Here is a 72089-nt window from a genome sequence, read left to right on the forward strand (position 1 = left end):
TTGGTTGACTTAATATAATTCTAAGGTCAAATGGAACTCTATAGTTCTTTAAATTTAAACTGTATACACCTGACATTGGCTTTAGAAACAATACAGTTATTTTTGTTTACTTTTACTCCATGGGCATTGATAATAAATGGTACTCCACACTATTGTAAGGGTATATTTTTTAAAATATGCATTTCTGTTTTTCAGCCTTTTTTTGTGAAAGTCTTGGTTTGTCTCTACACATTTCCAAATGTGCTTGCTAATAGTCCAGTGGGGCTGAGAAAGTTTGCAACTCCACTAAAAATGCTGAAACAAACTTCAGTATGAGTGTAAATATATTAGTCATCTAAGCCAGGATTTGAGGAATTACAGTGAATTTTATTTATGCTGTATATGTTTCTCTTATATTTCAGACACTATTAACTGAAAAGAAAAATGTTTTCTTGCTGTTTAATTTATTTTTATTGCTTAAACAGGAAGTAAACATAGTTATTTCCAACAAAGTTTGAAATTTTGTAGGATTTTAAAAGTGGTCATTTTTGTCATGAGTCTGTTATGGTCAATACTAATAACACCGAAACAGGCAATCTAACTACCAATATTGGAATTTTGGTACTTGTTTTCACATCCTTTTTCTTTATTTAGCAACTCTCTGATTCATTTAAATATGTTTTCTATAGAATTCTATGTGTGTTTTTACCCTTTTCTTTTTTAACGTTTTTAAACTAGTTTATCATATATATATATATATATTTATATACATATATATATATATTTCTGTTTTATATTTTTTCTTTATTCATTTTTTAATTGTTTTTTTTTCCCTGAACCTCTTTTTATCCCCTATCTCCCCACCACAATTTGGGATCTCTTCTGATTTGGTTAAAGCATATTTTCCTGGGGTCTTTGCCACCCTTTTAGTATTTTACTTGCTCCTTCATATACTCTTATCTGGACAAAATGACAAGGTGGAAAAATTCACCACAAAAAAAAAAAGAACAAGGGGCAGTACCGAAGGCTAGGGACCTAATCAGTACAGACATTGTTATTATGTCAGATCTAGAGTTCAGAATGACGATTCTCAAGGTTCTAGCCAGGCTCGAAAAAAGCATGGGAGATATTAGAGAAGCCCTCTCTGGAGATATAAAAGCCCTTTCTGGAGAAATAAAAGAACTAAAATCTAACCAAGTTGAAATAATTTAAAAAAAAACTATTAATGAGGTGCGATAAAAAATGGAGGCTCTCACTGCTAGGATAAATGAGGCAGAGGAAAGAATTAGCAATATAGAAAACCAAATGACAGAGAATAAAGAAGCTGAGCAAAAGAGGGACAAACAGCTACTGGACCATGAGGGGAGAATTCAAGAGATAAGTGACACCATAAGATGAAACATTAGAATAATTGGGTTTCTAGAAGAAGTAGAAAGAGAGAGGGGAGCAGAAGGTATATTGGAAAGAATTATTGGAGAGAATTTCCTTAATATGGCAAAGGGAACAAGCATCAAAATCCAGGAAGTGCAGAGAACCACCCTCAATATCACCAAGAATAGCTCCATACACCATCACCTAATAGTAAAATTTACAAGTCTTAGTGACAAAGAAAAAATCCTGAAAGCAGCCTGGGAAAAGAAGGCTCTAACATATAATGGTAAAAATATTAGATTGGCAGCAGACTTATCCACAGAGACCTGGCAGGCCAGAAAGAGCTGCATAATATGTTCAGAGCACTAAATGAGAAAAACATGCAGCCAAGAATACTATATCCAGCTAAGCTATCATTGAAAATAGAAGGAGAGATTAAAAGCTTCCAGGACAAACAAAAACTGAAAGAATTTGCAAACACCAAACCAGATCTACAGGAAATATTGAAAGGGGTCCTCTAAGCAAAGAGAGAGCCTAAAAGTAGTAGATCAGAAAGGAACAGAGGCAATATACAGTAACAGTCATTTTACAGGAATACAATGGCACTAAATTCATATCTCTCAGTAGTTACCCTGAATGTTAATGGGCTAAATGCCCCAATCAAAAGACACAGGGTATAAGAATGGATAATAAAAAACAAAACCCATCTATATATTGCCTATAAGAAACTCATTTTAGGCCCAAAGACACCTCCAGATTTAAAGTGAGGGGGTGGAAAAGAATTTACCCTGCTAATGGACATCAGAAGAAAGCTGGGGTGGCAATCCTTACATCAGATCACTTAGATTTTAAGCCAAAGACTATAATAAGAGATGAGGAAGGACACTATATCATAATCAAAGGGTCTGTCCAACAAGAAGATCTAACAATTTTAAATGTCTATGCCCCCAATGTGGGAGCAGCCAACTATATAAACCAATTAATAACAAAATCAAAGAAACACATCAACAATAATACAATAATAGTAGGGGACTTTAACACTCCCCTCACTGAAATGGACAGACCATCCAAGCAAAAGATCAACAAGGAAATAAAGGCCTTAAATGACGCACGGGACAAGATGGACATCACAGATATATTCAGAACATTTCATCCCAAAGCAACAGAATACACATTCTTCTCTGGTGTACATGAAACATTCTCCAGAATAGACCACATCCTCCATCCTAAATCAGGTCTCAGCCAGTATCAAAAGACTGGGATCATTCCCTGCATATTTTCAGACCACAATGCTCTGAAGCTAGAACTCAACCACAAGAGGAAATGTGGAAAGAACCCAAATACATGGAGAGTAGACTAAACAGCATCCTTCTGAAGAATGAATGGGTCAACAAGGAAATGAAAGAAGAATTGAAAAAAATCATGGAAACAAATGATGATGAAAACACAACGGTTGAAAGTCTGTGGGACAAAGTAAAGACAGTCCTGAGAGGAAAATATATAGTGGTACAAGCCTTTCTCAAGAAACAAGAAAGGTCTCAGGTACACAACCTAACCCTACACCTAAAGGAGCTGGAGAAAGAACAAGAAAGAAACCCTACACCCAACAGGAGAAGAGAAATCATAAAGATCAGAGCAGAAATCAATGAAATAGAAACCAAAAAAAAACAATAGAACAAATCAACGAAACTGGGAGCTGGTTCTTTGAAAGAATTAATAAGATTGATAAACCCCTGGCCAGACTTATCAAAAAGAAAAGAGAAAGGACTCAAATAAATAAAATCATGAATGAAAGAGGAGAGATCACAACTAACACCAAAGAAACACAAACAATTATAAAAACATACTATGAGCAACACTCTGCCAACAAATTTGACAATCTGGAAGAAATGGATGCATTCCTAGAGACGTATAAACTACCACAGCTGAACCAGGAAGAAATAGAAATAGAAATAGAACTGAACAGACGCATAACCAGTAAGGAGACTGAAACAGTCATCAAAAATCTCCAAACAAACAAAAGCCCAGGGCAAGACGGCTTCCTGGGGGAATTCTACCAAACTTTTAAAGAAGAACTAATTCCTATTCTCCTGAAACTGTTCCAAAAAATAGAAATGGTAGGAAAACTTCCAACTCATTTTATGAGGCCAGCATCACCTTGATCCCAAAACCAGACAAGGATCCCATCAAAAAAGAGAACTACAGACCAATATCCTTGATGAACACAGATGTGAAAATTCTCACCAAAATACTAGCCAATAGGATTCAACAGTACATTAAAAGGATTATTCACCATGACCAAGTGGGATTTATTCCAGGGCTGCAAGGTTGGTTCAACATCCACAAATCAATTATGTGATACAAAACATGAATAAAAGAAAGAACAAGAACCATATGATACTCTCCATAGATGCTGAAAAAGCATTTGACAAAGTACAGCATCCCTTCCTGATCAAAACCCTTCAAAGTGTAGGGATAGAGGGCACATACCTCAATATTATCAAAGCCATCTATGAAAAACCCACTGCAAATATCATTCTCAATGGAGAAAAACTGAAAGCTTTCTGCTAAGGTCAGGAACACGGCAGGGATGTCCATTATCACCACTGCTATTCAACATAGTACTAGAAGTCCTAGCCTCAGCAATCAGACAACAAAGGGAAATTAAAGGCATCCAAATCGGCAAAGAAGAAGTCAAACTACCACTCTTCACAGATGATATGATACTATATGTGGAAAAGCCAAAAGACTCCACTCCAAAACTGCTAGAACTTGTACAGGAATTCAGTAAAGTGTCAGGATAGAAAATCAATGCACAGAAATCAGTTGCATTTCTCTACACCCACAACAAGACAGAAGAAAGAGAAATTAAGGAGTCAATCCCATTTACAATTGCACCCAAAACTATAAGATACCTAGGAATAAACCTAACCAAAGAGGCAAAGAATCTATACTCAGAGAACTATAAAGTACTCATGAAAGAAATTGAGGAAGACACAAAGAAATGGAAAAATCTTTCATGCTCCTGGATTGAAAGAATAAATATTGTGAAAATGTCTATGCTACCTAAAGCAATCTACACAATTAATGCAATTCCTATCAAAGTACCATCCATCTTTTTCAAAGAAATGGAACAAATAATTCTAAAATTTATATGGAACCAGAGAAGACCTCGAATAGCCAAAGGGATATTGAAAAAGAAAGCCAAAGTTGTTGGCATCACAATTCCGGACTTCAAGCTCTATTACAAAGCTGTCATCAGCAAGACAGCATGGTACTGGCACAAAAACAGATACATAGATCAATGGAACAGAATAGAGAACCCAGAAATAGACCCTCAACTCTATGGTCAATTAATCTTCGACAAAGTAGGAAAGAATGTCCAATGGAAAAAAGACAGTCTCTTCAATAAATGGTGTTGGGAATATTGGACAGCCACATGCAGAAAAATGAAATTGGACCATATCCTTACACCACACACAAAAATAGACTCAAAATGGATGAAGGACCTCCATGTGAGAAAGGAATCCATCAAAATCCTTGAGGAGAACACAGGCAGCAACCTCTTCAACCTCAGCTGCAGCAACATCTTCTAGGAACATCACCAAAGGCAAGGGAAGCAAGGGCAAAAATGAACGCTCCTGCGCATTTACCCCAAAGATACAGATGTCGTGAAAAGAAGGGCCATCTGTACCCCAATATTTATAGCAGCAACATCCACGGTTGCCAAACTATGGAAAGAACCAAGATGCCCTTCAACGGACGAATGGATAAGGAAAATGTGGTTCATATACACTCTGGAGTATTATGCCTCCATCAGAAAGGATGAATACCCAACTTTTGTAGCAACATGGATGGGACTGGAAGAGATGATGCTGAGTGAAATAAGTCAAGCAGAGAGAGTCAATTATCATATGGTTTCACTTATTTGTGGAGCATAACAAATAGCATGGAGGACTAGGGGTGTTAAAGAGGAGTAAGGAATTTGGGTAAATTGGAAGGGGAGGTGAATCATGAGAGACTATGGTCTCTGAAAAACAATCTGAGGGGTTTGAAGTGGCGGGGGTGTGGGAGGTTGGGGTACCAGTTGGTGGGTATTATAGAGGGCACGGATTGCATGGAGCACTGGGTGTGGTGAAATAATAATGAATACTGTTATGCTGAAAATAAATAAATTAATTTAAAAAAAAAAGAACTATTGGGATTTCATCAAGATCAATAGCTTTTGCACAGCAAAGGAAATAGTTAACAAAACCAAAAAACAACTGACAGAATGGGAGAAGATATTTACAAACTACATATCAGAAAAAGGGCTAGTGTCCAAAATCTATAAAGAACTTAGCAAACTCAACACCCAAAGAACAAATAATCCAATCAAGAAATGGGCAGAAGACATGAACAGACATTTCTGCAAAGAAGACATCCAGATGGCCAACAGACACATGAAAAAGTGCTCCACATTACTCAGCATCAGGGAAATACATATAAAAACTACAATGAGATATCACCTCACACCAGTCAGAATAGTTAAAATTAACAAGTCAGGAAATGACCGATGCTGGCGAGGGTGCGGAGAAAGGTGAACCCTCCTACACTGTTGGTGGGAATGCAAGCTAGTGCAACCACTCTGGAAAACACCGTGGAGGTTCCTCAAAATGTTGAAAATAGAACTACCCTATGACCCAGCAATTGCATTACTGGATATTTACCCTAAAGATACAAATGTAGTGATCCAAAGGGGCACGTGTACCTGAAGGTTTATAGTGGCAATGTCAACAATAGCCAAACTATGGAACGAACCTAGATGTCCATCAACAGATGAATGGATAAAGAAGAAGTGGTATATATACACAATGGAATACTATGCAGCCATATAAAGAAATGAAATCTTGCCATTTGGGATGACATGAATGGAACTAGAGGGTATCATGCTTAGCGAAATAAGTCAAGCGGAGAAAGACAACTATCATATGATCTCCCTGATAGGTGGAAGTGGAGATGCAACATGGGGGGTTAAGGGGATTGGAGAAGAATAAATGAAACATGATGGGAGTGGGAGGGAAACAAACCATAATTGACTCTTAATTTCACAAACTAAGTGTTGCTGGGGGGAGGGGTTTGGGAGAGCGGGTGGGGTTATGGACATTGGAGAGGGTATGTGCTATGGTGAGTGCTGTGAAGTGTGTAAACCTGGCGATTCACAGACCTGTATAAAAATATATTATATTTTTATTAATATATAAAAATATATTTTTATGTATGGGGATAAAAATATATGTTTAAAAAATAAATAAATACATAAAAATCAATGATGTAAAAAAATGTAGTTTTTCTATTTGGCTTTTTTCACTTAGTGACATGAACATAAGTTTCTTCTGTCTTTTCATCACTTGATGTCATTTCTTTTTAGCACTGAAAATATTCTATTTTTAGAGGTATCATAGTTTATCCATTGACCGTCTAAAGGGTATCTTAGCTGCTTCTACGTTTGGGCAATTATGAATAAAACTGCTATAATGATATGTGTGCAGGTTTTGTGTGGACATGTTTCCATTTCCTTTGGGCAAATACCAAGATGGGTGATTGCTGGATTGTATGGTAAGGGTGTATTTAATTTTGTAAGAAATCATCAAGCTGTCTTCCAAAGTTGTAGTACTATTTTGTATTCTACCAGCAACAAATGAGTTTCTTTTGCTCCACGTTCATGAACATTGGGTGTTGTCATGTTCCAGAATGGACCATTTTAATATGTATGCAGTGATTTCTCCTTTTTCTTTTAATTAACATTTCAGTGATTATAAATGATGTGGATCATCTTTTCATGTGCTTAATTGCCATCTTTATATCATCATGGGTAATGGGGGTGTCTGGATCTTTGGCCCATTTTTTAATCTTGTTGCTCATTTCCACATTGTTAAATTCTAAGAGTTGTTGTGTATTTGAGTTGACAACATTTTTAAATGTGTTTTCTCATTGTCTCCCAGTGTGGCTTGTCCTCTCATTGTCTTTTGCAGAGCAGAAGTTCTTAATTTTAATGAACTCCAGCTTATCCATTATTTCTTTCATAGATTATGCCTTTGGTGTTGTATCTAAAAAAAAAAAAAAAGATCATTGCTAAACCCAGAGACATCTGTGTTTTCTCTATGCTATCTTGAGAAGTTTTAAAGTTTTGTCTTGTACATATAGGTCCACCCTCCATTTTGAGTTCATTTTTGTGGTGAATATAAAATCTGTGTCTAACATGGGCAGAATCACATGAGGAAGAACTGAAACCTGGGTTAGCTCTTGGTGTCTCTGAACTCAAGGTTTACTGGTATCCTATAAAAGCCTGGGAACTTTGCCATGGAGCTAAGCATAGATAATGGATCTGGAGTTGGAGAAAATGAAAAAAGATGCAAGTGTAAAGGGAAGAATTACCAACAAAATAAACCCAGCTGTCTCCTACCAACAAAATAAACCAGCATATGAACAATCTGTGAGCTACAAAATGGTTTCTGCTTTACTCCATTCTTCAAATATCCCAAATAATCTCTCTGGTGGCCCACTGTAACAGGAAACAAACAGGGAAGGGAAATCCTAGAAAAATAACTCAGCCGGGCCAAGTTGAAACATTAAAGCCTGGCCAAGTTGAAATATTAAAAACCTCCAGAGATATATTGCCAGAATGCCTAAAGAAACTTTTTGAAGTTCATTATTTTGATTTTGGTAATGGTTTCAGAGGTGTGTACATGTATCAAATCTCAAATTATAAACTTTATTGGATATACTTTGTTTTGCATAAATTGTAAGTTGCATAAAATTGTAAAAATAAATAAATAAACAAGACAAAGAAAAACAAAACCAAACCTGTAACCCAGCCTGAACTCAAAGTCAGATTCTAATTAATTTAAGAGATACAATTATTACTCCCTCTTATTCCTCTGGATATTATGATTCCTCTACCTGATTAACTTTTTTTTTTATTTTTTACTATCTTCTGCAGATTCTCAACTACTTCAGCATAATATTCCTAGATTTTTGCTTGGTTGGTGTGTTGATTTTCTTTTGTATTTTAATTAAATCAGGGATTAATGGAATTTTATCTGTTTTAAAAATAATTACTTCTGGCAAATAGTGTTCAGCTACATATTATTATTTGATCGTCTTTTGAAATTGAACAACCACCATAATCTGACTTAATGTTTTGGGGGACTATGACTGATGTACTACTGATGATGTAGAAAACAAATAATCAAGGGAACAAAAGAATCAGTTACCCATCAATCTAAAAAACTAAAGAAGTATCAAACTCACTCACTTGTTAACATCAGCTATGTGTCTGGCCTATAGGTATTTTTTCTGATGAAATTATGACAAGGTGTATATGACTTAACAAGTTCTACATTTTCAATCATCTTTCTCCTCCATGGTTTCCCAGGGTTCTATTTTAGTATCTCTGCAACTTAGTAGATTTTGCATTATTAGATGGATGAGTAAAGACTTCAAGAGTGCAAACTTAACTATATGAAAGTTTGTTAATACCTCTAGGACTCAATTTTCTTCATCTATACATTGAAGAGATTAAAGTAGAAACATCTGTAGCTTCTTTATTTTCTTTTTGGCTTCTTTACATTTTAAATTACCCATACTATGGGTCTGGCTCATGCTTCCTGAAAAATTAATATGGACAAAAAGTGTTCAGGAAATATCAGGTTGTGATGCACATGCTGCCTGAGGATATTAGATTGTCAAAATTTAAAGTTTAGTATGAAATTTAGGAAAAATGTGATTTAAGCTTATAAAACTATTAACACTGTAGATACTATTAATATAGCTTTATTCCATATGCTTCTAAAAGAGAACCAGAACAATGACTAGGCACAACACTAAATTTGTATGAATTTACTATAATGATATAGTGCTAATTAACCTAAATTAGAATCATTCCTTTACCTCTTTCCTGGATTCACTTGAGTTTAAAGTGTGTATAAATCATTATTAATAATTTTCCTATCAGTTAGAAAACAAACATATATTGATTTTCCTTTCTTCAGAATTTTCTTTATCTCAAACATTGAATAGCCTAAGTTCTCAGTAACTGATTATTGTGGAAATACTAAATTTAAATCTGAATAATATAACTTGAAAATTAACTTTAACTCACTAATATATTATTTAAGTTGTTATTAGCAAACTAAAGTAGATTTCCCCTGGGTGTTTATTTGATTATTCAATTACCAAATACAGAGATTGAATACTATATGGCAGTGGATAAGATAAGAAAAGCTCTGTTGTAAAAAACACACTATTAGAAGTCATATTCAGAATTCTCCCAAATCTTTTCTTTAAAAGTAAGGCAAAAATAAAGAAAAATAGCACAAAAGTGTTAGAGGACACACACACACACACACACACACATATACATATTTAGAGGCCTGTCAAATTTTAAGAAATAAAGTGATGGCACAACAGTTTTCATTAAATAAATAGTTTTACTGTTTTGGTGTTCAGTAAACAGTATTGATAATATATAATAACAAGCACTTTAATGTTATAATAATGTACATCGACAGTACTTCAAACCTTTATTTATTATTTATTATTGTTATAAACCAAAGTTAGTTTCACCTTGAAAACACTGTTATCTTGCTGACCATATCTTTGAAGGCTATTTTCACTTGCTTGTTCCTTAGGGTATAGATGAAAGGGTTCAACAGAGGAGCGACTGAGGTATTTAAGACAGCCACTCCCTTATTAAAAGTTTCTGCATCCTCAACAGAAGGATTTATGTACATAAAGATACAACTTCCATAAGAAAGTGAGACCACAATCATGTGAGAGAAACATGTAGAAAAAGCTTTTTTTCTTTGTTGAACCGAAGGGATTCTCAGAATTGTCCTGATTATGTACATGTAGGAAAGAATCACTAATACCAAGGTGAAGAGAAGAGTAATTCCAACAGAGATAAACTCTATCATTTCTATGAAATGTGTGTCTGAACAGGACAGATGCAACAGCACAGTATAGTCACAGCAATAATGATTGATGACGTTGGATGCACAGAAAGGCAGCTGGAGAGTCATTACATGTGGCACAATGACAACCAAAAAACCAGAGAACCAGGAACACAGGACAAGTTGAATGCAGAGTCTCCTGCTCATTATGGTTGTATAATGTAGGGGTTTACAAATGGCAACATAGCGATCATAGGACATGGCAGCTAAAAGATAAAATTCAGTTGCTCCCAGAAGAATGGCAAAAAAGTACTGAGTGAAACAACCAGCGAAGGAGATAGTCTTATCTCCAGTTCCAATATTGACTAGCATTTTGGGGACAAAGACAGAGGTAAAAGATATTTCCAAAACAGAAAAATTCCGGAGGAAGAAATACATAGGAGTCTGGAGTCGATAGTCCAGCAGGGTCAAAATGATGATGGTCAAGTTTCCCATGATGCTTAAGACGTAAGTTAGCAGCAGAAAAAGGAAAAGCACAGCTTGAAGTTCAGCATCATTTGTCAGTCCAAGGAGAATGAATTCTACCACTGATGTCTGGTTTCTCATCACTAACTTCAGACAAATTAAGACAGAAAATAATAATGACATGAAGTGATTAACACATTTCCTTATTTTACTTTATAACTAACAAAGGCCTTGCTTCTTAGGAACATTTTCAATTGCTCTCACCATTTTTTTCATTAATTTATCTTTTCCTTCCTAATCTTTCTATTTTGTTTTTCCTCTAAGTTATTATGTGTATACTCTGTATATGTGTATATATATTATGTGTCATATGCATATAGACAAATCTAAAACAAATTTAGAGGGTAGATTTTATTTGATTAAATAGATTTCTTAAGTCAGCCTTTTAACTCTCAATTTATTAGCAAATAAAGTAAATATAAATTAAGGTATGAACTACAGAATTAAAATTGAACTTGGTTGTTTTCTTCTTTTTGTTGTTTTATTTTATTTTTCTTCTTTCAATTTTTTCATTTAGAATAATAATTCTGTGCACCTACAGAAGGTCTAAGCTTAGAATGATTTCTCTCTTTTTTTATGATCCTTAAATCTATCTTAGCAATTTTGTGCAGTTGCTATCTTATTGCACTACAGTATATGTTATTTAAAAGGACACTGACAAGGGGCACCATCTCGTGTTAACTTTAACCGCAGCTTCCTTCTCCCCGCAAAGACCTTTGGCCAAGACTTCTCCATCATGAAGACTGAAAGGGTCAGGTGATACTCTGGCAGCAGCCCCATTATTCCATGGAGGTAGCGGAAGGAGCTTAGGCTGCCTTCGATTCTCCCACGCTATGCAAACTGCAAATGGTTCTGAAATTAGAACATGTACTGCTATACTAAAAAACTTAGGGACATGGAGAGTCAGCTAGAATAGAGGAAAGGAAAGTCCTAGGTGGGTAGGGAAGTAGGGCGGCCCATTGAAGAGCCAAGCTGCTTTGTCCGATACCTGTGTGCTTTAATTAAACAAACTCAGGCTGCCAACAGAGTAGACCTGCTCTATTCACCTTCCAAATCAGAACAGGACTAACAAGCTCAGGCTTGCGTTTTCTACTACACACAGTAGATGAGCTTCTGCTGGTGAGGAGAAGCTCACAAGCAGGATCTCTACTCCTGCACAATATGATGCAGGTACACAACATGCCCAGCAGCTGAATAGCTGCAAATGCCAGGGCTTCCCAGATAATAGGCATCATGACTTCTAGTAACCTCTTCACAACTAGAGCCCCACATCCCTTAGCATAGAGGTCAGAGGTCAGAGGGGTGGGCCAGACTGTCATTATAGCTGCTGGGCCTCTTTGCTGCAGCTAAGAGGGTCACTCTGGTTTTTGGTCTCTTTGAACCAGTCTGTGTTTTCCCAGCCTGACTAGATGTGAATTCCACAACAGTGAAGCTGTCTCTGTACAAAATCAAGAGTCCAGCTAGAAGCATCAGGTTTGGTTCCATTGTAGGTCTTACATACTTTCTGAATGCTGCAATCAACCTCACTTTCCACCTTTGCTCTGTAAGCACATCCCAAAACCACCACAACTTCCGTGACAAAAAGCAAGCATAGGATGATGACAAACATGGCAAGTCCACAGTGGCTTTCTCAGATTGTGGCACAGCAGCCAATTAGGTCAATAATGAAAAGCAGGGCTCCTATAGCTATGATCACTACCACAGGCAAGAGAGTATACACATTTTCAAAGAAATGGTCACAGTCATCATAAGTGATAAAGACATAGGCTCCCACATAGCATAAAATGCCACCTGCCCCCCAGAAGATAAGGTTGAGAAACACCAGCAGAGTCTTGGAGGAGTGATGCTGCACTGGCCCATGATGCTGTGGCTGCTGGGGCCCTCCCTGCTCTGCCAGAGGGCTGTGCTCACCTAGTGAGGTGGCAATGGCTGGCCCAGGCACCTCCCTGCACCCAGTACCCTCCTTGCAGTAGCAGAGCCCTGGCTCCAGGCCTGATGATTTTTCTCTTAATTCTTCTTCTTCATCTTTTTTTTTTTTTTTTAAGATTTTATTTATTTATTTGAGGTGACCGAGTGAGCAAGTGAGAGAAAGAATGTAGGAGCGAGAGGAGAGGGAGAAGCAGACTCTCTGCTAAGCAGGGAGCCTGAGGCAGGACTCCACCCCCAGACCCTGGGATCACCATCTAAGCCGAAGGGAAACGCTTAACCAACTCAGCCACCCAGGCACCCCTTTTCCGTAATTCTTAATGAAGTGTTAGGAATTCACTGGCACGGCTATGTGCTGTGGTGAGTGCGGTGAATTGTGTAAGACCAATGAAACACAGACCTGTACCCCTGAAACATTATATGTTAATTAAAAAAATCTAAGAGACAAAAAAGGTGTTAGGAATTCATATTACCTATAGTTCTTTGATCATGGAAAGGGCTCAATAAATGCTATCACCATTTAATGTAGATGTGTGGATTAGTCAGTACTTGGCAAAACATTAACTCAAAATAATCTCACTGATTGTGCTTTTTTGCTGTATGCAAAAACTGCCCATCCGCAAATTACAGTTCCTTAAATGTCAGCTCAAGCTCAGCTCTTCATACAATTGTATCTAACGATTGCAATCGACCATAGTTGGTTCTCCTCTTCTTTATTATAATTTACCACAACATAACACTTGGTCATAAAATCAAATTATTTTCCAGTTATATCGAGTACATACACTTTATCTGTCCAGCTTTAACATAGATAGATTACCCATAAAAATAAAGTCTTATTTATGTACATCTTTTATACAGAGTCCAGAAAATTGTACATATTTGGTAAAATTTTTAATGTAAAATATTTTTTTTATTTTTTTAGAGGCATAGCCCCATATTATTAAAGGCTATGTTTTTTATGCAAACAAAAGTTCCAATTAAGCTTATCCATAGAGTTCTTCAGGATATTCTCTTAATATTTTTCATCAGACACAAAGAAATACTATTAAGAATGCTTTTGTCTACTCAAAAAATAAAATTCTTTTCAACTACTGTTTTACTACATATGTTGACATATTTTCATATCATACTATGTAATAAGTTAGTAATAGTCACACATAATATAATCTTATCGAGGTGAAAACTCCCGAAGTATTTAATACAACAAAAGAATAGTTTTGCCAACTTCGGAAGACTGATCGTCTAGAATTATATCCAGAAAATTTCAGGGTTCCTAATATAACTTCAATCAATTTGTGCTTTTGTACAAATTTTTTCTTTTCTTAAATACCTCTATATAAACAAATTTTAAAGGCAAAATGTGCTATACTCTTATCAGTGTTATTAAAAACTCTGTTTTGCTAAGGACAATTAGATTAATTTATTAAGAACGTAAATTTAAGTATTAGTTGAAATAATGGCTAGCTATGACTGAAAGTATTATCTTGACTGCTTCATAATGAGTACAGATAAATAAATTTAGGAAATAAAAATTACACACAAATAATGAGCTTTACAACAATATTTTATGTGCAGAAAAATATCAGGGCACACCTTTCCACTATGACAAAACAGCTCATTAAATTGAAATACTGCCAAAAGTTGAAATAAATTTGGGTATTTGAATAATTGGTAATGATATTCTATTTCTACATGAGAATAGCTAGTGTCAGATAATTTGGAGATACTGTTGTTAATCTTCCAGTTTGAGATCCTAGCTATTAAGACTGAAAATTGTAACTTAGAAAGTATTCAAGCAATTGCATTCACTAAACACCATTAAAACCCTGAGATTTCCATTGTTTATAATCATTTTTTGATGAAATTAAGACTTTGTAAGAGATTCCCACATAATAGTAATACTTTATTGATTAAATAAACAAGTCCAAAAATGAGAAAAAAACATTAATGTACTAGTGACATCATCATCTACTAAATAAAAAATGAACAAAATGAGAACTTGTATATAAGAAGAAAAATTTATATCAAACAAATTTCTTTCAGCAATAAAAAATGAAAACCTTTTATAATAAAGATAAATGCTATTCCCAGAAAAACAATGTATATACCATATGTGATCAAATAATAAATGACCAAATAATAAATACTTGACCCAAACAGGATATATTTACTCAAAAGATTTACTGCTAGGAAACTTTTCTTTTCTTAAAAAAAAAAAAAAAAAAGGTTTATTTATACCTAAAACGGTGTGGAAAACCTTTCCCAACTTTCCTGGATATCAATACCTTCTCCTAAAGTAAAATCATCTCTACAATGAATTGTATATAACTTTCATATTTAGCCTCTGCCTCCTTCTGTGGTGGACCTCTTTGCTCGTTTAAGAAGCATTTAGGAGGAAAGTTGAATTTGTTGTCATTGAATCCATGACAAGTGGAAATGGGCATCATGGAAAAACAGAAAAAAGTGTGATTTGATTTATTTTAAGTTCTATTCTTTAAGGGTGGTGTAACATTTTCTGCCTGAAAATAGGTACATATGCTAAACTGTCATATTGTGAAATATTTACCTGTATTTGCTTACATCAATCAACATTTTATTTAAAAATAATGTGTACACAGTTGTGTCAACAAGCAAATATGAAAGGTAACAGACAAAACAATAAAGAGATTATATACATCTGTAGTTCAATGCAGCCATTACCAACCCTCTCCTACCTCAAACAGGTGAATTGGTTCTGCCTTACTTTCAAATGAGCTCCTTCCATGGCTAAATCAGAGAATATAAAGGTTTAAGACCCACTGGGAAATGGTCCCTGGGTCATCAAAATTTGTCTGCTTCAAAATACTCAGGAATGCCTGGCTTTCTGTCCCAACAAACATAGGTCAAACTAGCAGGTAAAAAGAAGAAACAAAGGGGCACCTGGGTGGCTCAGTGGGGTTAAAGCCTCTGCCGTTGGCTCAGGTCATGATCCCAGGACCCTGGGATTGAGCCCCACATTGGGCTCTCTGCTCAGCAGGGAGCCTGCTTCCCCCTCTCTCTGCCTGCATCCCTGCCTACTTGTGATCTCTCTCTCTGTCAAATAAATAAATAAAATCTTTTAAAAAAAGAAGAAAAATAAACCAAGAGCATATAAGCAGATTGAAATCCCCCGCCAAGCCTTTCTTGTCATTCCATTGCTCTTAGAATTTATCTACCACTATTTTTATTACTTATTTTGGTTTATGTGAATGATCTTTTGCTATTTCTTTGTCTCCTATGCCCACTTAAAGTCAACTCAAAGCCCACTCAAAGTCAACTCAAAGACTTTGCAATGGCTGTTCTTTCTCTAAACATCACATGTCTAACTCCCTCACGTCACTGAGATCTCAGAATTGGGCATGTCTCAAGGGAAGTTTCCCTGATCATAGCATCAAGATAACAACTACTCAATCACTGTCTAACACTTAGCTGGCTTGATCTTTTATGCATAATAGATTTTTTTGTTATTGTTCACACCACTCTTAGATTTTGTTATTTCTTTATTTGCTATGTGCTTATCATCTAGCATCCTCACTAAACTGTAAGCTCCACTAAATGAAAGACTTTATGTACTAGCTTCTCTGTATGCCTGTGCAAGTTTTTGGCAACTACCAGTTTCTTTATGATATATCAGGGAGTGTATATATATATATATATATGTAATCCCTACAAGAAGGACACACAGCATGATATCTTTGCTGAGTAAATATTTGTTGAGGATTTATTTAAGCCAAATTAGATGTTTAAATTAGATACTCTGTTTTATTGAAGTATAGTTGATTTATAATAAATTTTACATGGTTAAAATATGTAGTTCCATAAGTTTTGAGATATGTCAATACCTATGAAAACTTTACTACTATCAAGAAAATAAATATACTCACCAATCTTAAAATTTTCTCATACCCCTTTTAATTCTTGCCTTGCTACCGACCCCATACTCTCACATAGTAGATAAGTTCACTGGGAAAGGATTATTAAGCTTTGCAACCGTGTGGGTGTTTTCCAAAAGGAGAAGGAATAAAGGGCCAATTTTTTGACCAACTGCCACTCTGATTTCTCCAATTAAGCATTATAAACAAAAAGCTATTCAGATATTCTGTTCCCTTTGTATATTTTCCACAAATAACTCAACATCATAGCATTACCATTTTTTCTGTAGTTTTAAAATATAGCATACAGCAAATGTTATTTATAACTATTCTTTTTAAAATAGCTATTCTTAATCACTTTTTTTTTTTAGGTCATAAACCTCAGTGAGTAAATGCAGGTTTTATTTTCTAAAAGGTGATGTATTGGGACTATACTGAAAGTAGTGGTATCTGGGGACTAATGGGGTGGTTAAGAATATTTTCTAACTGCAGCTAGAGTTCCTGCTGAGATCAGTGTAGTGATAAGATCCAGAAAGTAAGTGGAAATCTGAGCCATGTAAAAAAGTCCAAGAAAAAATGGAAAACAATATTGGAAGCTTGAGTTAATGAAGTTATTATTCAGAGAGATAAATGAAAGCAGAGAGATTTCAATACATCACGTGGGCAACAAAAAAAGGTAAGTAGGCTCTGTTACAATACGTGGTTAACATTCTCTGCACCGTGCTTTACAGTAGGAACAATTTAGTTAGAGTCAAGACGAATGTGATCCTTAACCAGGAATTATCTGGAATTAGTCATGCATCTTTTATCACTTTGCCAGTTCTATATAACAAAGCTCCCCAAAATTTAGTGTCTTACAACAGCAAGCATATATTATTATTTATGAGTCTATGGTTCAGCTAGGCAGTTCAGCTGATATGGACATGGTTCTCCCACATCCTGGGGAATCAACTAGCTGTAAGCTCGTCTAGAATGGCTTCAGGAGGGATGAATCAGCTCAGCTTCAATAGCTGTCTCTTCCAGCTGACTCACCTTTGCTTCTTCTCATGCGAATTGTGGGGTTCAAGAAGCAGAGAGAGAATGCATTCTTGGTTTCTTGATTCTTACACTCTGAACTGTCACAATATTCCTCTGTCGCATCTCTTTGCAAAAGCAAGTCACAGGACTAAGCTAAATTCAAAGAATGATAAACAGACATTTTCCTGCTGAATGGACCTGTAGTGTAACATTGCAAAGGACATGGCCATTTTCCTACCCATCCACCATACAGCTCATGAAGAATCACCTAATCACTAAAAAGCTGTGGCAACCATATTGCTATCCTAGGGCTGCCATAACAAATTACCCCAAACCAGTGACTTAAAACCACAGAAATTCATTCTTTCACAGTTCAGGAGGCCAAAAGTCTGGTGGGTCTGAGGAAAAAATCTGTTGCATGCTTTTCTTCTAGATTCTGGTGCTGGCCAACAAGCTTTAGTACTCCTGGCTTACAGTTGCATCTCTCCATCTTCAGCCTCCATTTTGACATGGCTGTCAGTCCTGTGGATCTGTATATCTTTGTGTCTCTGAATCTCACCTTAAATAATGACCCTAGTCATTGGATTTATGTCCCACCCCAATCTAGCATAACCTTATCATCACTGATTACACGTGTAAATGCCCTGTTTTCAAATAAAGTCATATTCACACGTATCCATTATTAGGAGCTCGACTTATCTCTAGGAGGACCCACACAACAATAATCATATATATTGTATGGAATATGCTGAAGAGAAATCAATACCTTGAAAATCATTAAAAACATAAGCCTGTAAATTAAAAAATAAATAAATAAATAAAAGCCCAATCTATCAACAAGTGTATAAGAAAAAGAGAAAATGCCAGTTAATATGCAAACAGCTTCTTTTACTTTCTTTTGGCCCTTTGCTGTCTGTGTTCTCCTGCTAAACACAAAGCATGCTTCTTTTTCAACTAAAAGTTAAGCTCCTTTTGCAAACTTGTCCATGAAAATTACTACACCATCTTCTAACCACTTTGCCATTTATAATGCATACATTACTCTTTATTATTGTCAAATTTTTGTTTCATATAGTTTTAGAATGTGTTCCTTTTGTGGATGACCAAACTGAGTCTCAGGTCTTACAGTTAAGTTTTAATCTGATTAAATTTTGTGAGTGGTATAAGATAAAGGTCTAGTTTTATTCTTTTACATGTGAATATCTAATTTTCCTAGCACAATATTGAAATGACTGTCTTTTCTCCATTGAGTACTCTTAGCTCCCCCATCAAATATTACTTGATGTCAATGCATTTAGTTTTTTAAAAGTAAGATTGCTTTTTTTTTTCTACCACTTGTTTGAATTTGCTTTATTCACATTTGATTTTTGTGCACATTAAAATTTTAAAAATTGAGGGTCCCTGGGTGGCTCAGATGGTTGGACATCTGCCTTTGGCTCAGATCATGATCTCCAGGTCCTGGGGTCAAGTCCTGTGTCAGGCTCTGGCTCAGTGAGGAGTCTGCTTCTCCCTATCCCTCTACCTCTCCCCTTGCTTGTGCTCTCTTTGTCTCTGTCTCTGTAGCTCTCTCAAATTAGTAAAACCCATCACAATACAAAATTACAGCATTTATTTTTGTGTAGGATGACAACTTTTTTTATAGCTTAAATTTTTTAAATTTATTTTTTATTTTCAGCATAATAGTATTCATTATTTTTGCACCACACACAGTGCTCCATGCCATCTGTGCTCTCTATAATACCCACCACCTGGTACCCCAACCTCCTCACCCGCCCACCCCTTCAAAATCCTCAGATTGTTTTTCAGAGTCCATAGTCTCTCATGGTTCACCTCCACTTCCAATTTCCCCCAACTCCCTTCTCCTCTCTAACTCCCCATGTCCTCCATGCTATTTGTTATTATCCACAAATAAGTGAAATCAAATGATGATTGACTCTCTTTGCTTGACTTATTTCACTCAGCATAATCTCTTCCAGTCCCGTCCATGTTGCTACAAAAGTTGGGTATTTGTCCTTTCTGATGGAGGTATAATACTCCATAGTGTATATAGACCACATCTTCCTTATCCATTCATCCGTTGAAGGACATCTTGGTTCTTTCCACAGTTTGGCCATTGCTGCTATAAAGATTGGGGTACAGATGGCCCTTCTTTTCACTACATCTGTATCTTTGGGGTAAATAACCAGGGGTGCAATTTCAGGGTCATAGGGAAGTTCTATTTTTAATTTCTTGAGGAATCTCCACACTGTTCAAAGAGGGTGCACCAACTTGCATTCCCACCAACAGTGTAGAGGGTTCCCCTTTCTCCACATCCCTTCCAACATATGTTGTTTCCTGTCTTGTTAATTTTGGCCATTCTAACTGGTGTAAGTTGATATCTCAATGTGGTTTTTTTTCTTTTTTATAATTTTTTCAATTTATTTATTTACAGAAAAACAGTATTCATTATTTTTTCATTACACCCAGTGCTCCATGCAATCCGTGCCCTCTATAATACCCACCACCTGGTACCCTGACCTCCCACCCCCCCCTCCACGTCAAACCCCTGATTGTTTTTCAGAGTCCATAGTCTCTCATGATTCACCTCCCCTTCCAATTTACCCCAACTCCCTTCTCCTCTCTAACACCCCTTGTCCTCCATGATATTTGTTATGCTCCACAAATAAGTGAAACCATATGATAATTGATTCTCTCTGCTTGAGTTAATGTGGTTTTAATTTGAATCCCCCTGATGGCTAGTGATGATGAACATTTTTTCATGTGTCTGATAGCCATTTGTATGTCTTCATTGAAGAAGTGTCTATTCATATCTTCTGCCCATTTTTTTATATGATTGTCTGTTTTGTGTGTGTTGAGTTTGAGGAGTTCAAACTGGATATCAACCTTTTGTCTGTACTGTCGGTTGCAAATATCTTCTCCAATTCCATGGGTTGCCTCTTTGTTTTCTTGACTGTTTCATTTGCTGTGCAGAAGCTTTTGATTTTGATGAACTAGTTAAGCTTAGTGTATAAGCCCACAAACTAGCTCTAAGGGAGTCTGGTAAAATACTGTTTGGCCTTCACTTTATCCATGGAAAATGGTTTTGCCTTCCCTAAGACTCAAAATGAGGAGTCTAGAGGCTTAAGTGGTCAGTAAATCATCACTGCTCCCTCCTTTTTGAATATAGTGAATTGTAGTAGCACAATGGAAACTCACAGGACTTTGCAACAAGCCTGTAGCACAGTTATTGAGTATTGGGTCCTGAATTCAAAACATTGATTATCTGACTATCAAATAGGTTTCATACCATAATGAATCAGCATTTGAAGTATATTTTATTCACTCTACTACCTGAAAGTCCACAGCACTCACTATCAATATTATTTTGAAGTCCGAGATTATAAACATGTATTATGTGCATTTTGTAGCATTGATTTTGGCAATTGAGAATTTTGCTTTATCTCCTCATTATATAATTACATTTTTATTAATTGTTCTTGGGTTTTGTCTCCTAACCACAATTAAAGCTCTCTTTGGGCAGTGTTATTTCCTGCATGTTAAATATAAATATAAAGCAATATTATACATTGGACTGGATTCACTAATTTGACCTGCCCACCATTGAGATAAACTGGATAGACTTCTTAAGCTACATTGAAATATCAACATGTTAATTATTCTTCTTGCCTCAGCTCTCATATATGTGACAGGATTGGATGACATGTAAAGTAAGATCTAACCAATTCTTATTTTAGGGGTACCAGAGGTACCAGTTTTGGCCTTTTAAGACATCCTTCGACACTCAAAATTATAGACATTTGTAAGAAATATTTCCAGAAAGTCTTCTAAATAACAATATAGGGGCATATATATAGAAGAAATCTATGGAATTTTAAACTTAAGAAAAATTCCTTTTTGTCATACAACTAAAAAAGACAATTGTATCACCACCATAAAAAAAAAAGTGATGAAAATATTTGTCCAAAGAAAACTCTGGAATTGTTAGTGATACAATTTTAGCATTTTGGGGGTGAACAAGTCATCAAATAAGTCCTTTTATTCATCTCTTCACATATAATAATGACTATTAATTAGCTTTTGGAACTCTAAAGAAGAAATCAATTTGTAAATTGAGGATGACAAGCTTGGAAAAAAAGCCTCTTCAAGGAGTTTGTGGCTCTGTGACTTACATTAAATTTAGGAATTTATTTATACTTACCCTAAATTTATACATTTATTTATACTTACATTAAATTTATAAAACTATATGAAATATATATGTATAACTATACTAAAAAACTGTATGAAAATTATATGAAACATAATAATTATATTATAAATTCCCCAAAGAAGCCATGGATTTTAAGTCAGATAAGATATGAAATAAGTGAATATCTTATGAAAAATTTTCTTGCATCTTACAGGATGAAATTAATTTTACATTTCACTCTAAACATAAAAATGCATAACTAAAGCATACCCTTTCATATATGGGGTCTAATCTATATTTTATGTTATTCTAAAAATAATACTATCATACACCCAAATAGGGTTTATTATGTATCAGGTGTTTCCATAAACTCTTTTCATAAATTACTGTTATTCTATTCTTGATTTTATTATGCTAGCTTATTAAACACATACACATTCACTATTAAACTGATTTTATGACCTCACAATCTACTCTTGAGTCACATTCAAATAGTAGAAAACCAGGAACACCTGACTGAATCAGTCAGTCAAACATCTGACTCTTGATTTCTGCTCAGGTCATGATTTTAGGGTCAGGGGATTGAGCCCCATGTCAGGCTCCACCCTCAGTGGGAAATCTACTTGAGATTTTCTCACTCTCCTTCTATCCCCCCTACTGTTCTTTCTCTTTCAAATAAATAAATAGATCTATTTTAAAAAGAAAAGAAAAGGAAAGAAAAGAAAACCATTGCAATAGTCTTACCAGATGGTCACTGAATTTAGCAACATTAATTTGGAATTGTGAGTTAAGCTTAAACAATTAAAAGACCACTGAAGGAGAAAGATTTAAAGGCACTGATATTGCCTACCCCAAACTGCCATTATGATCAATGGATATAAACTTCAGAAAATCAGAATTAAAATAAACATCACAATTACAAATTTGTGATAATTTTAAATTTCTCTGGGATATTGACCAAGAATGATAGAGGCTAGTTGCTCCTTAAAGAAAAACCTATACAGTTAAGAAAAATGTTGACTAATGAAGATTTAGAGCAATAAATACTATTGGTATAAATTGGATATTCAATATATATCTTTATGAGAGTGGGAATGTGAAATTTTCCAAAATTACATTTGACTCAATTTCATTTTGTCTTCTTAGTTGATTTAAGGCATTTATGGCCTTACAGACAATATTCCCATGTATAAGTGGTGCTTTATCAGGATGAAAATGTCCTAGAGATTTTTTTTTCCAATTTATTTATTTTCAGAAAAACAGTATTCATTATTTTTCCACCACACCCAGTGCTCCATGCAAGCCGTGCCCTCTATAATACCCACCACCTGGTATCCCAACCTCCCACCCCCCCGCCACTTCAAACCCCTCAGACTGTTTTTCAGATTTTTTAAAAAATTAACATATTGAATTTCAAATGTAGAAGGGTCTGAATTTGAATTACTGTGACTACCTCTCAATAACTCTATCTTGTCAAGATTCTTAAATTTTCTGATCCTAATTCATCTTTTATGAAAAATAAATATATAATAGGATCTACCCATTGGTTTGTTGTGAGAACTTTTTTTTAGGATTTTATTTAAGGATATTTAGGATTTTATTTAATTATTTGAGAGAGAGAGAAAGAGCATGAGCATGGGGAGGGCAGAAGGGTAGTGAGAAGCAGTCTCCCCGCTGAGCAGGGAGCCCAATGCGGGACTCGATCCAAAGACCCTGGGATCATGAACTGAACCGAAGGCAGATGTTCAACTGACTGAGCCACCTGGACACCCCATGCATTTGGACACCCCAAAGCATTTATTAATGCTTTGATAAATCATGTTGGCTATTATTATCACTATTCTTGCTTTTACTATAGTGGAAAGCAAGTATTTCTTGTTTAAATTCTAAGCAACAGCTAATTAATAAAAATTAATAAGCAACCCTGGATGGCTCAGTCAGTTGAGTGTGGAGTCTTGGTTTTTGGTTCAGGTCATGATTTCAGGATCATGATACTGAGCCCCCTGTCAGGCTTTGCACTCAGCATGGAGTCTGCTTGAGTTTCTCTTTCCTTACTCCTTCCCCTCTTTCTCACTCTCAAATAAATAATCTTTAAAAAATAAAATAAAAATTAATAGATGATTAAGCCAATGATCAAAGAGCTCCAGAACCATATTTTAAAATATTCATACGAAGGTAATCTTATTATGTAACCTCATTTAAAGCAGCAACCTATGTAAAGAATTTGTACCATGAATTCTTGGCAACTACAAGTTCCCACTTTTCAATACATCTTTTTAAAAGTTATCTAAAGCACATTACAAGATTATACGTGCATTATATTATGTGCAGAATATATGGGGTCTCTGGTAAATATTTTCATTTATGCTTCATAACTTTTTTTTTATTATTTATTTTTTTTCCAATTTATTTATTTTCAGAAAAACAGTATTCATTATTTTTTCACCACACCCAGTGCTCCATGCAAGCCGTGCCCTCTATAATACCCACCACCTGGTACCCCTACCTCCCACCCCCCCGCCACTTCAAACCCCTCAGACTGTTTTTCAGAGTCCATAGTCTCTCATGGTTCACCTCCCCTTCCAATTTACCCAAATTCCCTACTCCTCTCTAACGCCCCTTGTCCTCCATGCTATTTGTTATGCTCCACAAATAAGTGAAACCATATGATAATTGACTCTCTCTGCTTGACTTATTTCACTCAGGATAATCTCTTCCAGTCCCGTCCATGTTGCTACAAAAATAACTTTTTATTCTGATCTGTGCCCCACAAGGCTGGCCTTTATATACTGCATCGGCAGAAATTCTTGTCCTCTGTCTCAGATTTGGTTTGATGAAGAACATCATCAAATCTGCATCATCACATTTGAGAGATTCAGAATAGCATAAGACCAGGATGGCTGCCTTTTTCTTCTAAAGAACAAGGCTCCAGTTGTGTGGCTTTACATATAGTTGTAGCATCCTCCAGGTTCCAGGTAATACTTCTTCTCCTTACCCCTTCAGATTAAGACTTGTGGATTTTCCCTCATATGAGTTGTATGACAATTATCTAGTCTTCCCTCCCAATTTACAAACAGAGCCCTCATAAATATTATCTCAATTATCCCAAGAGTACCACCTGTCTCTTGCTGGGAGTCTGACTGATACACTAAGACCCATCTATCACAGCAAGTGACACTGAAAAAATCAGAGCTAATCTTGTACTCCTTTTAAGCTTTTGTCTGTGGGTTCTGATGTCTCTTTTTTGTTTAGAAACACTAAGCAATGGAACTCAAAACACATCTAACTTCTGCAAGACTTTTTGAGTAAATGTCCTCTTGACTGCCCCCTTCACTTCATTGTTCCTGAGGCTGTAGATGATGGGGTTTAACATAGGAGTGATGACAGTGTAGGACAATGACACTAGTTTCTTGCTCTCAGGGGACTGGTTGGATTTGGGCCTTAGGTAGGTCAAGCTGGCTGTTCCATAGAAAAGGGATACCACAATGAGGTGTGATGAACAAGTAGAGAATGCCTTCTGGCGACCAGTAGCAGAGGACATCCTCAGGATAGTGATGATAATGCGGGTATAGGAGACCAAAATGAGGGAAAAAGGAAACATGATAAATAGTAGCGTGGAAGCAAGTGCTTGCATTTCATACATGGTTGTATCCTGAGTGACTAGTTTCAGCACTGGAGGACCATCACAAAAAAAGTGATCTATAGTATTTGGTCCACAGAAAGGAAGGGCCATCAACCAAGCTGTCTGTAGCATAGAGACAGGAACACCAGACATCCAAGAGCCAAGAGCCATCCATAAGCATAAAGACCTATTCATTATGACTGAATAACGGAGAGGGTTACCAATGGCCACAAAGCGATCATATGCCATCATAGATAGGAGAAAGCATTCAGAGCTGCCAAAGAAGAAGAAAAAGTACATCTGGATCCCACAGCCTACAAAAGAGATGATTTTCCTTGGAGACACTAGATCCACCAGCATCTTTGGCACCATGACCAAGGTGAAACAGACTTCAAGAAGTGATAGGTTTCGGAGAAAGAAGTACATGGGTGTTTGAAGAGCAGAATCCACACTGGTGACTGTGATGATAAGGAAGTTGCCCAACAAAGTAACTGTATAGATGACGAGGAACAAAATAAAGAGGGAAACTTGCATCTCAAGGTTATTTGTAAAACCGAGAAGAATAAATTCAGTGACTCTGGTGTGATTTTCACAAATCATATCTTAGAGTATTTTCTCTGTAAGAATCAAAATATGTGCATCAAAGGATAGTGTTTAAATATCGATATAATTTTTAAAATATCAATAAAAGCCATAACTACATCTCTGTGCTCACATGTCTCACCCATTCTATTTCTCTGAAGCAGAAAGAATGTTTAAAATAAGATAAAATTAAGAAAAAATATATATACTTTTTTCATTTTATTTTATTTTATTTCTTTTCAGTGTTCCAGCATTCATTGTTTATGCATCACACCCAGTGCTCCATGCAATACGTGCCCTCCTTAATACCCACTACCAGGCTCACCCAATCTCCCACCCTTCTTCACTCCAAAATTCTCTTTGTTTCTCAGAGTCCATAGTTTCTCATGGTTTGTCTCCCCCTCCAATATCTCCCAACTCACTTCTCCTCTCCATACCCCAATGTCCTTTGTGTTATTCCTTATGCTCCTCTAGTAAGTGAAACCATATGGTAATTGACTATCTCTGCTTGACTTATTTCATGTATGCACAGAGTGAATGATGGTGTGGAATGTACTCCATTCGGTAGAAACATGTAATTAATATAATAAAAAATTAGAAAATGGAAACTAGCTCATAATTTATCTTTTTGTTCCCTGGACTTACTTCATATATTTAAAAAGTAGTAGATGGTGCTCGCTTCAGCAGCACATGTACTAAAATTGGAACAATATAGAGAAGATTAGCATGGCCCTTGCGTAAGGATTACATGCAAATTTATGAAGCGTTTCATATTTTTAAATCTTATACTTGGGGTTCTTGTTGATGAGGTTCTTTTTTTTTTGCTTTTATATATATATAAATATTATTTCTCTTGTCATATACTTTTATCAGTCTTTTTGTTTGTCTGTTTTTGTTTTTATACTTCATAAATCTTACCTTGGGGCCCATTTGGGCTTAGCCTTCTTTTTTGTCTTTCTTTTCTTCCTTTCTCTCTCTCTCTCTATCTCTTTTTTTTTCTTTTTTCTTTCTTTTTTCTTTCATTTGGGTGGGGACTCTTGATTGCTCAGAGTGTTCCAGGGTGCACCTTGACTGCACCATGGTCGATACATCCAGCTACATCTGTTCAGCCATCTCTCACCCAAATGACTAGTAGGAAGAATGCCCAACAAAAGAAAAATTCAGAGGATGGGCCTTCTGCAACAGAGCTAATGGCTGTCAACATAGACAATATGTTGGAAAGGGAATTCAAGCTAACAATTATCCAGGCAATAGCTAGGTTGGAGAAAGCCATGGATGACAAAACAGAATTGATTAGAGCAGAACTGAAAGCCACCAAGGATGATGTTCACAATGTTCTCAATGAGTTCCAATCTAATCTAAATTCTCTAAAAGCAAGGGTAATTGAGACAGAAGATAGAATTAGTAATCTGGAGGACAAAAAGATAGAGAGAAAGGATCAGGAGGAAGCCTGGAACAAACAGTTTAGAAGCCACAAAAACAGAATTAGGGAAATAAATGATGCCATAGAATGTTCTAACATCAGATTTATTGGAATCCCTGAAGGGGAGGAGAAAGAAAGAAGTCTAGAAGATAGAGGGGAACAAGTTCTCCATGAAAATTTTCCCAATCTCACGAATGGAACCAGTGTTCATATACTAGAGGCAGGACGGTATACCCCCACAATTATAGATTCTCGAAAGACTTTACCAGAGAGTAAGAATGAGGAATCATAATTGTAGACAGGCTCTCTTGAAGACATCTAGGACAAAGAAGCTTCTTACATACAGAGGAAAGCCCATCAGAATAACCTCAGACCTATCTACATAAACCTGGCAAGCCAGAAAGGGCTGGCAAGATATATACAGGGCACTAAATGAGAAGAACATGCAGCCAAGAATACTTTATCCAGCAAGACTGACATTCAAAATGGATGGAGAGATAAAGAGTTTCCAAGACCAGCAAGGCTTAGAAGAGTATGCGACCACCAAGCCAAAACTGCAGAAAATATTAAGGGGGGTATATAAAAGAGGAAAAATCTTAAGAATAGCATTGAATAGAAATATAGAGACAATCTACAGAAAGAAAGTCTTCAAAGGTAACACGATGTCAATAAAAATGTATCTATCATCAATAAAATGTATCAATAAAAATGTATCAATCACTCTCAAGGTGAATGGCCTAAATGCACCCATAAAATGACACAGGTTGCAGATTGATAAAACGATAGGACCCATTCATATGTTGTCTACAAGAGACATTTTTTGGTATCTTTTGAACCTAAAGATACACCCAGACTGAAAGTTAAGGGATGGAGAAGCATCTTTCATGCCGATGGGCCTCAAAAGGAGGCTGGGGTAGTGATTCTCATATCAGATAAATTAGATTTTAAACTAAAGACTGTAGTCAGTGGGCGCCTGGGTGGCTCAGTGGGTTAAGCCGCTGCCTTCGGCTCAGGTCATGATCTCGGGGTCCTGGGATCGAGTCCCGCATCGGGCTCTCTGCTCAGCAGGGAGCCTGCTTCCTCCTCCTTCTCTCTCTACCTGCCTCTCTGCCTACTTGTAATCTCTCTCTGTCAAATAAATAAATAAAATCTTTAAAAAAAAAAAAGACTGTAGTCAGAGATACAAAAGGACAATACATAATTGTTAAAGGGACTATCCACCAAGATAATATAACAATTGTAAATATCTATGCCCCCAATATGGGAGCAGCCAATTACATAAGAAAACTGTTAATCAAGATAAAGAGTCATATTGATATGAATACATTAATAGTAGGAGATCTTAACATGACTCTCTCAGAAATAGACAGATCATCAAAGCAGAAAATCAATAAAGAAACAAGAGTACTGAATGACACATTGGACCAGATGGACCTCATAGATATATACAGAACATTCTTCCCTAAAACAACAGAATATGCATTCTTCTCAAGAGCACATGGAATCTTCTCCAGAATAGACCACATACTGGGTCACAAATCAAGACTCAACTGATACCAAAAGACTGAGATTATTCCCTGTATATTCTCAGATCACAATGCTTTGAAGCTGGAGCTCAATCACAAGGAAAAGCTTGGAAGGAACTCAAACACCTGGAAGCTAAAGACCACCTTGCTTAAGAATGCTTGGATCAACTAAGAGATCAAAGAAGAACTTAAACAATTCATGGAAACCAATGAAAATGAAGACAGTTTGGTCCAAACCTATGGGATACAGCAATGGTGGTCCTAAGTGGGAAATACATAGCCATCCAAGCCTCTCTTGAAAAAATTGAAAAATCCAGAATACACCAGCTGCCTCTACACCTAAAAGAACTGGAGAATCAGCAACAAATCAAACCAACTCCACACATAAGAAGGGAAATAATCAAGATTAGAGCAAATATCAATGAGGTAGAAACCAGAGATACAGTAGAACATATCAATGAAACTAGAAGATGGTTTTTTTGAAAGAATCAGTAAGATCGGTAAACCATTGGCCACACTAATCCAAAAGAAAAGAGAGAAGTCTCAAATTCATAAAATTATTAATGAAAAGGGAGAGATCACAACTAATACCAAGGAAGTAGAAACAATCATCAAAAGTTATTATCAACAGTTATATACCAATAAGTTAAGCAACTAGATGAAATGGATGCATTCCTAGAAAACTATAAACTCCCAAAATTGAACCAGGAAGAAACTGACAACCTGAATAGACTGATATCTAGTAACAAGATTGAAGCAGTGATCAAAAACCTCTCAAAAAACAAGAGCCCAGGACCTGATGAATTCTCTGGGGGAATTCAACCAAAATTTTAAAGAAGAAATAACACCTATTCTCCTGAAGTTATTTCAAAAAATTGAAGCAGAAGGAAAACTTCCAGACTCTTTCTATGAAGCCAGCATTACCCTGATTCCCAAACCAGGCAAAGACCCTACCAGAAAGGAGAATTTCAGACCAATATCACTGATGAATATGGATGCTAAGATTCTCAACAAGATCCTAGCAAATAGCACATTAAAAAGGTTATCCACCATGACCAGGTGGGATTCATTCCTGGGCTACAAGGATGGTTCAACATTTGCAAATCAATCAATGTGATAGAACAAATCAATAAGAGAGAAGAACCACATGGTCCTCTCAATTGATGCAGAAAAAGTATTTGACAAAATCCAGCATCCATTCCTAATTAAAACACTTCAAAGTATAGGGATAGAGGGAAAATTCCTGAACTTCATAAAATCTATCTATGAAAAACCCACAGCAAATATCATCCTCAATGGGAAAAAGCTCACAGCCTTCCCTTTGAGATCAGGAACACGACAAGGATGCCCACTCTCACTACTCTTTTTCAAAATAGTAATAGAAGTCCTAGCAACAGCAGTCAGACAACAAAGAAAAATAAAAGGTATCCAAATTGGCAATGAAGAAGTCAAAGTCTCTCTTTTCACAGATGACCCTCAACTCTGTGGTCAAATAATCTTCAACCAAGCAGGAAAAAATAAATGGTGCTGGGAAAACTGGACAGCTATATGTAGAAGAATGAAACTCGACCATTCTCTTACACTGTACACAAAGATAAACTTGAAATGGTTAAAAGACCTCAGTGTGAGACAGGAATCCATCAGAATCCTAGAGGAGAGCATAAGCAGTAACCTCTTCAATAACAGCCACAGCAACTTCTTTCAAGATACGTCTCCAAAGACAAAGGAAACAAAGGCAAAAATGAACTTTTAGGACTTCATCAAGATCAAAAGCTTCTGCACAACAAAGGAAACAGTCAATAAAACAAAGAGGCAACCCACAGAATGGGAGAAGATATTTGCAAATGACAGTACAGACAAAAGGTTGATATCCAGGATCTATAATAAACTCCTCAAACTCAACACACACAAAACAGAGAATCATATCAAAAAATGGGCAGAAGACATGAACAGACACTTCTCCAATGAAGACATACAAACAGCTGTCACACATATGAAACAATGTTCATCATCACTAGCCATCAGGGAGATTCAAATTAAAACCACATTGAGATACCACCTTACACCAGTTAGAATGGCCAAAATTAGCAGGACAGGAAACTATGTGTGTTGGAGAGGATGTGGAGAAAGGGGAACCCTCTTATACTGTTGGTGGGAATGTAAGTTGGTGCAGCCACTTTGGAGAACAGTGTGGCGATTCCTTAAGAAATTAAAAATAGAGCTTCCCTGTGACCCTGCAATTGTGTTACTGGGTATTTACCCCAAAGATACAGGTGTAGTGAAAAGAAGGAACATCTGTACCCCAATGTTTATAGCAGCAATGACCACGGTCATCAAACTGTGGAAAGAACCAAGATACCCTTCAACGGACAAATGGATAAGGAAAATGTGGTCCATATACACTATGAAGTATTATGCCTCCATCAGAAAGGATGAATACCCAACTTTTGTATCAACACAGACAGGACTGAAAGAGATTATGCTGAGTGAAATAAGTCAAGCAGAGAGAGTCAATTATCATATGGTTTCACTTATTTGTGGAGCAAAAGAAATAACATGGAGGACATAGGGAGATGGAGAGGAGAAGGGAGTTGAGGGAAATTGGAAGGGGAGGTGAACCATGAGAGACTATGGACTCTGATAAACAACCTGAGTGTTTAGAAGGGGTGGGGGGTATTAAGGAGGGCACGTATTACATGGAGCACTGGATGTGGTACAAAAACAATAAATTTTGTTACGCTGAAAAGAAATTTTTTTTAAAAAGGGAAAAAAAAGTAGTAGATGATCCTATTGTAATGACTATCTGCCTAAACTACTTCCAATTAATCATGATAATAGCATGCTTCTGGTGAAGAATATGAGCTACAGACAGTTATCACTGATAAGACAAAATATGCACCAAGGTGATAAGCAATGAATAAGATTCATGCGAGATATATATTTTTTCATGATGAATAGAAATCAAAACAAAACTTCTGAATGAATATGACATTCAATAGAGAAGTCCACCTTCCAACACTCATTTCAATTTCCGTCCATCAAAACAGCTCTGCTTCCCACTGTGTTGTGACTTTGTCAAATTATCATTTATTAAGTAAAGTTGGTGTGTACGATGTTGAGCATGGTTCAACAAAAGACCACAAGGGAAAGAAAACAGAATTTTTTACCCACTGGTTTCTGGAAGATGCACAAGTTTCTCTCAAGGAGGCACATCAGGAAGTCAGCACTTGCACAGGCAGAAAGAGTGGAACATGAGTTAGGACACATGCTTTTATTAGGGCCCAAGTGTGGAGTACTTGGGGATTCCCTGGCTAAGGCCATGTTGGTCAATTTAAATGGAAATGAGTAGGATTTTGTTATGCTTTCCAGCAGTTTTATCTAAAGGTGTATAAAGAGAAGGACCTGGGAGGTAAGGGAGAATATTATTTATCACAAGGGCAGTTGGGCAGGGTCTAGCAGGAACTTATATTTCCTTGTGACTTTTTGGGTTGTTACTCAGGACATACATACACTTGAGGGAAGGGTTAATGTCAGTTCAAGGTCTCTGCAAGCAACTTGGCTACCCCAAATGGTTGCCAAGTTAGCAACATTATGAAGTAGTTTACCCAAACCATAAACAGCAGCCAATCATTTTCAAGATCACATGATCAGAAGTGAGAGCACCTATTGAATGTCTACGAAAAATCTAGTCTAGTCGTAAAAGTATTGACTCAATTATTATGAACTCAAGCACTGTATCTTATTTAGAATAAAATATTTTGACTGAAAGTAGAATTATACAAATATTTTCTGTACAAATTTTACTTAGCAATAACATATCAAACATTAATCATCACAGAAACATTTTGGAAAAAAACAATTATTCATAATGGTACATTGAAGCTGAGATGAGTAATGTTTCTGTGTTTTTCAAATATTGGAGCTAGGTGAATATTCGATCTATTACGTTACAATACATATTTCAAATTTAATTGAGGAAAAAACTTAACTAATTCATTGTAGACTAAAATTAAATTTAAAATGGGCTTCCCCTCTGAAAGTGAGGAGCTGAAAACTCACAGCATATATAGATCTATTCTGAAACAATTGATTCAATTGAAGATTCCATGTTTTAATTCCACCCTAAACATATGTACTCCTGGTTCTCTCTCACCTGTCTTTTTTGCTTATGTAAGTTCTGATCCAAAGTCCTCAATAGTGTAAAGAAAGGAACTCTGGTGATCCCATGCTCTCCACTCCCCTAGGGGTTCTAGGATAATAGGTAACAGATATAATAGTGACTGTGCCCAATACCCTCTCACCACAATTGCAAAACTACTTCAATACCATTCTCGCCATTGGTAATAGCAACAACACTATTGTTGGTACATTGAGCAAAACTGATAAAAAGCTTCATGCAAAACTGATAAAAAGCTTATCATGCTCACCAATATTTTGCCACAACTCTAAAATTGTTATGGGTCTAAAAATACTCCACTTTTTTTGTTGAGAAAAAAAGAATAAGAGTTGATGAAGGTATCAATATTTTATTGATATTTGTTCATTTATATTTACTATATTATGATTTTGTGTATGCCTAAAATGCCTAAACCACCACCGTCTCTCAGAATTCTGATATTGATGTAGCAGAGAACAATGCTAGGTTGAACAGTTGAACTCTGAGTGATCAAGATCTACAGTGTACCATCCATGATCTCTAATGTAAATATGAATAAGACTGCCCAAGAAAATTGTCAGTTTCTTGATTTCTTGATAATTAGCACTGTACATTTTTCACCTTGCTTTTACATTACATTGCACACACACACACACACACACATACACACACACACATATATATATCCTCATACATATATATATATATCCTTTTTAAAAAAAAGATTCATCAGCAGTGATTATAGTCACTACCACAGTTTTATATTAATGTCTTTCCTTTTTAATTTTCAAACTGTGACTGAGTTGCCACAATTACTGCATAGCTCTGGAGAATATACTATTTTACTTGTTGCATGACATTTTGATAATTTAATGATATTTACTTAAGTCCACTATTATAGTTGGCTATGTCTAATGAGGCTAAAGAGCTTTTCACCTCCTAAGCATGTCAACTTCAAACGTTTCTGAAGAAATAGACTTTACCTTTCATTCTGGCCTGTTTTTCACAAATACATGTTTTCTCATTAAAAATAAAATATTATGGATCAATGCAATTACATCATTAGTATTTGGAAAACAAGCCAAAGCTCAGGTTGTTATCAAATTCTCTAACTGGAACAGAACAACACAAAGTATAAGTTAGTAAATTGGAGAATGAATGAACCCAGGATCTGAACTGAAATACTTTGTATGGTTGTTATCCACAGCATTCCTTAAATATACAACTCTCATTTTTTTTTCTTAATGCTCTTTTCTTTAGCATTCTATAGCTTTCTAGACAGAACAAGAGCCCTATTGTTTTTGTTTTTTTTTATTTTAATGAAGCATAAACTTACTCCTTTTTCCATAAATGAAGTCCCATATTCATTTTTCTTAAAATGTTATTATTATATACAGATACACAGATAAAACTAGTCATTTTTTTCTTAAATTTGAAGAATGAAATATCATAAAGAATATTGGGATATATCTTACCAAATAAAATCCCATATTTTCTTCTTTAATTGTAAGCTTAATGATATTTTTAAAAACAAGAAATTTTGTTGATTAGCTCAGATCTTCAGAATTATGCAAATGCCAGGGTGCCTGGGTGGCTCAGTCAGTTAGACGTCTGACTTCAGCTCAGGTCATGATCTTGGGATCCTGGGGCTGAGCCTCATGTAGGGCTCTCTGCTCAGGGGAGAGACTGACTCTCTCTCTCTCAGTCAAGTAAATAAATAAAATCTTAAAAAAAAAAAAAGAATTAAGCAAATATGTTAGGCAGATGAGTCTGCTTTGCACTGGCACTAAATTGTTGATATATTTTAGAAATAATACTTAAAAGTATAAATGGCCTTGGGGAAATGATCCCAGGGACATTAGAGGGACCTACTGTTAATTAAACAACTGTTTTATCTCATAGGGGAGGATATAGAGTTTTCATGGAACTATCTATATTTTCTTTAAGTTATAATGATTGCAATTCAATATGTATTTCTCAATAATAGATATTTTCTGATGAGTCTATTGGGCACACTGGTCAGGTTCCTCAGGATTATAATTATCAATATGCCAAGACTATGTGAGGAACATAAATTTTAATTTTTCCCATAAGATTTTTGTATATTTTTGTGGAATTGATTTTGGTCCAATGCTGATAAAAGAAATTTGTACCATGTCCTTGAAATTGGCATGATTTTTAAATTTCAGTTTTATTTCATTTTAAAATGTTATTTTAAACACAAATTATCCTAATAATCATCTTTTTCAAATGATTAAACACAACAAGTTAATTAAGCTGATAATCAACACATAATTTATTGTTATCTTAAGCCTTAAATAGTTTAGTGTTGGTTTGTTTTAATATGAGAATATTGTAAACAGTACCAAAATTCATATACTGTTCCATGGAAGCAGTGTCTTATAGTATCTAACATGGTCAATGTCATAAAGAAGTTAAGTAATTTTTCTTTTTTTTTTAGCACTTGGAATGTTTTATCCTTGAAATTTCTCAGACTACTTCATTTAGTAAGTAGAGACATCATTATTCTTTGCAGTGTTTTGTAATGAGCCAACAAAACTATGGAAATCACTCTATTTTATTAAAATGTATTTGTTGTAGAACCAACTCATAAATAAATATAAGGTTAAAATGCCTACAAATTAGCACAATGGGAATGATTCCTAAAAATTCTAATGAAATCTAAGGGGGACAAAAAGTCTTGAAAAGGCCATAGGAGCTCAAGGTTAATCTAAGCACGAGCAGTGGGTTTAACGAATAGAAAACTTCAACACTTCCTAGTTTTACTTCCTTCTCAAAAAGAAATATGAAGTTTCCTGCTACATTTGCAAAAGTTAAAGGACTATTCTTTAATCCTTATTTTCCAAATAAATGAGCTAACAATGGGAAGATGGTTTAAAGTATTTTTTTAATCTTCAATTGGATACATCCATCTTTAAAATTAGTAAGAAAATCTCTAACCATTTCAAAGAAAAAGTTATAAGAAAATGCATTTTATCTATTTTTTAAATTAATTTATTTATTTTCAGAAAAACAGTATTCATTATTTTTTTCACCACACCCAGTGCTCCATGCAATCCGTGCCCTCTATAATACCCACCACCTGGTACTCCAACCTCCCACCCCCCCCCCACCACTTCAAACCCCTCATATTGTTTTACAGAGTTCATAGTCTCATGATTCACCTCCCCTTCCAATTTTTCTCCACTCCCTTCTCCTCTCCATCTCCCCTTGTCCTCCATCTATTTGCTATGCTCCACAAATGAGTGAAACCATATTATAATTTGACTCTCTCTGCTTGACTTATTTCACTCAGCATAATCTCTTCCAGTCCCATCCATGTTGCTACAAAAGTTGGGTATTCATCCTTTCTGATGGACGCGTAATACTCCATTGTGTATATGGACCATTATTTTTTTTAATTTAAAATTCGTTTAATTAACATACAGTGTATTACTAGTTTCAGAGGTAGAGTTTAGTGATTCATCAGTTGCATACAACATCCATTTCTCATTATATCAAGTGCCTCCTTAATGCTCATCACCCATTTAGCCCATTCCCCCACCCACCTTCCCTGCAGCAACCCTCAGTTTGTTTAAAAGTCTCTTGGAGTGCCTGTGTGGCTCTCAGTCCTTAAGTACCTGACTTCTGCTCAGAATCCTGGGATCTAGCCCTATGTGGGGCTCTCTGCTCAGTAAGAAGCCTGCTTCTCCCTTTCCCTCTCCCCCGCCCCATGCTTGTGCAAGCTCTCTTTCTTTCTGTCAAATAAATAATCTTAATAAAAATTTTTAAATATCTTATGGTTTGTCTCCCTCTCTGATTTTGTCTTATTTTACTCTTCTTTCTCTTTTCCTATGTTCCTCTGTTTTGTTTCTTAAATTCCACATATAAGTGAATCATATGACATTTATCTTGTACATGATCTATCTTACTTCATACCTGTATCAAATAAAATAACTATACATCATATAAAGGATAGAGTTACAAATTCAGCAAGTAAATCAGTGGAAAGTGGTGCATTACTAAATTTATATGTCAGGCTTTTATTTTTTTTAATATTTATTTTTTTTTAATTTATTTGACAGAGAGAGATCACAAGTAGGCAGAGAGGCCCGCAGAGAGAGAGGAGGAAGCAGGCTCCCTATTGAGCAGAGAGCCCGATGTGGGGCTCGATCCCAGGACCCTGAGATCATGACCTAAGCCGAAGGCAGAAGCTTAACCCACTGAGCCACCCAGGCACCCCTTTAATATTTATTTATTTGAGATAAAGAGAGCAAGGGAGAGTGGAGGTAGAAGGAGAGAGAGAGAGAGATTGAGATTGAGACTGAGTGCAGAGCCCGACATGGAGCTCAGTCTCAAGACCCTGAAATCATGAACTGAGCTGAAATCAAGTCAGCCACTTAACCCACTGAGCCATCCAGGCACCCTTTGTTAAAAAGATTGAATCAAAGTTTTATAAGATCTCAACAAGAAAACTGTGAAAATCAGCTTGTCCAAATCTATGGTGAACTTCAATGGAGTTATCCCTAAATTATCTGTTCCTAAATAAATATCACTTTCTCAACCCACACACACGTACAAAATTCAGATAAAATACTTTGTATAAGCTCACTGTATAAGTGTCCAAATGCCACTCTATAATAGTCTACCTCCTTACCAGTTCCTAATGTCACAAACAATACATTCCCTGACTATAGATTACTGCCATCTTGTAGATAGTTCATCATAACTATTTTAGCCCAAAATTTTCCAGTTGTATTTTTGTATTTACCTGAAGACAAATCAACGATTCTTTTCTGATAGACTTTTTTGGTTCATCTATGAAGTGGCAGGCACTGTGAAAAGCAGCAGGTTTCAAAGTTAAAATAGACACAGATCCCATTCCAAAAAGATTACAGAGCAATTCTCGTTTAGTGAAATTTCATTTTGAAAGAGTAAAGAATGAAGACATGCCAGTTAAAGAGGGTGTCTAGTTGCTCTTGAACAAAGATAAAATATTACCTTACATGTGTCTAGGTTTTGGTCCATAGATTTCAGTTTTAGATTTTAATATGTGAGTTAATCTAGGGGATATCAAGCTCTTAGTGGATGATGAGCACAAATTAAACTCATCCGAAAGTGGTGTGTAAATGTGAAAGGCATGTAAACAGTAAAGGTGTGTAAAATACTATTTGTGTGCTTTAAATTGAGGGATATATCCTCTTCTTTTACTTTTTTTGTTTGAATATAGTTGACACACATTTTGTTTTGTTTTAAATAAATCCTTGCATGTGGGGTTTGAACCTGAGATCAAGAGTCACATTCCAAGAGTCATTTCTAAGGATTCATGTAATTAGATCAAGCCAACTCAGATTGCTCAGAATAGTCTCCCTATCTTAGAGTCTCTAGAATTTTTACACATAGAAGACTCCTTTTTTCCATATAAAGGAACATATTCACAGGTTTTGGGGATTAGGGCCTGGACATCTTTGGGGAGCCATTATTCTCCCTGCCATATTGATCTCTCAAAAAGTAATATGGTACTCATAAAATTTCTAATTAAATTGCAATTCATAATTATTTTTAATAGCATCAAAAAATGAGGAATTAACTATTCATCCCTAGACTTAAAAAGAAATAGCAAATTAAACCCAATAAAAATGGGAGGAAATAACAAAGAAAATATCAGAGATTAATGAAACAAAATGCAGGTACAGAGAAGAATATTAGCGGAGCAATACTGATTCTTTGAAAATAATTAAAATTTCACAATACTCTGGCAAGATATACTCAGAAAATAAAGTGAGTAATATTCTAAAAAAGATAGTGAATAATAAATAACAAAAATAAAAAATAAGTAAAAGGTATCTCCCTTCAGGTATTCCAACAAAAAAAGAGTAAGTGTCAAAAGAAGATAACAATATGATGAATGAAATTATAAAACCCTGAGCAAAAAATATAACTTTCCAAGGCTGACTCAAGAAGAAAAAGATAATTGGATTAGACAACTTTTTTAAGAATGAATCAGTAGTCAAAAGAAATCCCCCCAAAATATAGAACCAGATGTCTTCACCAGAATTCTACCAAACAACTAAAAACGAAACACAGGGTGCCTGGGTGGCTCAGTGGGTTAGGCTGCTGCCTTCGGCTCAGGTCGTGATCTCAGGGTCCTGGGATCGAGTCCCGCATCGGGCTCTCTGCTCAGCAGGGAGCCTGCTTCCCTCTCTCTCTCTACCTGCCTCTCCATCTACTTGTGATCTCTCTCTGTCAAATAAATAAATAAAATCTTAAAAAAAAAAAAACACATACACTATCAAGTCTTTACAAACTGTTTTTGTGTGTAAATAATGGAAGAAATGTTAGTGTTCTGAAATTATTTTATTAAGCTGAATCACTATTCAGACCTAATACCAATAAATTCTGTACTAGGAAGGAATATTGCCAACTTTATTCTTGAACATCAATGTAAAGGTCCAAATTAGCTATTAGGAAAAATAATTCAGGAATGCGTAAAAATGATAACATGTAATGATCACATTTGACATTAGAAAACTGGTCCATTCTTTACCATTTTAAGAGATTAAACATAAAATCAGGAACAAGACAAGGATGCCCACTTTCACCACTCTTGTTCAACATAGTATTAGAAGCCCTAGCAAGAGCAATCAGACAACAAAGAGAAATAAAAGGTATCCAAATCGGTAATGAAGAATTCAAACTCTCTTTCTTCGCAGATGACATGATTCTTTATATGGAAAACCCAAAAGACTCCACCCCCAAACTACTAGAACTCATACAGCAATTCAGCAACGTGGCAAGATACAAAGTCAATGTGCAGAAATCAGTGGCTTTCTTATACACTAACAATGAAAATACAGAAAGGGAAATTAGAGAATCGATTTCATTTACTATAGCACCAAGAACCATAAGATACCTGGGAATAAACCTAAATAAAGAGGTAAAGGATCTGTACTTGAGGAACTACAGAACACTCATGAAAGAAATTGAAGAAGACACAAATAGATGGAAGACCATTCCATGCTCTTGGATCAGAAGAATAAACATTGTTAAAATGTCTATACTGCCTAGAGCAATCTATACTTTTAATGCCATTCCGATCAAAATTCCACCGGCATTCTTCAAAGAGCTGGAGCAAATAATCCTAAAATTTGTATGGAATCAGAAGAGACCCCGAATCGCTAAGGAAATGTGGAAAAACAAAAATAAAGCTGGCGGCATCACGTTACCTGATTTCAAGCTTTACTACAAAGCTTTGATCACCAAGACAGCATGGTACTGGCAGAAAAACAGACATGCAGACCAGAGGAAAAGAGTAGAGATCCCAGATATGGACCCTCAAGTCTATGGTCAATTAATCTTCGACAAAACAGGAAAAAAATATACAGTGGAAAAAAGACAGTCTCTTCAATAAATGGTGCTGGGAAAACTGAACAGCTATATGTAAAAAAATGAAACTCGACCATTTTCTTACACCGTACACAAAGATAAACTCAAAATGGATAAAAGACCTCAACGTGAGACAGGAATCCATCAGAATCCTAGAGGACAACATAGGCAGTAATCTCTTTGATATCAGCCACAGCAACTTCTTTCAAGATATGTCTCCAAAGGCAAAGGAAACAAGAGCCAAAATAAACTTTTGGGACTTCATCAAAATCAAAAGCTTCTGCACAGCAAAGGAAACAGTCAGCAAAACAAAGAGGCAACCCACGGAATGGGAGAACATATTTGCAAATGACAGTACAGACAAAAGGTTGATATCTAGGATCTATAATAAACTCCTCAAACTCAACACACACAAAACAGGCAAACATATCAAAAAATGGGGAGAATATATGAACAGACACTTCTCCAATCAAGACATACAAATGGCTATCAGACACATGAAAAAATGTTCATCATCATTAGCCCTCAGGGAGATTCAAATGAAAACCACATTGAGATATCACCTTATACCGGTTAGAATGGCCAAAATTAACAAGACAGGAAACAGCATGTGTTGGAGAGGATGTGGAGAAAGGGGAACCCTCTTCCACTGTTGGTGGGCATGTAAGTTGGTGCAGCCTCTTTGGAGAACAGTGTGGAGATTCCTCAAGAAATTAAAAATAGAGCTTCCCTATGACCCTGCAATTGCACGCCTGAGTATTTACTCCAAGGATACAGATGTCGTGAAAAGAAGGGCCATCTGTATCCCAACGTTTATAGCAGCAATGGCCATGGTCGCCAAACTATGGAAAGAACCAAGATGCCCTTCAACGGATGAATGGATAAGGAAGATGTGGTCCATATACACTATGGAGTATTATGCCTCCATCAGAAAGGATGAATACCCAACTTTTGTAGCAACATGGACAGGACCGGAAGAGATTATGCTGAGTGAAATAAGTCAAGCAGAGAGAGTCAATTATCATATGGTTTCACTTATTTGTGGAGCATAACAAATATCATGGAGGACAAGGGGTGTTACAGAGGAGAAGGAAGTTGGGGTAAATTGGAAGGGGAGGTGAACCATGAGAGACTATGGACTCTGAAAAACAATCTGAGGGGTTTGAAGTGGTAGGGGGGTAGGAGGTTGGGGTAGCAGGTGGTGGGTATTATAGAGGGCACATATTGCATGGAGCACTGGGTGTGGTGAAAAAAATAATGAATACTATTTTTCTGAAAATAAATAAATTGAAAAAATTTTAAAAAATCATGATATCGGTGTGCCTGGGTAGCTCAGTGGGTTAAGCTTCTGCCTTTGGCTCAGGTCATGATATCAGGGTCAGGGATGGAGCCCTGCATCATTGGCGGGGGGGTGGGGGGGTGGGGGTGTTCTGCTCAGCAGGGAGCCTGCTTCCCCCTCTCTTCCTGCATCTCTGCCTACTTGTGATCTCCCTCTCTCTATATCAAATAAATAAACAAAATATTTTTAAAAAATCATGATATCTTTTTATTAGGTGCACACAAAGAGTTTGATTATATTTTACAGTCATTCTTTACTCTCAGCAAACAATCTATTGATTATAATTATCTATTATTATTATCTATCCTATGTTGCAAATTACCAATAATAAACAGTAATAAACATTGATTACCTCAAAATTTCCATGGTCTCAGAATTAATTTTATCCAGGAGGTTTTGGCTCAGAGCCATTAACTAGACTGCACTCAAGATATGCTCTCATTTGTATGTGGGATCTAAAAAAGCTAAGCTCATGGAAACAGAGTAGAATGGTTGTTGCCAGGGGCAAAAACAGATGGGGTGTGGAAGGAAGATGTTGGTCAAAGGCATAAGCTTTTAGTTATGAGAGGAAGATCTAATGATGACTATGGTTAACAATATTGTATTATATACTTGAAAGTTGCTAAAAGAGTAAGTATTAAATATTCTCACCACATGCACACCAAAATGGTAATTACATGTGGCTAAGTCTCATATGGTAATCATTTCACAAGCTATATCAAATCATCACATTGTACACCTTAAACTTGTACAATGTTATTTGTCAATTAATATCTCAGTAAAACTGGAAAAAAAAAAGATTTGGGCTAAGAAGGCTGCAGCTATCTGGCACTAAGCTGGAGCTGACTGATCAGCTTTCCAAAGGTAACACGCACTGCTGTTTAGTTGGTTCTGACTACTGGCAACTTGCCCTGTAAATCTTTTCATAGGGCTGCTTTGAGTTCTCATGACATGTCAGCTGGCTTCTCCAAGAGCAGTGACTCTAAAGAGCAGGATGTGAGACCCAATATCTTCTTTTTAATTCAATCTTTGTATTTTTTTAACAAGAACTTTTTTTTAAATTGAGGTATATTTGACAATTAAGAATTGTATATTTTTAAGGGGTACAATTTGATTACTTGATATGCATACACACTGAGAAATAATCACAACGTTCAAACTAATGCACATATCCATCCTTTTGTTATTGCAAACTTGTAGATCACCCATTGCCATTTAGGCAAGATAAGAAGGAACTACATAAATACCTGAATACCAGGAGATGGGGCTTACTGGGGGCTATTTTAGAGACTCATTACTAAAATGGCAACTTTCTTAATTTAGTGAGGTGTATCTACATTAAAAAAAAAAAAAGAAAACTAAGGCAATTCATAAGACTTGACATGAAACTTTGGAATATTTTTCTGTGTGATGCAGTAAGGTGAGTTAAAAAAACACCAAAAAGATAAAAAGGTTAGAGTGAAGGAAAAATTGATGGTATTTGCGGAAAATAGTACATGTACAATGCTAGATGCTTTGTTTTATCATTATGTATCTCTCCATGGATAAATGAATATACAGGCATACCTTAATCATTGTGCTTTGCTTTATTGCACTTTGCAGATACTGCATCATTTTTTATTTTTATTTATTTATTTATTTATTGAGACAAAGTGAGAAACAGGCTCCACACCCAGCATGGAGTCTGATGTGGGGCTTGATCCCATGACTCTGAGATCATGACCTGAGCCAAAATCAAGAGTCGGGCACTTAACCAACTACACCACCAGAGGACCCTGCATTTTTTTTTTTTTACAAATTGAAGCTTTGTAGCAACCCTGCATTGAGCGAGTCTGTCAGTATCATTTTTTCAACAGCATTTGCTCCTTTATGTTTCTGTGTCACATTTTGGTCATTCTCAAAGTATTTCAACCTTTTTCATTACTATTATATTGTGGTGATCTGGGATCAGTGATTACTACTTGATGAAAGCTTGGATGATGGTTAGTATATTTAGCAATAGAGTATTTTTTAAATTAAGGTACATACATTATTTTCTTAGACATAATATTGCACACTTAATATACTACAATATACTATAAACATAACTTTTATAGGCACTGGCAAACCAAAATTTATTTGACTTACATTACTGCAACATTCACTTTCTTGTGGTGGCCTGGAAACAAGCCCCACATCTCCAAGATATGTTTGTGTGTGTGTGTGTGTGTGTGTGTGTGTGTGTGTGTGTATATATATATATGCATCTGATAGATATGATAATTAACAAAGAGTATAATATACACAACTCAGGTTTTCAGTCAATGATTTTTTTATAATTATATATAACTATACACATACACACAAAAGAAAAAACACTAAATTCTTCCACAGAGTTTCCTCATGACTTTTATAGTCAATTTCCCTCCCCTTAAGGCACCAGTTTCTGATTTCTATCACCATAGATTTTTGTTGGGTTCTCTAAAAGTTCCAGTGAATTGAATCACATAGTGAGTGGGATTTTGTGTCTGTATGCTTTCACTCAACTAAATGTTCATCATGAGGGTGAGTGACTCAGTTGTGCATTCTATTTTTAGTGGTATTATATGCATAAACCCAAATATGTTTATATGCTTATTAATGAGCATTGGACTTGTTTCTAAGTTAGACTGTGATGACTATAGCTTTAATAAGCATTCATGTGCATTTCTTTTTGCATATTGCATTTTTTTAATTGTTCTTGGGTGAGAATCTAAGAGTGAGATTTCTGGGTAAAAAGGTCATAAGTATGTTTAAACTTATAAGGAACTACCAAACCATTCTTTAATGGTTATAAATTTATAAGAATTCCAATTTTTCACATTCTCAGCATCATTTGATTTTTAGAGGTTTTTGTTGTTGTTGTTGTTGTTGTGGTTTTGTTTTGTTTTGTCATTCAGATATTTCTTTGAAGATTAAAAGAAACCAGAATGAGTGATGCATTCTCTTTTATTTTCTTTTCACCTCACAATGTTTATTTATACAATTTCTACCATCTATTTCACACATCTATTTCTTTTCTTTTCAATTTAATTATTTTCAGAAAAACAGTATTCATTATTTTTTCACCACACCCAGTGCTCCATGCAAGTCATGCCCTCCATAATACCCACCACCTGGTACCCCAACCTCCCACACTCCCGCCACTTCAAACCCCTCAGATTGTTTTTCAAAGTCCATAGTCTGTCATGGTTCACCTCCCCTTCCAATTTACCCAAATTCCCTTCTCCTCTCTAACGCCCCTTGTCCTCCATACTATTTGTTATGCTCCACAAATAAGTGAAACCATATGATAATTGACTCTCTCTGCTTGACTTATTTCACTCAGCATCATCTCTTCTGGTCCTGTCCATGTTGCTACAAAAGTTGGGTATTCATCCTTTCTGATGGAGGCATAATACTCCATAGTGTATATGGACCACATCTTCCTTATCCATTCATCCGTTGAAGGGCATCTTGGTTCTTTCCATAGTTTGGCGACCATGGCCATTGCTGCTATAAACGTTGGGATACAGATGGCCCTTCTTTTCACGACATCTGTATCCTTGGAGTAAATACTCAGGCGTGCAATTGCAGGGTCATAGGGAAGCTCTATTTTTAATTTCTTGAGGAATCTCCACACTGTTCTCCAAAGAGGCTGCACCAACTTACATGCCCACCAACAGTGGAAGAGGGTTCCCCTTTCTCCACATCCTCTCCAACACATGTTGTTTCCTGTCTTGTTAATTTTGGCCATTCTAACCGGTATAAGGTGATATCTCAACGTGGTTTTCATTTGAATCTCCCTGAGGGCTAGTGATGATGAACATTTTTTCATATGTCTGATAGCCATTTGTATGTCTTGATTGGAGAAGTGTCTGTTCATATCTTCTGCCCATTTTTTGATGTGTTTGCCTGTTTCGTGTGTGTTGAGTTTGAGGAGTTCATTATAGATCCTGGATATCAACCTTTTGTCTGTACTGTCATTTGCAAATATCTTCTCCCATTCCGTGGGTTGCCCACTTTCACCACTCTTGTTCAACATAGTATTAGAAGTCCTAGCAAGAGCAATCAGACAACAGAGAGAAATAAAAGGTATCCAAATCGGTAATGAAGAATTCAAACTCTCTTTCTTCGCAGATGACATGATTCTTTATATGGAAAACCCAAAAGACTCCACCCCCAAACTACTAGAACTCATACAGCAATTCAGCAACGTGGCAAGATACAAAGTCAATTTGCAGAAATCAGTGGCTTTCTTATACACTAACAGTGAAAATACAGAAAGGGAAATTAGAGAATTGATTCCATTTACTATAGCACCAAGAACCATAAGATACCTGGGAATAAACCTAAATAAAGAGGTAAAGGATCTGTACTTGAGGAACTACAGAACACTCATGAAAGAAATTGAAGAAGACACAAATAGATGGAAGACCATTCCATGCTCTTGGATCAGAAGAATAAACATTGTTAAAATGTCTATACTGCCTAGAGCAATCTATACTTTTAATGCCATTCCGATCAAAATTCCACCGGCATTCTTCAAAGAGCTGGAGCAAATAATCCTAAAATTTGTATGGAATCAGAAGAGACCCCGAATCGCTAAGGAAATGTGGAAAAACAAAAATAAAGCTGGCGGCATCACGTTACCTGATTTCAAGCTTTACTACAAAGCTTTGATCACCAAGACAGCATGGTACTGGCAGAAAAACAGACACATAGACCAGTGGAACAGAGTAGAGAGCCCAGATTTGGACCCTCAACTCTATGGTCAATTAATCTTCGACAAAACAGGAAAAAATATACAGTGGAATAAAGACAGTCTCTTCAATAAATGGTGCTGGGAAAACTGGACAGCTATATGTAGAAGAATGAAACTCGACCATTTTCTTACACCGTACACAAAGATAAACTCAAAATGGATAAAAGACCTCAACGTGAGACAGGAATCCATCAGAATCCTAGAGGAGAACATAGGCAGTAATCTCTTTGATATCAGCCACAGCAACTTCTTTCAAGATATGTCTCCAAAGGCAAAGGAAACAAAAGCGAAAATAAACTTTTGGGACTTCATCAAAATCAAAAGCTTCTGCACAGCAAAGGAAACAGTCACACATCTATTTCTACCATTTTATTTCTGTAATATATACAGAAGAGTGAGCATAGGACATTTAAAGGAAAGGAAAAATATTACATATGTTGGTATTAAGGGAGACAGGCTGACCTCAAAGCCCAACTCTACAGCTTTGTACCTATAATATCTTGGAAATTATTTAAGAAGTCTGTTTTTAAGCTTCCTGGTGTTTGTAATGGAGATACCAATACTAATTCTTTCAGAGTGCTCATAAAAATCAAATGAGGTAATATAAATTCTCAAGCATGTATCTAGCAAATGATAAACACAAAATATTAGCTACTATTATTGGCCATTTATCATCATCATTGACATTATTACTGAAAGGTTATCTTGGGGTGCATGGGTGGCTCAGTTGGTTAAACGATTGCTTTCGGCTCAGGTTATGATCTTGGGACCCTGGGATTGAGTCCTGCATTGGCTCCCTGCTCAGCAGGGATCCTGCTTGTCCTTCTTCCACTCTCCCTGCTTGTGCTTGCTATCTCTCTCTCTCTGTCAAGTAAATAAATAAATAAAATCTTTAAGAAAATTATAAAAACAAAGACTATCTTAACTGGACTATTTGTTTTTTGGGTGTTGTGTGGTAAGTTCCTTATAGATTTTGGATACAAATCCTTTATCAGTTACATCATCTTGTCATTTGCAAATATATTCTCCCACCCTGAAGGCTGCCTTTTAGTTTTTTAATTGTTTCCTGTGCTGTGCAGAAGTTTTTGCTTTTTGCTTTTGTTTCCCTTGCCTCAGGAGATGTGTCAGTTAAGATGTTGCTTCAGCTGGGGATGCCTGGGTGGCTTAGCTGGTTAAGCATCTGCCTTCTGCTGGTGATCTTGGGGTCTGGGGTCAAGCCCCACATTGGGCTCCTTTCCCTCTGTTCCTCCCCATTGCGTATGTTCCCTTTCTCTCTCAGGTGAATACATAAAATCTTAAAAAAAAAAAAAAAAAGTTGCTACAGCTGATGTCAAAGAGGTTGCTGCTTATGTTCTCCTCTAAGATTTTAATGGTTTTATATCTCTCACATTTAGGTTTTTCATGCACTTTAAATATATTTTCATGCTTGGTATAAGAAAGTGGTTCAGTTTCATTCCTTGACATGTTGCTTTACCTTAATATTGTTGTAGTATCACTGAGTTGCAGAATCACTGAGTTGCAGATAACTGAGTTAATCTTTATCTCAAATCAAACATTTTAAGTACTAGAAGCACTGATCTTAGTATGATAAATTTTTTTTGTAATTGTTCTACTCTGAGATGTTCACAGTTTTCTAAGTTAATGTTTTAATTCAAAAATTTAAATTAAGGTTATACAACTTTATTTCCCAAATGAGAGAGGAAGAGCTTTATTTCAGGTAGTTCCTTTACACAACATTTTAAAAACCCTCATGATTTTCCATCTTAAAAACGCAGTGAATAACAATAATAACGAATCATATCTTACCCTCTGTTTTTCTCCAAGTATCATCCTGTCTTTCTCTTCCCTTTCATGGCCAAACTTCTGTAATATGTTGCTCCCATTGGTTTCTTTCATTTCTTAATTTCTATTTACTTATAAATAGCTTCAGTTTGGTTCATGCTCTTAGCTGCCTTTGTTTTGCTGTGCAAAAAAAATTTTTTTATCTGATGTAGTCCAATTTATTTTGCTTTTCTTGCCTGTGCTTTCAGTGTCATATCCAAAAAATCATTGCTAAGACCGATATCAAAGACGGACATTATTCAACCATTAAAGAAAGGAAATCCTGACATTTCTGACAACATGAATGGACGGAGGTATTATGCTAAGTGAAATAAGCCAGAAACAGAAGGAAAAATACTGTATTATCTCAGTTATATGGAGTCTAAAAAAATTGAATTTATAGAAACAGAGAGTAGAATGAGCTGAGGGTGGGTATAGTGAGAGAAATGAAGAGATGTTGGTCAAAGGGTACAAGGTTTTGTTGGGTCCGTTATCAAAGGAACAAGACTGAGACAAAGTTACGCAAAGCCTTATTCTATGCCAAGCATTAGAAGTTAGGCTGACTGGCCAGGGAAATGAGGCTGAGACAAAGTGAAAGTTATGTAAAGCTTTATTCTATGCCAAGCATTAGAAGTCAGACTGACCAGCCAGGGCCGCCTCCAAAGAGAGCGATGCCCCTTGGTCTTACAGGCTAGTTTTTATAGGGCACAATCACAGACATCTGCATATGTGGCTTTGGCTGATTGGATGTCTTCTTCCTGTGTGTTTTAGTAATGGTTACAATGGCCTCGTTTTAGTTATGTGTTTTAGTAATAGTTACCTGGAACTGGCCTTGTTTTAGGTGTGTGTTTTAGTAACAGTTACCTTGTTTTAGGTGCTGTGTTTTAGTAACAGTTACCTGGAACCGAGAGCAGTAACTTTTCTAGACAACAAAATGTCTACCTAAACAACATGGAGTCACTATGGCTAAGTAGGCCCAGGCAGGCCCTAGGGGGTTAACATGTTTTAACGTGGAATCGACCCCAACAGTTTCAGTTATAAGATGAATAAGTTCTGGGGGTCTAATGTACAGGATGATAACTATAGTTAATAATACTGATTATACTTGAACTTTGCTAAGACAGCATACCCAAAGGATTTTTATCACACACAAAATGATAACAATGTGTGGCAATGTATGTTTTCATTATCAATTGTAGTAATTATTTCACAATTCATCCACATATGTAATTGTCATTGTCAAATTGTGCACTTAAACATATATAATTTTGTCAATTATATCTCCATAAAACTGGAAAAACAAAATAAGAAGAAAATGTGTTAGGTTTGAAGAATGAGAATTCTTGAGAATGAAAAAGTTTTTACACTTCTTGAGGACAGGGAGGAAAACACATTTTTCACATTTAAAAAAAGTATATATTTTTTTAATTTCTTTTCAGTGTTCCAGAATTTATTGTTTATCCATCACACCCAGTGCTCCATGCAATATGTGCCCTCCATAATACCCACCACCAGGCTCACCCAAACTCCCAGCCTCCTCCCATTCAAAACCCTCAGATTGTTGCTCAGAGTCCACAGTCTCTCATGGTTCGTCTCTCCCTCCAATTTCCCCCAACTCCCTTCTCCTCTCCAGCTCCCCATGTTATTTTAATTAGTTTCATTGAAAATTTGGAATTGCCCTGATCAGGACAGTTTATTTGTGTTGTTAATTTAAACACCAATAATAAAGTGAAAACCATCTGAGGTGTTTATGGGACCTTCTTTGGAGCCCCGCACTGTGCCTATGATATCACAAAGACCTTAACAGTCACAGTCCATTTGAGGAGCTTAAAGATTACTGCATAAATATTCATAAATCCAATAATTATTTCAATTATATGATGGGAATCCACCAGAAACTTATTGTTTTACACATTGAAACTTAAGTGAGTAATCTCTGAAAAATATGTTCGAAAAATGAAAATCAAACTTACATAGAATGCTCATTGCTATATTTCTGAAGAAATCCCTCTTGAGAGAAATCTAATTAAGCTGTTCAATGAATGCAATCCCTATGGTCTTCAGTCAGAATAAAAATATTGCCTATTCCATGACCAGTTTGCAATTATAGGAGGTCTAGAAGCCCAACAAGGAAAAGAAAATTCACCTTATGAATAGGTATGTTCTCTTACTCATAATGTCCTGTAAAATTACACTGAGGTGGTAGAAAGGAAATTCTGTTAGTTTTGATTTCCATGGATTTTAGCTGCCTAATTGTTGACTTATTCTTTTTAAATCTAAATGAGTCAAAATATGTATGAAAATGAATTGATAAATGGCTAGAGTGTATACTCCATTCCAAACCCTTAACTGTGGCTTTAAGAAAAGTGTGGAATTCAGAACCTGAATATAGTATGATTATATTTTACTCTATACACTTCAGTTTTATATAACTTATTTACAATTAGAATACCTCCTTATATTACTTATGTAACACTCTGCGTATAAGACTAGAACGTCAGTATGATAAAAACAAAAAAATATATAATGTAACTTAAAATCATTGTTTTCTTTTAATTTCTGTGAATATACCCTAAGATTTAGAACTCAAAATCAGGAAGAAATACTGCCTCGCTTTTAATTGGTCATTTATTTAGAAATATTTAGCAAAAGGAACCCAAATGACTATGTTCTCTGTAAGACCACTGATCCTGGGATAGCTCCTTCACTAAAGTTTGATAGAAAACCATTCTAGCTGACTGGATCCCCTTCAATATTTTCTGCTCTCTCTGTTGTCTCCACAGATGTCTGGCTCTGAGCCAACAATGAGTAGAAATCAGTCCCTCTGTACCATATTCACATTCGTGGCTTTTTCCTCTCTAGCAGAGTTACAGCCTGTGCTCTTTGTTGTGTTCTTAGTCATTTACTCATTTACTGTAGGAGGAAACCTTATCATCATCTCCCTGATCTCGGTAACCCCTTTCCTGCACACTCCCATGTATTTCTTCTTGGTTAACCTGTCTTTTCTGGAGATGTGCTATATTACCAGTGTGGTGCCTCAGATGCTAGTGCACCTGCTGGTGGAGACCAAGACCATAAGTGTGGGGGGCTGTGCAGCTCAGATGTACATATTTGCCATCTTGGGACTGACAGAATGCTGCCTGCTGGCAGCCATGGCTTATGACCGCTTTGTAGCTATTTGTTATCCGCTGCATTATACTCTGCTGATGGGCCCTCGCATGTGTTTGAAATTGGCTGTGACATCTTGGACCACTGGGGTGGTGGTGGAGTCAGCCCAGATCACCCGCATCTTCAGTCTGCCCTTCTGTGGAACAGGAAAGATTCAGCACTTTTTTTGTGACATCATGCCTGTAGTGAAACTGGCTTGTGTTGATACATCCCACATTGAGATTGTGATGTTCGCTGTCTCTGTGCTCTTTATTATGACTCCCTGTTTGCTCATCCTGTGCTCCTACCTGAGAATTCTTGTAACCATCATGAGAATCCCTTCAGCAACTGGCAGACGCAAAGCTTTCTCCACTTGTTCATCTCATATCCTCGTTGTTTCTCTGTTCTATGGCACTGCCTTGTTCACTTATCTTCAGCCAAAGACTGCACACACTCCAGAAACAGACAAAGCAACTGCACTAATGTACACAGTGGTCACACCTGCTCTGAATCCTGTTATCTACACCTTGCGGAACAAGGAAGTAAAGGAAGCCTTTCAAAGAATAACACAGAAGAACCCTCTGAGACAAATGGCCTAACCTAGCCATAGTAGATGAAACTTACACTATTTATACAAAAAAGTTACCCAATGTTTTATGATCCCTCTACAAATATACATTTTTCTTAAAGTATTTATTGCATCCAATTGGGAAACATTTGTAAATGTTGTACATTTTTCAATGCATTTAAGCAAAAAGCAACTATGTAATAGGATATTTAAATAATTTATCTTTCACTTGATCAATAAATTACCAAACACTTCTTGTCCTAGAGAGTATTCATTTTTTAAAAGATTTTATTTGTTTATTCATGAGAGACAGAGAGATAGAGGCAGAGGGAGAAGCAGGTTCCCCACTGAGCAGGGAGCCCAATGCAGGACTCGATTCCATGACCCTGAGATCATGACCTGAGAGAAGGAAAATACCCAACCATCTGAGTCACCCAGGAGCCTGACAGTATTCATTTTTTCTTTCTCCATTGGTACTAAGATTAAGGTTCATATCCCTCGTATCACTGAGGAACATGAAATATTCTTGTGGGAAAAGATTAAAAATGAAAAGTAAGTAATCCTTACAATTCCTGTGTCAAATACATGCTGTTAGAATTTAAGTTCTTAAGTGGCATATGCTCCCTTACTTAGCTCTCTATACTTAATAATCATGCATCTTAAATAATCAACTGTTAACAAATACTTGTGAGTGATATACACTATAACACAATTCTAAGTATTTAAACTACTGAAGTGTTTAAAGTGTCTAACTTGTAAATCTGGTGGGATCCTAATTCTTTATCCAAAACTAAATTCTTCCCTTGCTCTTATTCACTCAGTGCCTGAGTTTTCATATGAATAAAGTTTGAGAGATTTTCTCCCTATTTGACATTCACTCTTGTTACTCCCATTGTAAACCTTGTTTAAATGTATGGGTTTGAATATAATATCCTTTAGGGACTGCCCATTAATTCTAGCTAATTAACTATTATATTTTTGATCCCCAAGTAATGAAGAACAAGACTTCCATAAGAGATTAAACTAAATAACTTTATTTTTTAAAGCTTTTATTTATTTATTTGTCAGAGAGATAGCACAAGTAGGCATAGCAGCAAGCAGAGGAAGAGAGAGAAGCAGACTCTTCACTGAGCAGGGAGCCCAATGTGTGGCTTGACCCCAGGACCCTGGCATCATGACCTGAGCTGAAGGCAGATGCTTAACTGACTGAGCCACCCAGGCACCCTTAAACTAAATAAGTTTTAAACAAATACTGATTTCTTATGGCAACTTTGGAGAAGTAAGGTGACCAAAAAATGTAAATGTTCAGTGATATATTGTAAAAATTAGGGTTAACTTTTGACTTTTATCTTAGTGTTGTTTACCCCAGAGTCAAGTCTTAATACCAGTGCAAGTTATTTATTTGGAAAGGACTCAGAGTGGGAAAATGACACAGGCAAGGACAGACAGACACTAAATTGTCTATTATTATGGCAGGTACCATAAAAGGGCCCCAAAATTTATTTTTATGGAGGAAATAGTGTAAAACACAATCCTAAAATGTATCACTACATAGGTCTATATACGTACACACTTATTCTCATAAATCATTGATTGAGGGTTGATCTTAGGAAGTGATCACTCTGACCCTATTACTTCACTGCTAACTGTAGCAGACTTATGGAAATGCCCTCAGGAATAGTGGTCTAGATTTGTGGTATCTGGAATGCATCTGGCATTGGATCTTAAAATGGCAAAGTTGAAGGGATATAGGAGGTGATACTGTCAGTGAAAGTTACAAGTTTATTCTACAGAAGTATTTGAGATACTTGTGATAGTTAAAGGAGGTAAAGTATAGGTATGAATTGATATCAATATAAAATAGGAATTTATATTTCAATAATTGTTTTTCTCTCTTTCATTTTCTGACTCTGGAGAATGGTAGCTTCTTCAAGACCAATGCTAGAACTATATACCACACAGAAAAGAGAAAAATATAAATCTTGTCCCATCAATCCCTTCTTATCATAGGTTGACATTCACCTCAACCTCTAATTTAGTTTTTTTTAGAACTCTACAATTGGTCTCATTTTTAGAATAGCCTTCACAATTACAAATTTAACATTTTAAATTAATTAGCAGATGAAAGACTGTAGATACAAGTCCCAAGAACATATTTACACAATTGTGTTTAAGTGTGACTATTTTTCAAAGTTATCCAATGAAAATTTCCTACAATCCATTACTTAAACTGAATATAATTAGTCATTTTTACTATCTTTTTCTACTTATATTCATTTAGTGCTATGAGTGAAAAACAAAACATACAATAAACTATCATTTAAGTATTTGTTCATCAGAGCATCCACCATTACAAATATTTTATAATGTTTTATGCAAGGTAATGTGACAATCCTTCATTTGCATTTAGGTTTAAATGCCCCTATTATCTTAAAAATGAAAAAAAAAATCTATCTTTTTAGTGCACTGAGCAATAATTTCAGGTTCCTTTTGTATCCTACCATTACCATTGTTTGGATATGCAAGCTCATGGGCTAGAAGGACTTGAGGAACTCCGTCATGTATCTTCCAGTGCAAAACATCCCCTTTGTAATAAACATAAGTGAGATGGAGATTTTTCTACAGAATTCCATTCAAATGCACTACACCTTTTAATATGTTTATCATAATGCAATAACAGAAGAACAAATTATTTTCTTTTTGGTAGGGTTTATAGTTTGTGGTGATTAAATGCATAAAACATTTTAAAAATCACCTAGTTCATGTCCTGACACTGAGTAGCCATGCAATAATAGCTACTATTAATAAAATTAATAATCAATAAGATTTTATAAAAATCCCTGCCTTGTAAATTGCTTTGAGACATTCTTTTGCACCCAAAACTTGATTTTTCTGCAAAAGATTTTATTGTATTTGTAAGCCTGCTTCCAGGCATAGTTTAGTGTTCTATGTGCCCTAACTTCTCATACTCCAGTAAATCAATTAATTAAAATGCATTGTGAAGTAAGCTAAGTCCTGTGGACGTAAATACATAAGTTTCAGCTTTCACATACACAAGCAGTGGTGTTTTCATGTCTTAACAGTTATTCTGATTATTTAATCATACTGTTTTCTAATAGCAATTCTTCAGTATTCTTATCATTGATGTTCAAGAAAGGTCAAAATCAAAATACTTCAAGGGGACAGAAAGTGAAGCAGCTAAAATTGATAACCAAGAATTCACTTCACATTGCAGGATGTGATAAAACTGATACCCATATCATGAGTCACTGGTCCTCTCAGTTACCTTACATTCACTATTTTGGGAAAAATATTATATAATGTGCATGCATATGTGTGTGTCTGTCTGTGTGTGTGTGTGTGTGTGTGTGTGTGTGTGTGTGTTTATTTGCTGAGCTGATGATAAAAATATGACACTGTTATGCAAGTTTTTTCCTAGTTATCTTATTTTTACATTGTGGTTGTCTCCCCTCCATTCTTCTGTCTTCTTTTGTATTGAATACACAATATATTGTTTTGCTCAGTTTTATCATCATAGTCAAATTACCATCCAGGTCCTAAGTTTTAGAATAATGATGATCAGAACCTGGATGTTTATCAATAGAATTACAGCTGGAAAAGATTCAGCTGGATATTTTCAACTTAGAAACTAAACTTCACTGCAAGTAGAAGCTGAACATATTCATTTATCTCCTGTGTCTGAACAATATGAACATGTGCTCCCTCCTGTTGAGAAGTATTTGTGGTTGTACATGATGATGTGGTAAGCTCAGATAAGAGAAAGTTCAAAAGAAGGAAATGACTGAAGGCTTTGTAGGTATTGCAGTAGCAGAGCCTCACCCTCCTTCAAAGCTTTCTTTTAGTTGTGTCTGAGACACATAACATATACTTCTCATATGTACTCCCCACGCCCAGCTCCAGTCTAACAGCTGCCAGTCACCACAGGGTGTCTGATCTCTTATATTGTTTTGCTCTCATTATCAAATACTCACTGCCCTGCAAAGCCACTTGGAGAGGGTTTACTGTCGCTATCTATTCCAAAACTATTAAGATATCCATTCATGTTCGCACCAGAAGTAATGTTTCTCAAACTTCATTTCCCCAGAATTTCAGAATGACACTGAATCTTCAGGGGAAAGGTGAAAAAATTTCTTTACCAAACTTGTGTAACATTTTATTTCTTGAATTCAAAGCAGTTTATCCCCAAGTCAAAAGTTTATAGAATATTTTCCACACATACCACAAAAGATAAATCAATACTGACTTTTGGTTTAGAAAAATGAGGAGACGTTTCAAAAAGCAACCTTAAAAATTACCTTATTGTAAAATAAATGGTAAGAAAGAGACTTGTATAGATCCTGAATTTAAGTAAGAAAAAGTTATGGGCACTAATGTGATGCTTTCTAGTACATGCCTACTTCTCTGAGACTGGCCCAGCACTTAGCTTCCCCATGTTAAGACAACTTGATGTCACTTCCACAGCCAAAACTGATTTTTTTGAAAGATTGTATTTATTTATTTGAGAGAGAGACAGAAAGAGAGAGCATGAGCAGGGGGAGGAGTAGAGGGGGAGGGAGAAGCAGACTCACCACTGAGCAGGGAGCCAGACATGGCGCCCAATCTCAGAACCCTGGGATCATGACCTGAACTGAAGACTGATGCTTATCCAACTGAGCCACCCAAGTGCACCTCCAAAACCTATTTTAAGTACCAAAAGTCTTTAGCCAGGATTGCTGAGGGTTTTAATTTTATGAGGTTTTTTCCTATGTTCCTCAGAAAGAAAGAGCTGAACAAATTATGCAATGCAAAAGTAATCTTTTTGACCAGATAGAATGACTCAAAAGAAATTTCTCAGATACAGGAACCAAAGTATATGGTTAGTGTTCAGGCTCTTTCCAAAGATAGCAATACATACACGGTCATTATGTTTTAATTTTTGAATTTTTTAAGATAATGTTTAAGTAAGACAAAAAGTTTCTTCTCAGTTTCTATATACAGTTGCCAGTAGGGAAAAGTAGATGCCAAATATTTGTTAATAATTATTATTGATCTGACAACTTGATTAATCTGATAATGGGGATAATAACTCAGAATAAAATTTAGTACACTTATAAATTTTCATCGTTATATATCTTCAATACAAACCATATGTCAATTCAAGTTACCAACTGACAAATAAATGCGTTATAAAAAGGAAATGACATATAACTATATTTATACTCTACCACTTAAAGAAATTTATTTAGGGGCAGTTTATTTTACTGTGCAGGATTAGGAGATAGACTTGTCATTTGAAAAGCTCCCAAGTAGTGCCATCTGATGGCTGTAATTTGTGGTGATTTTTTCTGAATGTATGTCATGCCTGGACATGTTTACACTTAAGAAAATCTGATACTTTGTGACATTTTAGTTCTCAAGACATAAGCACTGATTACAATTATTTAAAATTTACCCAAAGAAATACGATCATTCCCTCTTTTGTTCTTTCACTCTATTTTATGCATATACCAAATAAAAACATATCACATATGACTCATTTTTTGGTAATTTTTTCTCTAAAGCATACATAATTCCCTGCTATCTCTACAATAACTTATAACCTTCTTGAGAGGAGAGATGTCTATTGTCATGGCCATCACTGATTTTCACAATTTTCAGTCCTACAAATTCAAAGATTAGATTTCCATCCTTCAAAGAAGACCTATATAGCACTAAACAAATATTTTAAATAAATAAATGATTGAGTATTTTGTTCAATTCTAAGTGTTACCACATTTGAAAGACTCAGATGAAGTGTAGAGCAAGTTCCTAGGGGTGGACAGAATGTTCAGCATGACGAGGTTTGACTGAAGTGATTAAGGAAGTTGAATATTATACAAGAAGACAAAGTCATTATCATTACACATTTAAAGGATTTTTCGAAGAGGCTTGATTTATACTAAAAGATGGAAAGCATAGAATTTAAAACAATGGAAGGAAGTCACATGAAGCACTTTTCTGCTCAGTATAAAGAAAATCTTTCCAGGAAGCAGAAGTTTTAGAAAATGAAATTGACTGCTTTCAAAAATACTAAATTCTCTGATATGTCGTTTGCAAATATCTTCTCCCATTCTGTCAGTTGTCTTTTGGTTTTGTTAACTGTTTCCTTTGCTGTGCAAAAGCTTTTGATTTTGATGAAATCCCAAAAGTTCATTTTTGCCCTTGCTTCCCTTGCCTTTGGCGATGTTCCTAGGAAGATGTTGCTGCGGCTGAGGTCGAAGAGGTTGCTGCCTGTGTTCTCCTCAAGGATTTTGATGGAAATTCTCAATAGACAAATATATTCAAGTGTATCCTAATTGGTAAGTGATTTAGGAAGCATATAGAAAGGATTCACTTTGAATTCTGTTAGATTAAATCATTTAAGGTACTTCTCTGACATAAGACAACACAATGCATTTTGCATTTGAAAGTATTAAGCACTAGATGAGGGTATCTAAAATTTAAATCTCTATTGTCTCCCTCCTTCCTGACCTCCATCCTCTATTTTTAGGTAGAATATGGTTTCTAATCTTTTGGAGAATTGTTTATATGCATGAACATTATAAGATAGACAACTAAAGTTAAACATTTCTTTAAGAATAATTTCTGTTCCATAATCATCTGATAACCTATCATTAAATTCTTATTTAAGTAAAAACAATGACAAGAGTATCTATCCACTTTAGGGAAAAGCTTTAAAATTTTTTAAGGATTTATTTATTATTTTAGAGAGAAAGAGAGAGCACACGGGGAGGGGAGGGGCAGAAGGAAAGGAAGAGAGAGTCTTTTTTTCCCCCAAAGATGTTATTGATTTATTTAAGATAGAGAGTAAGAGAGAGCATGAGCAGGGGGAAGGAGGCAGATTCCCTGCTGAGTAGAGAGCTCAATGTGGGCCGGATCCCAGGACCTCAGGATCAAGCAGGCCAAAGGCAGATGCTTAACCAACTCAGCCACCCAGGCACCCCAAGGGAGAAAGAAAGTCTTAAGCAGACTCTTGCTGCGCACAAGCCTGTTGCAGGACTCAATCTCAGGACTCTAAGATAAGGACCCTGAAATCATGACTCCAGCTAAAATCAAGAGTCTGAGGCTTAACTTGACTATGACATCCAGGTGCCCCAAAAGCTTCAAAACTTTTAAAGCTTTAGAACACTGCACCTCTTAGAATAAGAAATTACCCATCTCTAAGTAATAGAAGATTCTTGGAAATGTAAAAGAAATATGTAAATTATAATTTATTTAGTGTCTGGGATTAACCTCAATCAAAAGATAAAAGTATTTTATTTTTGACCACCAGTTAACATAGTGTTTATTTCCTAAATCAATAACAGTTAGGCTATACTTGACTAGTTTCATCAAATGAGAATTTCCTATTTTGAAGGCAGTCCATTTTGCATTGTTTTAGGTAAATTACAGACTCATTATTCTCAATTTCCCTTTCTTCTTTCATATTTACCAACATTAGTCATTACAATCACGGAATTTCTCCCAATGACTATCTTGCAACGTTATCAATAACTCATGGTGGGAGACAGGAGAAAAATTCTTTTAAGATGACTGAGCATAATAAATGTCTTGGGAAGACTGGAATAAGACTGTTTTTTTTTTTTTTTTTAAGATTTTATTTATTTATTTGACAGAGAGAAATCACAAGTAGGACAAGTAGGCAGAGAGGCAGGCAGAGAGAGAGGAAGGAAAGCAGGGCCCCTGCTGAGCAGAGAGCCGGATGTGGGACTGGATCCCAGGACCCTGAGATCATGACCTGAGCCGAAGGCAGCGGCTTAACCCACTGAGCCACCTAGGCGCCCCAATAAGACTGTTTTTGATAGCCATTCCTCAAATCTTGTGTATACTTAATTGTTATTATAGGTTGTTTGTGATGTGATTTTGATATTTAATTGACACCATGTCTTAGGAACATTAATGTTAAAATTAATTCATCATTCTGTTTTTTTTTCTCTTTTTAAAATTTTTTTTAAATTATTATTTATTTATTTGACAGAAATCACAAGTAGGCAAAGAGACAGGCAGAGAGAGAGAGAGAAACAGGCTCCCCACTGAGCAGAGAGCCCAACACGGGGCTAGATCCCAGGACCCTGGGATCATGACCTGAGGTGAGGGCAGAGGCTTTAACCCACTGAGCCACCCAGGCGCCCCCATCATTCTGTTTTATAGCTGCTCTGGCTAAAGAGGGCAGGTGAAAATAGTGCATCATACTCAACATAGTTCCTAATGTAGTTCAAAACACCTGCTCAGTCTAATCAATCAAACAATAGCCCTGAGATGTTTTGTGTGTGTGTATATATATATTTTACATATAATATATATGCAGTATATATGAAGAATATATGCATTATATAATGTTTACATATATAAAGGTTTTTCTAATATATATATATATATAAAAGCTTGAAGGTATTATAAATAATAACAGTATATCAACTGAGGAAAGTAAAGATTACAACATGTTTGTCTGATTGACTAATGGAAATAACTTCTTTGAACTCTCCCATAAAATTTTTGCAGCATCTCAAGAGAAATTATTTAATTGTATCTTGTCATTCAAGCTGATTTTATTTTTATTTTTTATTTTATTTTTTCAGTGTTCCAAGACTCAAACTGATTTTAAAAAATATATATATATTTTAAATTTTAGGGCATTGGGTAAAATATCATTTTATATGTGTGTGCTAGAAGTGAGAGGAACTGTAGTTCAAATGTGTATATACATAAAGGAAACAGTTTCAGAAAAATAGCTTTTATTTTTTCACATTTATTCTAGGTTACATTTACCAAACATGGTGAATAATATAAGATCACTATGTCCACCGAAGGAATAATAAAAATAAATAAATTCCAAACTAACTTGCGGAGATTAAGGAATGTAAAATGAGTTTAAACTAGAAGCCATAAATTCCACCTTCAAATAGTATTTTTTTTCTTCTTTTTTTAACATGTGGGCTCTTTGGGAACTACTCTGATATCAGCATCTACCCAAGAGATTCTTGCAAACCCATGTGTGTTGTGTGTGTGTCTGTGTGTATATGACAAGTACAGAAAATTTAAAGAAACACTTGTCTCTGACTATATTTTTTAACATTTAATGTATTACTTAAAACTATTTCAAGCTTGAGTTACTCTGTAATCACCTATTCAGGGATTTCCTAAGGTTCTTCCTAATTTAGTTCTTTGACTAAATTCACTTTTAATAAGGCCCAATGAGACTGATTAAAATCAAGGGTTATTTTACAAAGACTTTATTTAAGATAATTCATAGAAGGATATAAAAGTTTCATTCCACCCGTGGGAATCATCTGTTTGCCTTGATGTAACCTATAGCTAATTATGCCAAAATAAGATCAATTTGTCTAAAGAAGTTTGAGGAATTGTCTACCCTATACCCCAAATGCATCTTGAGACCAGTGGGATCCCATCTTCTCATTAACCTTCTCAAAGGCATGATTATTTCTCTCATAGGTATCTCTCTAGCTGCTAAACTTAACTGTGAAATGGAGTATTATTTTAGACATACAGTGGGAATCATACTATTTGGAAACCATCAGAGTAAACTGGCTTCAAACATGCTACCCTGAGGATGACTTCATCTTGAATTAAAAATATTTATATAAATATTCTCCAAGGAAAAAGATGATTAATGGCAACAACAGAGGAGTGTTATGTGAGTTTCTGATTGGTCTCCCGGGTTTGCTGCAAGATGCAAGATGCAAGATGCAAATTTCTTTTAAGTTTAAACCCCACAAAGTGTATTAAACACTTTAGGTGAAAGGGGCATCTTAAAGGGATTTTTTCCTCTTGCATAATTAAGATGAGACATTCTTAAATAAATAAATAATCAGAAAATTTCCCCACCATTACACAAATTCTCATGATTGTTGGGGGGGATGGAATCTAGCAATTAAGAATTGTTTTTCTCCTATGTAATCTCTAATCTAAATGTAGGTAAATCATTGTGGAAATAAATAGGAACTTGGAATGAGAAGAGTTGGATTCTAGTAGTGATTGGGACCAAAAGAAGTGTGCATGTGGGTTCATATTTTACATTTCTGGTACTTCTCATTTAAAATCCATTAGAATTTCAGCCTTATGTCACAAACTCTTTTAAAGACTGATTTTAAATATTCCAGGCAGTGGTGCCTGGGTAGCTCTGCTTCTGCTCAGAAGCATGAACTTCGGCTCAGGTCATGATCCCAGGGTTCTGGGATTGCCCCACCTACCTCCCTCACCCCCCCCACATCGGGCTCTCTCCTCAGTGGGTAGCCTGCTTCCCCCCCCCCTGCTTACCTCTTTCCCTACATGTGATCTCTGTCAAATAAATAAATAAAATCTTTTAAAAAATAATAAAATTTAAAAAAATAAAAATAAATAAAAACTCCAGGCAAACTAATGCATACACTATTTCCTGTTCCCCACACTGAATCATTCAATTCAAAACACCAGGTACCTATCATATTTTAGAGGAAATAAAAACAAACATCTAAAACAAGAGATTTGTTAATTATTTTAAATTATTCATTTTAATTTCACAGTCCCACTTGCCAACACAAGTTAGCATTATTATTAATAAATGAGTCTTCAGAATTTGCTGTGGTTTATTTCTTCACACTATCTCTTGGTTCAATTATCATATGGCTTCACTTACTTGTGGACAAAGAATAACACAGAGGACATTGGGAGATAGAGAAGAGAAGTGAGTTGAGGGAAATTGGAGGGGGAGACAAACCATGAGAGACTGTGGACTCGGAGAAACAAACTGAAGGTTTTGGAGGGGAGGAGGGGAGGGTGATGAGCCTGGTGGTGGGTATTATGGAGGACACGTACTGCATGAAGTACTGGGTGTGTGCATAAACAATGAATTTTGGAACACTGAAAAGAAATAAAATAAAATGGAAAAAAGTTAGAAAAAAATAATTAAAATCAGGGTCTCAAAGGGATATTTGTACATCTATGTTTCTAGCAGAATAATTCACAATAGCTAAAACATGGAAGCCTATCAATGGAGCAAGTGCCTATCAATGGATGAATGGATAAGCAAAATATTATATATATATATATATATATATATATATATATTTCCTTCATTTTAAAAGCTGAATATATATATAGTATATATATGTACTATATATAATTTTTTAATTGTTCATGTTTTGCTTTTCTAACACCTATTTTTTTATTAAATTGATTTATTTATTTTCAGAAAAACAGTATTCATTATTTTTTCACCACATCCTGTGCTCCGTGCAATCTGTGCCCTCTATAATACCCACCACCTCGTACCCCAACCTCCCACCCCCCCACTTCAAACCCTCAGATTGTTTTTCAAAAACCATAGTCTCTCATGATTCACCTCCCCTTCCAATTTACCCCAACTTCCTTCTCCTCTCTAACACCCCTTGTCCTCCATATTTGTTATGCTCCACAAATAAGTGAAACCATATGATAATTGACTCTCTCTGCTTGACTTATTTCACTCAGCATAATCTCTTCCGGTCCCGTTCATCTTGTTACAAAAGTTGGGTATTAGTCCTTTCTGATGGAGGCATAATACTCCATAGTGTATATGGACCACATCTTCCTCATCCATTCATCCATTGAAGGGCATCTTGGTTCTTTCCATAGTATGGCGACCACGGCCATTGCTGCTATAAACATTGGGGTACAGATGGCCCTTCTTTTCACGACATCTGTATCTTTGGGGTAAATACCCAGGAGTGCAATGGCAGGGTCATAGGGAAGTTCTATTTTTAAATTCTTGAGGAATCTCCACACTGTTCTCCAAAGAGGCTGCACCAACTTGCATTCCCACCAACAGTATAAGAGGGTTCCCCTTTCTCCACATCCTCTCCAACACATGCTGTTTCTTGTCTTGTTAATTTTGGCCATTCTAACCGGTATAAGGTGATATCTCAATGTGGTTTTAATTTGAATCTCCCTGAGGGCTAGTGATGATGAACATTTTTTCATGTGTCTGATAGCCATTTGTATGTCTTCATTGGAGAAGTGTCTGTTCATATCTTCTGCCCATTTTTTGATATGTTTGACATATCATATTTTGATATGTTTCATGTGCGTTGAGTTTGAGGAGTTCATTATAGATCCTGGGTATCAACCTTTTGTCTGAACTGTCATTTGCAAATATCTTCTCCCATTCCGTGGGTTGCCTCTTTGTTGAAGAAGACAAAAAAAGATGGAAGACCATTCCATGCTCTTGGATCGGAAGAATAAACATTGTTAAAATGTCTATACTGCCTAGAGCAATCTATACTTTTAATGCCATTCCGATCAAAATTCCACCAGTATTCTTCAAAGAGCTGGAGCAAATAATCCTAAAATTTGTATGGAATCAGAAGAGACCCTGAATTGCTAAGGAAATGTTGAAAAACAAAAATAAAACTGGGGGCATCATGTTACCTGATTTCAAGCTTTACTACAAAGCTGTGATCACCAAGACAGCATGGTACTGGCATAAAAACAGACACATAGACCAGTGGAACAGAGTAGAGAGTCCAGATATGGACCCTCAACTCTATGGTCAATTAATCTTCGACAAAACAGGAAAAAATATACAGTGGAAAAAAAAACAGTCTCTTCAATAAATGGTGCTGGGAAAATTAGACAGCTATATGTAGAAGAATGAAACTCGACCATTCTCTTACACCGTACATAAAGATAAACTCAAAATGGATAAAAGACCTCAATGTGAGACAGGAATCCATCAGAATCCTAGAGAAGAACATAGGCAGTAATCTCTTCGATATCAGCCACAGCAACTTCTTTCAAGATATGTCTCCAAAGGCAAAGGAAACAAAAGAGAAAATAAACTTTTGGGACTTCATCAAAATCAAAAGCTTCTGCACAGCAAAGGAAACAGTCAAAAAAACAAAATTATATATATATAATTTATGTTATATTATATTATTTTATTATATTATATTATTATATATTATATTATATATTATTGTATATATTATATATATACACAATAGAATGTTATTCAGCTTTTAAAATGAAGGAAATTCTAACATATACTATAAAATGCATTAACTTTGAAGGCATTTTGTTAGGGATATAAGCCTGTCACCAGACAAAAAGACAAATCCTATATGATTCCACTCATATTAAGTAGTTAAAGTTGTCAAAATCATAGAGATAGAAAATACAGTGTTGGTTGCCAAAAGCTGAGACGTAGAAGAAGGCCAGCTATGAATTGGGAGAGAATATTTGAAAAACATTTATCTATTAAAAGTTATGTAAGACATATAAAAAAAGCTCTTATAAAACAAGAATTAAGGCAAAAAAAATCCAATAGGCAAAAACTTTAAAAGAAATATTATCAGATATGATATATGAGTGTTAAACAATCAAATGAAAAGATCCCTAACATGACTAGTCATCAGGGTAATGTTAGTTAAGTCAATAGATATCCACTAGAATGACTAAAGTTAAAAACACTGTGAATACCAAATATTGATAAGGATTTGATATAACTTGAACTCACACATTGCTGATGGTAATCCAAAATCCGAGACACTTTGTAAACCAGTTGGGAGTATCATTAAGGTTAAATACACAGTTATCTAAATCATTAATCTCATCCCAACTATTTTATTAAGAGAAATGAAAATATATGTCATCATGAAGTTATGTACACAATTGTTCACAGTTGCTTTTTCCATAAATGTTAAAAAAAAAAAGCAAATCAAATTCAGGTTCAATAGGTTGATAGATAAATTACAGTACATCTCTATGTAATAAAATACTACTCAGCAATGAAGAGAACAAGCTATGGATATTAACATATTTATTAACATAAATAAGTCCCTAAAGCATTATGCTAAGAGAAAGATGTTATTACAAGAAGATACTGTGTAGGGGTGCCTGGGTGGCTCAGTGGGTTAAAGCCTCTGCCTTCGGCTCAGGTCATGATCCCAACCAAGGTCCTGGGATCAAGCCCCACACTGGACTCTGCTCGGCAGGGAGACTGCTTCCCTACCCCCCCACCCCCTCCACCCCCACCTCTCTCTGCCTGCCTCTCTGCCTACTTGTGATCTCTGTCTGTCAAATAAATAAATAAAATCTTTAAAAAAAGATACTATGTGATTCCATTTGTATATAATACTAGAAAATTAAATATAATGACAGAGCTGATCTGTGATTCTTAGAGGCTAAGGATGGAGAAAGGGGGTTGACTGTAAAGGTGCATAAAAATCTTTTTTGGAAAATGGAAACTCTATATCATGATTTTTTTTTTTAAGTAAGCTCTGTGCCCAACATGAGACTTGAACTCAGACCCCAAGTTCTTTTATCCTGAATATATAAGAATGCCTATAACACAAAAAATCAAAGATAAACACATCACCATGAAAATGAGCAAAAAAATTCATTTATTTGACCACTAATGGCCACTGAGTTCATGGAAACATACTAATCTGATTTATTAGTATGGAAATTAAAGTTAAACTCAATATGTAATACCACTTTCCACTGAGTAGACTGGTTAATAGCAAGAAGACAGATAAGTGCTGGCAAAGATGAAGAGCTATGAGAATTTTCTACCTTTCTGGGGGCTATATAAAACATTTTGTCAACTTCTGGTCTAGTTAAAATGCATAAATAATGGGACGCCTGGGTGGCTCAATCTGTTAAGCATCTGCCTTCAGCCTGTGTCATGATCTCAGGGTCCTGGGGTTGAGACCCATATTGATGAGACCCATACTGAGATCCCTGCTCAGGGGAGAGTGAACTTCTCCCTACCCTCTTGCTTATGCACTCTCTCTTCATTAAATAAATAAATTTTTAAAAAATCTAAAAAAAAATGCATAGATAAATCAAAGATACCAATAAGGACATTATTAAAATAGAAATATTCTTATATTGATAAAAATGAAATTTAGAACTAAATAAAACTATTCTCAAATTGCAATTAAATAATAAAATAGCTTCTATATAGAACATATTACAGAAACAAATTGCCAAGTTTACCATCATCATAGGGGAGCATCACATATCTAAGGAAGATGTGGTCCATATACACTGTGGAGTATTATGCTTCCATCAGAAAGGACGAATACCCAACTTTTATAGCAATATGGATGGGACCGGAAGAGATTATGCTGAGTGAAATAAGTCAAGCAGAGAGAGTCAATTATCATATGGTTTCACTTATTTGTGGAGCATAACAAATAGCATGGAGGACAAGGGGTGTTAGAGAGGAGAAGGTAGTTGGGGTCAATTGGAAAGGGAGGTGAATCATGAGAGACTATGGACTCTGAAAAACAATCTGAGGGGTTTGAAGTGGGGGGGGTGGGAGGCTGGGGTACCAGGTGGTGGGTATTATAGAGGGCACGGATTGCATGCAGCACTGGGTGTGGTGAAAAAATAATGAACACTGTTTTTCTGAAAATAAATATAAATTTTAAAAATTTAAAAAAATTAAAAATAAAAAAAATTATTCAGACAAGAAATGAGAAAAAATGTAAAGAAGTAAAGAAGTACAAGTAACAAGATTAATACAATAGATATACAAGAACATATATAAATAACAGACCTATAATGTGTGTGTGTTGCTAAAACAAAAAAATAGTTTCTTCTTCAGTACATCAGGAACAATTACAAAAAAATTAGGCAATCAAGTTAGATTTATCACAATTAGAAATGCATATCATGCAGATACTATTCTCTGAAAATAAAAAGTCAAAAACTAGAAAAGCTCATTAACATCCCTCATATTTTCTTCTGTTTTACAAGTTTACTGGATTATCTTGACACAAAATCATTACAGCAAGGTGATATGTCTCTCTCCCCTTTACCCATAAATGTCAAAGCACATCAGTTCTTATATAACACATCATATAATTTTGAGGTTCTAGAATTACTGTACAGGATTCTGTAGTAGAGTACATGCTAAAGAGATAAATGTTCTTCAAGAAGAAATTACATCGGGGCACCTGGGTGGCTCAGTGGGTTAGAGCTCTGCCTTCAGCTCAGGTCATGATCTCAGGGTACTGGGATCGAGCCCTGTGTCAGGCTCTCTGCCTTCCTTCCTCTCTCTCTGCCTGCCTCTCTGCTTACTTGTGATCTCTCTCTGTCAAATGAATAAATAAAATCTTTTAAGAAAAAAAAAAAGAAGTTACATCATTGAGGACCATCATCCCTAAGGAAGTACATCTTCTTGGGGTGGTCCAGAGTCCTTTTGTCCAGCCCATCGGTGAGGGCCATGCCAGGGCTGGGCCTTTCTGGAAGCTCTGGGCACAACATGGGACAAACCCTGGGGAGAATTCAGCCACAGAAGGGACCTGGAATCCCAAACAGTCCCACCACTCACCACACAACACCAAACCAAGACACATTTCAAGATGGGAACTATAAGAAAAAAATGGAAATGTTAGAAATCAAAGCAGTACCCTAGAAGAAGGCCTTGATATTCTCATCAGTATACTTCACACATATCCCCAAAATTATTAGAATTAATGAACATGAATATAAATAAATATAAATTATTTAAACTGAAGCACAAAGAGATAAGACATTTTTAAAGGAAAGAGCAGTACATCTAATAACTGTGGGACAATATCAAACAGTGTAACACATGTGTAATTGAAATCTTATATAATTTACAGATAAGTTTGATGGTGAGTTTGCAGGTAAGTTTGATAAATAAGGCATCTAGGTAGTTAAAAATTTTCCAAAATAAGGGACAGACACAAAACCAGAGATCGATGAAGTTCAGAGAACACCAAACAGGGTAAATACCAAAAATACTGCACATAGACATATCATATTCAAACTACTTAAATCCAAAGACAAAGAGAACATCACAAAGGCAGCCAGAGAAGTGAAGGGAGGGCATCTGTAAAAGAAATGAGTATAAGAAGAATAGGAAAATAGAAAAGTTCTCTTAAGAAACCATGCAAACAAGGAAACAACAGAGTAACATCTTTAACCTCCTATTAAAAAAAAAAGAAAGAAACTACAGATGTAGAATTCTATATCAGATGAAAATATCTTTCAGATATGAAGAGGAGAAAGACTAAGATAAAAATAAAGATTTCCACTGAATAAAATGTGTACTGAAATATTTCATATGGAAGTAATATAATACAGGCCAGAAGCTTCAATCTACAGAAATTAAAAGTTTCAAAGTGGAATAGATAAGAGTAAAATAAAATCTATTTTCTTATTTTAAATTCCTCTGAAAGATAACTATTTAAATCAAGAATCAACAAACTATACAGCTCTTGGATCAAATCTGACCAGCCACAAGTTTTTATATGCCTGTGAGTTAAAAACATTTTTTTTTTCACTTTTAAATGTACAATTTTAAATGATTGGCTAAAATCAAAAGAAGAATATTTTATGACACAAGAAAATTATATGTGTTTCAAATTTCAGCATCAATAAAGTTTTTGGCAAATTTAGCCACCATGCTCACTTATTCATGTTTATCTATGGTTGTTCTCTGCTATAATGACAGAGTTCAGAAGTTGCAAAAGAGACCTGCTACATTGTACATTCCCTCCATATATTTTTATTGGATACTTTTGTTTGTTTGTGTCTTTATCTTTCAACATTTATTTGGCACATTGCTTATTGAAGGCTCTTGATAAAGATAAAATGTCTAAAATGCACATTTTCATTCTTTACATAACATGATTTTTTATTGCTTTGAGAATTTACTGTAATCTTTATGGATCATTTACTAGTAAATTCTCAATTTTGGTATATTTGCATCTCTCCTTTGGGAAATATTAATTGCTGAATTTTGGGTAGCAGTTTGATAGCCAGTATTCTGGTATGCAAGTGCAGGAAGAATCCTGAAGCATTTCACATGTGTTTATAATATAGTGTTAATCTCTTGACCCTTTGGTATGAAGCCCACTCATGTTCTATGCTGTCTCCAAATCTGAAAATCCTTTGTTTTATACTTCCTGGGAAATAAATCTCAAAACCATGGTGTGAGAGAAGCAATGACCCAGTATCACTATGTGGGGGGATGAAGGAAATCAGAGTTTCATCCCAAAATATACCTCCTTGACATAAAAATATTCTGAGTTAAAGGCAATTAAGAAATAACAAATTCAGAAAAAGCTCTCCCTTTTTGCCTAAAGATATAAATTCTTCTTTTACTGGAGACAGACTGTTAATAGACCAGAGATGGCACCTAAGAAATCTGCAAATAAAAATTAGTCCATTAGTGTTTTCTGACATATATTTACCTTCCCTCCATTTGCCACTGTGAAAACCTAAAACTGCTTTCCTTTGTCCTGTCATTTCTCTGTAAATTTACTGTCATTCATTGAGTATGCTATATATGCTGGAATTCTAACTCACCATTTTAATTTACTTTTATTTAAGTGTTCTCCCATGTGATATGCACTGCACACATTAGTAAACTGTTTTTTTCTCTTATTAATCTGTCTTCATTTGAGATCCAGATGAAGACTAGGGATGGGTAGAAGTAAAGCTTTGACTCCCCTACAGAAAAAGCCAAGCTGAAATTGCTCATTTGCAAGCATGATTCTTGAAAGCTATTAGTTCATTAATCAGAAAATAAATGTAGCTTAAATAAACTGTACATTTATTTCCCTTTCAAAAAACTGTTATCTTGAGATAACACAGGAATTGTGTAGTAGTCGTATATTCATCAGGGACACTTGGTCTTTCTAATTTGTTACTCTATACCTTTCAATGGGAAGGATACAATTTTGTAGTTAATGACAAATATATATCACTCTGATGTTTTCGAGCTCCTTCTTACAAAGAAATGAAATTCACTTCTTATTTTGAATCTAGGGTGGCCTTGTGAATTATATCAACATATATATAATGTGGCATTGATGTTGTGGGAGTTTTTAACCTTTATGAGAATTTGCAAATTGTCCTCTTGCTTTGTTTGTGAACTCTGTGCCAATCATCATTTTAAAGAGACAGGATGGATATTCTAGATAACGAGACATGTGACCTAGAGCCCTCAGAGACAGTCAGCCACCTATCAGCAAACAGGCAGATACTTAGTGAGACCATAAAACACCATTTATTTCACTATAAAACATTGAATGATGAGCTTCTTAATGTTTGTTGTTTTAAACCACTAAGTTTTGATACACACCACTGCTTGAACAGCAGCCAAAGTGAGAAAATTTTAATTAAAAAAATTATAGCCCTTATGAATTAAGGAGGAAGAAAAAAGATGTACAAATTCCCTCTAAGGATACCTAAATTTCCAAATGACACTGCAGTTTATATCCTTCTGGTGAGATCATAACCATACAAACCTTATGAGAAAACTAGTGGATGTTATTCAGCCTGTTCACACTGAAATAATTCAGCCTATTTCAGACTAAAAGTGAAAACCCATAATAATACTTACTGATAAGGATAAATTCAACTTCCATTTCTGATGCAAGCTAAGAAAATTATAAAGGAAGCTCCACAACCTCACCAAAAGCATCACAATAAAACAACAATTAACATCATACCTAATAGGGAAAGAATTTTCTGCTAACACCAGGAATAAGATAAGAATATTTTGCTTCACCACCTCTGTTCACCATTGAATTTGGGTTCAAGAAAGTGTGATACATAAGAAAAAGCTATTAAAGTCACCCAAAATAAAAAGGAAGAAGGGTAAGACTGCATTTATTAGCAGATGACTTGATTATCTGTGCATTAAATTCAGTAGAATCTACAGAAAAGCTACCAAAATTAATAAACGTCCTACCAACCTTACTCTCCTGGGATAAACTTTACTGGTCGTGATGCAGTATCTTTTTTTATATATTACGAATTCAATTTTTCTAAAATTTTATCAAGAATTTCTGCATATATATTCATGAGAAATGGATATGCTAGCAAAGTCATGTTGGTCTCAAAATGAATTGGGGCTTATAAT

General features: G+C 35.6%; 3 protein-coding genes, 1 non-coding gene and 1 pseudogene across 4 annotated transcripts; 2 read left to right on the forward strand and 3 right to left on the reverse strand.

Annotated features, from left to right (window-relative positions):
- Positions 1–9953: 9953 nt before the first annotated feature.
- On the reverse strand, positions 9954–10889 carry LOC122891816 (olfactory receptor 2AP1-like). Its single transcript, XM_044227779.1, has one exon. The coding sequence runs from the start codon at positions 10887–10889 to the stop codon at positions 9954–9956; it is 936 nt and encodes a 311-aa protein (XP_044083714.1).
- Positions 10890–11809: 920 nt separating this feature from the next.
- On the reverse strand, positions 11810–12668 carry LOC122891011 (annotated as a pseudogene).
- Positions 12669–25104: 12436 nt separating this feature from the next.
- LOC122891973 (olfactory receptor 10A7) lies at positions 25105–26055 on the reverse strand. Its single transcript, XM_044228056.1, has one exon. The coding sequence runs from the start codon at positions 26053–26055 to the stop codon at positions 25105–25107; it is 951 nt and encodes a 316-aa protein (XP_044083991.1).
- Positions 26056–26708: 653 nt separating this feature from the next.
- LOC122892777 lies at positions 26709–26815 on the forward strand. The gene has a single exon (XR_006381466.1). It is a non-coding gene; the product is annotated as a U6 spliceosomal RNA (small nuclear RNA).
- Positions 26816–51254: 24439 nt separating this feature from the next.
- LOC122891012 (olfactory receptor 10C1-like) lies at positions 51255–52196 on the forward strand. Its single transcript, XM_044226405.1, has one exon. The coding sequence runs from the start codon at positions 51255–51257 to the stop codon at positions 52194–52196; it is 942 nt and encodes a 313-aa protein (XP_044082340.1).
- Positions 52197–72089: the final 19893 nt, after the last annotated feature.

Source organism: Neovison vison, chromosome 12 (assembly GCF_020171115.1).
Source record: "Neovison vison isolate M4711 chromosome 12, ASM_NN_V1, whole genome shotgun sequence".
NCBI lineage: Eukaryota > Metazoa > Chordata > Mammalia > Carnivora > Mustelidae > Neogale > Neogale vison.

Coding starts and splice junctions, on each gene's coding strand:
- LOC122891012 (XM_044226405.1), top strand. CDS start 51,255: ATGAGTAGAAATCAGTCCCTCTGTACCATATTCACATTCGTGGCTTTT.
- LOC122891973 (XM_044228056.1), bottom strand. CDS start 26,055: ATGATTTGTGAAAATCACACCAGAGTCACTGAATTTATTCTTCTCGGT.
- LOC122891816 (XM_044227779.1), bottom strand. CDS start 10,889: ATGAGAAACCAGACATCAGTGGTAGAATTCATTCTCCTTGGACTGACA.